Raw genomic sequence first — 72,089 nt, 5'->3', positions numbered from 1 at the left:
GACATATATGTGAAGCTGCGCCTAAACCAAGCCGTGCAAACATGCCTGCGTGGCCTAGGAGTAGCGTGTCTGTCCGGGGGTCCATGGATCTGGGTGGCCACGATATCCATGGAGAACAGAGACCGGCGACGACGCATTCCCGGCATTGTCATCAAGCAAATACCTCCTGTCAGAGACATATCTGGGATGGCGACCGCGCCAATCGCGCCGCCTATTTTTTTTTTTTTTTTGAGAACATAGACTTTAACGGTGTCGGGTTAAAAAGCCCCGTTTCAAAATCCGGTATTTATTAGATTTTTTTGTGATCTTTATATTACGAAATCAAGTTAGTCTAAGTTGGATGCCATAACAGACGTCTCTTAAATTTTTTAACCAAGCCACCGAACCAAACCACTGCGCGTGAAGCCGTATGAAGCCGCTCTAACCAAGCCGTATGAAAGTGTCTGCGTGGGCTAGGGGTAAAGTGAATGCAAGGGTCCTGGCAGGCTGATTCTGATAACTCTCTCCCTTGTGTAAGGAGCGGCTCGAGTTGGCAGAACCTACAAGGCATAATATCAGGCAACTGTACGTCTAGTTAGTGCTCAGCATGTCAGCTGCCAGCAAGCACCTCCCGGTGTCATGCTTGTTTATTTTTCTTTCTCAGCGCTAACGCCGGCCGCCGATGAAGTATTTTCGATGAAAGCTTTCTTTAACCTAATGTCAAAAGTGAAAAGTTATTATCCCAATATAACCCAGAAAAAAATATTTTGCTAATAACTCAAGTGGGCGGAAAGAAAAAATGGTTGATGTTTAGCGTAGTTGAACCCAGTAGAACCTGAGAAAGGGTGAGCAAATGGAGCAAATGAAGAAGCCGACGCGCAATACATAGAGGGCATTGTGCATTGTGCAAGCCGAGCGATCGGCTCCGGCGATAGCCACTACGTTTCGCACTTGTTTCACTCCAGGAATCTCTGTTGCTTTAGAACGAAATCACTAAAAGCGTGCATGCAAGCGTTGGACGTCCGAATGTCAAGGGTACGAAGGTCCCGATTAGGGCTTCTGCCCGCAAATGCCACTGGGAACATTAAACGACTGCTAATAATATTCGTTCTATTTCATTTAGAAAGAACGAAGGTTAGTAAGGGTTTTAAATTTGGGATCATCTTAGCTGGGACACAGTTTTTGTGTCCAGACTCCGAGTTGTCGGCTTTGTGCAGGCCATTCCCTGTACCTCGGTACATCATAGACGTACTCATGGACGCTACTTCTTCACTTCCTCTCATTCTTTCGCGTGCAATCGTACCAAAGCGCACAAATGCAAGCAAACTGCATCCCAGTGCAGCTTACACCGGTAAGAAGTGGCCTGCCATGCTTTCTCCTTGTGCAAAAAAAAGTGTCTTACGAGACCTTTGTCCAGAGGAACTCGCCTTAATAGGTCCACAAATGGGCGTTAATGGTTCCTGCACTCGCAGCACGGCAATCGATGATCAGCTCTCCGCGCTGCATAGCCGGTGGAGATACCTCGCTACAGATTGACCTGGCAAAAAGGAGAGACTGCAGTCAACTCCATATTAAACGTTTATGATGGCGGAGTGCGCAGAAGGATAAGGAAAAGGGTTTTAGAGATGTGCACTTAAGAAAGGGCCTAACGCATCGTATTCAAAAGACAAGCGGGCCCACCCGCTGTCTGAGCTAAATCGAACCATTAGGTTAACGACGAGATGACACCATTGTGCTGCGTTCACAGTGGCCGTTAAGATGGGTGTCGGTGCGCCATTCAACGCTACTTCTTTGTTGTCTTCGCTCACGACGTAGAAGGCAAAACCCACTTTGCTTTGCATTCGTATTTTGTCGCGTGCTTCAAATGCATGTAATGGCACATGATACTAGCAGGTGCAGGAACGTGAGCCGAATTGGGTCACGGGCTGTCTTAAGAACGTCAAAAAAAGGTCTACGGGAGACGTACACTACAAGAAACAGTTTAATAAGTGGTGTATTCATTTGATCTACAACATTTCGTATCACACTCATGGTCTGCCATCGATGCTAAAGGAAAGTTGAGCAATCGAATATTCTAATATAGTTACTAAGTAATACGAAAACACTATTTTCATTGCACAACTTACAACGTCATGCATTCGGTGCAATCCAAGTCCAAAGTTGGTTTCGGTTTTGAGATGTTGCGTCAAGCTACGTGGAGCAATCTGTGTGACCGTAATTGTGTGCTTCGCATTTCATTGGAGATTTGCAAGTTTTTTCTATTAGATAAGAAATTTACTTTTACATAAGTCAAGTTTTATAAACTCAGCTGCCTTTCTTAGTTTTTTACACTGAGACAGTGCAAAACCTTTATATATAAAAGTATTTTGTAACACGATCATATTACCTGTTTATTTAAGCAATACCCAATTGGTTACGGCCGGTTTTAAAGCGAACACATTTTATGATTCATGAACACATCAACAACGAAATTCGGTATTGACTGAGGTCCAGAAAAAGTGGCAGCTAAATCCAGGTGACCCGATGACCGAAACCGGCGAAAATTAGGGAGTGCCTAGGCCCCTCTTGCGTCACACGTGGTTATATGCTTTCCTATGAACTGATAACGCTGGAGTAAGTGTCAACTTGTTTTTGTTTGAATAATAGTGCATTGCATTAAATCCAGAGCGCATGTCGATCCTTAGACTTAGAAGGATTGAGGTAGATTAAAAATGATTCCGTTGGAAAAATAAAAGTTAAGGTAATTTAGTGGGCTTGTAGTGGATTAAGGGAGGGTTTCTGTAATGTTCGAAGGATTAGGAGTTGATTACATACGTTTTCAGCAACGGTTAGGAACAAAATTTACACGCATGCGACAGGAAGCTCGCATTCTGCTCGCACCAGCGGAATGTATACTTTCTCTAGTAGTCAGAGAGCGAGCAACTATTATGCTGCTAGCACGGTAGCCTTAAGTGTAGTGCAACATTTCGATCACAGATCATGTTTCGCAAGGAAATTAAGCTCTCACACAACGATGATGACACTACAGCGGCGTAAAAATGCTCCGCGTCGCTGTAGTGCTGTAGCGCCCCTCGAAAGGGCTCCAAGAGTGCATTATTCCCAAGCAATAAAACTATCTGCGTATAACTGCAAAAACAAATAAAAATTATCGTCGACGAGGTAAATAGGCTCAATATCGGCCATTATTCTCACATGCGGGCAGGAAAACCCGGCTCACCCATGCACCAGAAAGGGTTCGGGCACATTTTTGGCCCATGGTGCCTGAAAGCATATTTTCTCTCCATAACACCCTTCCATTTGCCTTGATTAGATTTAAAATGGGTATAGCACCCCTCAGTGATTGTATAAGATTTATTTGCAGAGATATTCTCAAAAGAGGGGGTTTTCCACAGTGTATTCTCAATTTTGAGCCTACGCTGCTGCAGTCGCATAGACTCTATGTAAGTGACATTGCCCTTCTTCCGTTCTTGTTTGGTGGGCTGCACGTGCGGCAAACCATTTCACTGTGCCTGCGTACGTAAACGACGATACTTTCTTTTCTCTATGATTTAACTGCAGAAATTGCCCGCACATAACCTTTGTGTTTTCTTGGGGACTGGTGCATCTCGCTAATCTGTCGTTGCCGCTATGTTTGGGATAGGTATAGAACAATTAAAAAAAAAACATCACACATATACACACGCATGAGCAGGATCTTTGCTCTGATGCTGCATATCAATGCAAACACACTAACAGAGTACGCAAACTTTGCGAGACCTGAAAACGTATGTATTCTTGCATTTCACAAATCGAATGTTTGCACTCTGGCACCCGGACAGGAACGCTTCATCGATACAAAGATGAACAGCATACAAGCGCTAGGAAATGGAGAACGACCGATGTGAGTGTTGTCACTCACAATACAGCGCGCATATTTCATGCCCGTAAGCTGTGGAACATGGTGCCAGAAATCATAGCGGGGGCCGTCTACAACGAAGCTCGCTTCTATAGTGTCTCACAGAGCCGTGCTACACGTCTATGTTGCAGGCTTTGCAATAGATTGAAATATACTTTTATAGTACTTCATTGTAATTGCAAGAATACGGCAAATGGAAACATGGTACTGACTGCGGTGTGCCGACAATTTATTTTATGCACTTGGCGTTAAATTGTATTCCCCATCTTATTCCATGCTAACAGCAATACATCAATCTCCGCTATTTTCTGGTTTTCAAACATCCCACAAAGAGATTATTTTGTTTTGAATCTTGCAGGCATCATTTAGTAGGGCCATTTCGTCTTATAGGATCCTACTAGAGACAGAAGTGCATGAACACAAATAGTACACATTTGCTTAGTTTTCTTATCTACCGAACTCCAAAAATAGCTATATTTGTTTCGAGAAGTCTGTTTTGGGCAGATATGCACTGCGGCTTTGTATTTTATTATAGTGCCAAAAAGCATTTTTTTCATTTGTTCTGTCCATATTCTTTTAATGAACATTTATTGGTGACGTTCTTGCAATGAGCTCATGCCTTTTTGAATGCCTTTTCCAGTCCCATCAGCAAATACTCAGAACAATTGAAGTCTAAACTTTCCATAGGCGTTTCATTTATCAAAACACAAGCAATTAGGAAAGTAGTCCAAGTAGCGAAATCCCTCTGCTACACAATACTCTATTCTGGGCAGTTTGTCTTAAAATGTCGACTTTGTTTTTGCAGGTTTTATAGTCAGTCTCATGAAAGTTGCAGTGATGAGTCTTTACTCAAAATTTATGTTTGTTGATTGTGTATCAATGTTCCTATCAAGCAGAACATTTTACGTGCTGGCGATCAAGTTTTTTTTGCATGGCGCCTGGATAACAGTAATTATTGCAACACTACATGGCACGTGGATCGCATATTCTCGAGACACAGTGTTTCTCAACCAACACAATGATTTTACCAATATCAGACTTGCTGTCAAGCTACAAATGAAATTGAATTCGTGAACGTGGGGCTGCCATACAACAGTCTGTAAATGTTTGAGTTGTGATTTTTAAACCATCTTAATTTGACTACATTATACAGTGACGACGTACATGTAGAAAGGCAATTGTACAACTTCCACTTTTCTGATGGCGGCTTGAAATGCTCTAGACGCACATGGGGGGTAGCATTGCCAAACTTTTTACAAATGAACGTATGAAAACTAGGCGTACGTGCCAGCAAATGTTTTTCTTTCGAAAGAAAAGAACAATTTGACAATTGTACCAAGACAATAGAAAAAAACGAGAGCCAAGATAGTTAGTTTTTTGTAATAATGCATTGCATGAACTACATTTAAACAGATGTCAGTCGGTGTTTAGTGCATTGTTACGAATGCGAATAATGTCTGTAGGCCTCTAATTTTCTTTTAAGGCTACAGCCTCACATTTGCCAGGGGCCGCAGCGTAACATGGCTAAAAAGGTCCCTCTATATCTAGCAAATATGTGGATTTTCAGACGTTTTCATCGCTTTTTTCTTCTTTGCTCTCGGTGAAAGTCTTACTAACATTTATTTATGGCATTGCCAGAAAGGAAGTTCTACAAAACGACGTTTTAAATAAATGAAAACGATTGCTTTATTATTCTGTAATGTGAATAGTTACACAAACAAAAAAATAGAAACATTGTTGCAAAGGCCTGCTTTATCGCCGTGTTTTGAAAGAGACGAGGCAAGTTTATGGAATGTAGCTAATCACGCATCACTATGCCTCTCGAAGAACACTGATTATATATAGAGAGAAAAGAGCATATCTACCGCCTTTCACTGTTGATTCTTAGAATGACTGCCCAATGAGCTTGATTCTTAACTGTGCATAGCAATTTGCTCGAGAGAACGTCAAACAGAACGAAAGAAGCGATTTTTGAGCATACATTGTTTGAAACCCAAATATTTTTTAGCATCTTTATAATTATAGCAACTCAATACAACGATAATGAATATAATGGATTGGTTTATTACTTTTTGCAACCATTAACACGATGGCTTGCACTACTTCAAATTAGCGTTAATTTTACGAGAACAAGTTCACTGTTTATGACACATGGAGACGGCTCTGATGCATCTCTCTTAGGCCTCGTTATTGCATGCTTGGAAGAGAATTAAATCTCTAAAAGAATAAAAAGTGATCTACCCTGCCGCGTGTCGAAAACAAGCGTATTTTTGTTTTCAATCGTAGTGTTTTCTGTAATATTGCAGTGCATTACCTCTAATAATTTTCGACCTCTTTCCATTTAACGACGTCACCTGGTTATGGCACTGTAGACAAAAGCAGGATTACTCATGTAAACATTCGCTAGCGGTTAGAAACTCCCCATTAACCCCTCTTCGATTAACGTTGACTTTTTGTACCCATCGTTCCGTTTTAGCCTTGCTCTTTTCTGGATCAACGCGCTTCCACTTTACGCGACACGCTCCGTGCCTGCTACACTAAATTCAAAGCGAAGAGCGGCTTGCGTTCCAGAAGAATATTCAGTAGCTACAATATTGACTTGGGTTTTAAATGCTAAATTACTTAAAACCAATACATTCCAGTTTCACTGCGTGAAGGTGTCTAAGTGACGCGTTCTTGATAATCAGGGATATTATATTTCTGTAATAAAAACGAGAAGGTGTGGGAAACACTTGAAAGTCCCCGTACGCGTCACAGAGAAACGTGTATCAGTGCGCGCATGGGCTAATCAGTACTAGATGAGCTCGCGTACAAGCATGGCGGCAGAAAGTTAAGTGGGCGGATGAGGTTAAGAAGTTCGCGGGGGTCAAGTGGATGCAGCTAGCACAGAACCGGGTTAAGTGGAGAAATATGGGAGACGCCGTCGCCCTGCAGCGGGTGTAGTCAGGCTGATGATGATGATGATGACAAGCATGACAAATAAGAAAATGTGAACTAAATTCATGTATGATTTGGCGCCAAGGACGCAGCAAAATGAAACTTATTCATGGATAGAAAATGTGCACACCAAGAACAAATTGTGTAGCTACTTCTCGCTGATAATACATGGGAAGCATGACCGTTTATCCACCCTGTGGACTGTTCCTTTTAGTATCTGGACAATCATCATCATCATCATCATCATCATCATCATCATCATCATCATCAGCCTGATTATACCCACTGCAGGGCGAAGGCCTCTCCCATATTTCTCCACTTAACCCGGTTCTGTGCTACCTGCATCCACTTGACTCCTGCGAACTTCTTAATCTCATCCGCCCACCTAACTTTCTGCCGCCCCCTGCTACGCTTTCCTTCCCTTGGAATCCAGTTTGTTACCATCAGCGACCATCGGTTATCCTCTCTTCGCACTACATGTCCTGCCCGTGTCCATTTCTTCTTCTTAATTTCCACTAGAATGTCGGTAATTTGAGTTATTTCTCTGACCCACTCTGCACGCTTTCTATCTCTTAATGTTACCCCTACCATTTTTGGTTCCATAGCCCTCTGGGTTGTAATCAACTTAAGTAGAACTCTCTTGGTTAGCCTCCACGTTTCAGCCCCATAGGTGAGTACAGGCAAGATGCAACTGTTGTATACTTTCCTCTTGAGCGATACCGGTAAGCTGCTAATCTGGACAATATTTCTTTTCAAAGTTTTTCGTCGATCATAAAAAATGAAATGAAAGGCTACCTGCCAGAACGCTTATACTGAGTACCTGTGTTTAAGCATAACTGATTATAGTTTTCGCAAAACCAGGAAGAAGCGCACTTAGCTTTCCTTTCTTCGTTTATTGTTCCTAATGCTTATAGTTACTGGGACCTGATTTTGGTGACAAACAATTTTCACGAGAGAAAAAAAGAAAACTTCGCATTACATGGGTTGAACTTAAATTTATCCGCAGACCACCGGTTTACAAACTTCGCCCCTGAAAAATTAACTGCTTCCTGTAATGAATAGTGTTGTAGGAGCACGGAAGGACTTTTTCGATAATCCTCTGTGTTTCGATGTTTCCGTTAAGCCGATTAAACACAGCCAGGAGCTCGTGATGTTGCGACATTTTTTAGGCTTGTTATTCTTGCTCCTGAGTTCGTGCTCGCCTTTTTTAAACATGTATGACATCAAACGCGGTAAAAGATCGGCTACCTCAACACGCACCTTTTTACACACTTTCTCGTATACATATAAAATGACTTTGTAACATAGTTGGAAAATGAACTTTTGTTGAGCCGCAAATGAAGCGCATTAGCAGTTCGGCTTTGCCAGCAAAAAATCACCTGTGCAGTGCAACACAATATGTTTTAACTTCTAACTAATCCGCTATATAATGCACGTAATACTTCTTCTATAATGCGAGTGTATCAAAAAGTAGTCCACTAGACCTCACAGAGTGTCAGGTCTGCTCAAAACATCTTTCATTTCGGTCACACCATCAAGGAAAACGATTTTTCACTGATAACGCTAAAGAGGGCATGCTGGCCCAAATGCTTCCAAGAAATGTATCATAAAATTTGTATGATAAAGCTTTTATCCATCTCGATTTCATGGCCTTTATTCTCACCTGTTTCCTAATTTTGAGAGTGGCTTCGCATTCATCAAAATTAGGAGTACATACGCCTGGCGTGCATTCTACACGGAATTCCAAACTATTGCCCTTACGGTTTCCAAGCTGTGTCTAGTGCACGTAGCAAGTCTATTGCGACCCTCCCAATCTGGCTTACAATTAATGTTACCAAATGACATCGATAGCGACTGATCAATTGTTTCTATATGTGCAGTGAATAAACTTGTTTTTCTCACTCGTAGTGGAGATTTCCTTCTTCATACAAAAATATTTACAACCTTACATACTTTTGCGAGCACATTAAATGCCCAAAACAGAACATCAACACATGTTCGCTGGCCTTTTTTAGGCCTTTGCGTTAATGCCCTCTGTTTATTTACTGAAAATTTGATATCAGCGTCGGTGTTCTTAGGGAAAAATCATCGGCATCGATCTGGCAGAGGGTAGCTGGTGGCTGACATGTCCTGGCATGTCCTGGCATTGGCAGGACGTAGTGTAGTCTGACGTCGCGTGAAACACGACAGACAATCAGTCTTGCAGGACCCTCGCAATCTGAGTAAGACACGCTACGCATAGCTCACGCCTGCAGGTTCTTACGGCTCACAATGATTAAGCGCGGCATTATACCTAAATGGGGTGGCCTTTCATATACGACTTCATGCAAACGTTTTACTTGGTCCTAGAAGCTGCCTTCCTTCAAGTGTACAAACAGTGTTTCCGACGCCTTCTTAAAACACGTCATTATATTTCCTGATTTCATCACTGGCATCATAACCTCACGTTTCAAGAAAGCACAAGAAAGATTTCGCGGAAAATAGTTTCCGGAAGCAACTGAAAAGGCTACAAAATTAGTGGTATCCTAAAGGTGTCTTGGTATCGGTAGCCGAAGCCAAGATTCGATAAAGACGTGTTCACAAAATTCGACAGAGACGTCTTCACATGCACAAGATGTCACAAAATATGAAATGCAAAAGCCAGACGGCCATGTGTTTAAGTTGAGTTCTCAGTCCCTAATAAGATCACCAACTCATTATGTAAGATTACAAATTCTTTCCATGTAAAGAGGCAAGCCTGCACTATGAACGCGATATTTTTTTTTTTTTTTACTGCACAAAATAACTTGTCTATTTCCTGCGAAGTCTTGTGGCAAAGTTTATGCATGCGAAACCGGTACGTACCTAAATAACAGGGTACGATATAACAACGAAAACAAAGAAAACAGCAGAAGCAATATTTTTAACACTGTGTGGGACGCAAGCCAAACATAAATACTATACTTTTAATGAATGTCGTCTTATTATCACGAATAGTTATCTATTTATTTATTTATTCTGATAAGGGGGTTTATAGAAGCAAGAGAGAGGAACAGCTTAGAAGGCATTTTTTTTAGCATGTCTTCTTTGCTGCTTATAAATAAATAGATGTTTCTTTTGTTGGCACCTAGAAAAAGCAGAATCTGTTGTGAAGTTGCTGATCTGTGATATGGTGCTGGAGGGCTTTAGATGCACTCACAGTGTATAAATATTGAATTAAAAATCATTTGAAAGTTACTACATGTGCTGTCTGCTTGGCGTTACCTGTGTTTTCGAACGGCAATGTCTTTACCAGGAGCAACCATGTCACAACTTACACAATAAACTGCCTACCATTTTTTATGCGTTTTAGGTTAGCCGTATTTACAGCAGCTGCCTGCACTTTGTGAAACGTATACAAAATTATCGGATGTATATAGATCATCAAATGCAATCTTGTCAGTCGGGAGGTTTCGCAGAATATTTATGATATGTCTTTGCCAATACAACTTTTGATTTTCGCCTGTGATGCTACCGTCGTTGTAGATTGAGGCTGTCGCACTGACGGCAGAGCAACAACTAGGTATCTGCACGAGAGTGTGCGCGCTTCTTTGTAGAATGTGCTAAGTACAGTTATTAGGAGATGGTGGTTCGAAATCAAGGGTACGCTTAAAGACTCAAGTGCGAGCACTTTTCGTCGAGTGTAGGCGGCGTATAGGGGAGACAAACTTGGCCAGAGGGCGCTGCGCTGGTCTGGGCGTTTAAGAATGGAGATGACAATCAATGGAAGAAATTTAACAATGGAGATGCCGCATGTGCTGCATGTGGAAACTCCAGTGAAACAATTGACCATATTATACTCGAATGCAATGGTATCCACCCGGAAGTTGATGCAGGCGCAATCACTGTTCCTGAAGCTCTGGGGTTTGGAGATAACAGTGGCCGGGTGAATAAACCGGCGGTGGAAACTAGCAAAAAACGGTTGCAAGATTGGTGGCTTAAAAGCAGAAAAGTGGCATAATGTTACTAATGTAGAAACAAGAATTCAATAAATAGATTGATAGTATAGTTAACCAATCTAAAACAATAATTAAGATATAGGGGGAAAATGAGCATGATAGCTACTGCTACCACCCCGTTTCAAAGGGGACGCTCCTATATTCCATCCATCCATCCGTCAAGCGCAGGCCTCCACGGAGACTCCGAAAACCCTCCGCGCACCGCGGCCGCGTCGTCTGCTCCGCGCTGAATGCGGACGCGTTTTTACGTGACGAGTTATGGCCGCCGTGGCACTCCAAGAAAAGAAAAAAAAAAAGCAAACTAAAAGGACTAAATTATGGCGCAATTTTTTGTACACCTTGTGTGGTAAACGTTAGACTGATGGGCGGTTGTCGGTCCTTTTCGTTAAAGTGGCTCTAAGGCAGCTCTCTCTTCCCTCTCTCCCCCACAATATCGTTTACCGCAGTTCGTCCCTGACGGTACCGCAGCGGCCATTGTGGGTCAGCCTCTAACAACAGAGGTGTCAATCGTATTTTCATACGCGATTTTGCTTCGGGAGCTCAAACACTGCGCGCTCGCTCGAGCAGATTACAGAACTAGGGATCGCACAGAATAGTTGTAGAACAAAAAAGACAAAAGGTTGCTGCTCAGAACTGTCACCGCCTGCATCGAAAGTCGTCAGCTGTTCGTCTTGAGGAGAGAGAAAGCTACTGCGAGAATGGCATGCCTCGGCTTCCGGTCAATGACCCAGGTAGTTAGGAACCACTAATCGTTAAAGGCAGATATGGCATTGATTGCGGACAGCAGCGCCGCAGCAGCGAATTAATTTCATCTGGCCGCTGTCGGCATGAGCAAAAGGATAAGGCGGTATGTATGCGCTATTGTAGCATTGTAGGCAACATGCACAAACTGCGCCGAAGAAAGGCACATGGCGCCGGTAGCATGCTATGTAATCGTCCCTTGTTGAAGTGGATGGTTCATTTTGGGTGGCAACGTTTAGTCCCCGTTGACCTTTGGGGGGGGAGGGGGGGAGGAGGAGGGGTTGAAATGTATGTCGTGAAAAAGGCAAGTGGGCCCTTTTAATTGAGTGGTCAAACCAAGGCTCCCTAACCCGCGCCCCGTGCACAGTCGCTGTGTACACGCGTATTTAAGATCCTGGGAAGAGTGCACCCTTCCTCTCTGAAAAGCAGGGACGCGGATATCGGGATTTCATCATTCATCGTTACCCTTCTGCACCTCAACCATAAAAGGTGTCGCCCCGGGCCCCTCCATTTATCTGTGCACATGAAAAGACTCGTGTGCCCAGTGTGTTGATGCCTATTATACAAGAAAAGAAGTTCTGCCGGACATCTCCGTTTTCATCCCTCTTTCTTTCTATCATAAATACTTTTACTCCTTTATGTACCCATTCTCGTATGGTGCAGTTAGAGTACCCCCCAAAAAAATAAGACAAGTGCTGCGCCTTGCATTTATGGTATCCAGTTTTCTTTTACTGGACCAATCTGAACCCACTGAGTGGTGTGGTCCACTTCTACTAAATAAGATGGAAATTTATTCTTCGGTGAGATTGTATTACGTCAAGTCAATATAGGCAGAAAAAGGAGGCACAGGAATAAAATACAGGAGTGATAGGAAAATATACTCTATAGTTCACTGTAGCCGTCATGAGGACACCTTTGATGGATCTTGTGAATATGAGCTATTCGACCTTGTTTTTCAGGATATGGTATGTCTAAACGATTGGCCATCAGTAAGGTCGCCGTGGCTGCCCTGCTTAATTTCGTCGCTTTCTCGGAAGTCGGCACGTACACGCATTACCCGTATGTTCATAAGTGCTTAGCGCTTCTTTTCCTAACCGATAAGTTCTGCGATTGCATTTTCTCGCATCAAGCTCCAACATATTGCTTCCCCAGAGAAAGCTAGACACCCTGCAAGGACGCGGTTTCAGAAAAGGAACAGTGGGATGACCTAATTGAGCTTCTGCGATTCTGCTTTTTAACTTTTTCTGGCGGTGGCCTATAACTCGAGTCGTGTGGCTGCATCCAGACACCTTCTAATTACACGTCCTGTAGTGCGCTTATGAACCGAATAAAAATATTCTTCTAGGAAAGCTGTAGCGTTCCTACAGGTAAAATTCAGAGATATCTTTCCTTTTGCTTCAGACACAACTGAAGTAATAGAAGTAACATAAATGCGTTCCCCGTCTGTACAATAACATTTAGCTTAAAACAACGTTTTCATTTACATGCGCTCAAAAACAGCCTTGTGAGCGGGCAGACCAGGCACTGATATCAACCTGGTCCAAGCGGTAAAGATAGTGTATTTTTTGTTTGATGGTTATCTCAAATTCTGTACTTAAATGGTATTTCTGCAGGAACCGCAACAGGTTGGCGCATCACATAGGGAAGAACTGATGCTAGGCGCTAAAAAACAAAGAAACGGAGATTAACTAAACTTTAAACGGTGTCTTTGTAATCGAAAACTCTATTACAGTGGAGACGACTCCCTGACGCTAGAAGCCAGTTTGTATTGGAAGCCCAAGTTCTTAGATGAAAATGCGGTATCCCACAGCATGCGAAACATATTTAATAGCAGATAGTGATAGTGCAACGCAAGCTTGCGCATGAGAATACAAGTTGAGGGACTGACGCAAACTTCTTAGAATGCTTGAAGAAAAAAAATGCAATGTCATTGAAGCAAAAATAGACATAAAAAATTTCAACTAGTGTCTTGTGACACATAGGCATGCTGTACAGTTCTCAATTTGAGAAATGAAACGCACATTTGAATCAATTGTTACATTTGACGCGAAGAGGACTATTCTTTAAATCACGTAGAGGCAGATGTTTTCAAAATACTGTCAATTAGTAACTGGTTAATTCAGAGGATAAGAAAACTTACGACTGCACTGGTTAAAAAAAAAAAAAATTTGGAAACTTTTTTTGAAAGGGATAGTTTGAAGCTTTCCAGATAATTCTGAGAATTTGACAAAAAGGTGAACGCAGTCTCCCGCTACTCACGAAGTATTAACAAGAGGCCCTTTAAAAAGGGTCTCGTTAAAAGAATAAGAGCATTATATCAGGAACCTACCCCTATTGCTAAATTATCACCAAATTTTATTTGTGCAATATATATAGTAATGATATCGACCAAACTCAGTGGCAAAAAGCAGATGAATACTCTAGAACTACCTTGAATGCCGGCGAAAGCGACATGCAACCAATTGCGCTACTCTTATTAGGAACCCATAAAGAGTTACAGGAAAGAGATTGTTTGTGAAAGAAGTCAGATACTGTGATGTCAAAGAATGTGTGAATATTGTTTTCGGCAAGAGAACAAGAAAATGCCTTGACGCCGAGCCTTAGTAGTGGTGCCGTATGAAAGAAAGCACTCGATACTATTTCGATTTCCGTCATACAACCTCTTCTAACAAAGTGTACTCTCGAGGAGAGCGCCTGTCTTTACTTAAGGCCTTTATATGTAATGTGAAAAGTAGGGCAAGTATTGGTACTCTGTAAACTGTTAGGATGTAAATTTCGCGTTATTCGGTGCACTTGCAATACTTACCATGAGGTCCTGCTGTGAAAACACCAAGAAATGATTAAAAATCGAAGCTTCAAAATAATATAAGTTCTACTGAAAATAAAATATGTATTGTCATCAAAAGGTTTGTTATAAAACATTACGTCAGAACTTACAACTTTGGCCTTCCCCGACATGTCAATTGCGAACACAGTGAGCACAAACGCCTAAGCCTAAGACCTTGTCTGTTTACGAAACCTCTCCAAAATGGTTTTCCTCTTGCTTACCCAATGACAAATATTTTCATATCCCTATTTATTACATACTACACTTCAGAGGTTTGCTCTAACTCTCTCATACATTAAATGGAAAAACACGGTTGTTTTCTGAGGATACAAAGAATAATTTGTAAGTTTCTGTACCGAATACAGGCCTTTGTGGTGCTTTCTTCATGCCTACGCCAGTTCGACTTTGGCACATATCAACAGTGCGGCCACTGAGCGAACACTGGATAGCAAATTTGACTGCCTATAGTGGTTCAGTACAGCGAGACTTTGATAGGCTGCGCTCCTTCAAAATTGTTATATTGGAGGCGTATACTTCCTTCGTAATATCAATTTGAAAGGCGGAATGATTCAATGCATTGTTATTTGGTGCTTTCTTTCTGCGGTCCAGATGTATTGGCAGCATGTGTTTGAAAGAGCAAATGAAATTCCACAGCGAGATATTGTCACGTAGGTTTCGAGGCAATATCCTGGTGCTTTCATTTTTTTGCTGTTGATAGAAATGGGGACAGGGACACCAAAACACATACGTGGCCCCAGCGAACGTGTGATATTCGAGGCTCATTGCAGGATATTGAATATTTTCTTCTAGTTTTGAAGCTGCAGTTCACATTAGAAGTTTAACAGCTCTACAAATCAGAATACTGGATGAAGCCATGCTGGCAATCTCATGTTATTCAATAAAAAAAGGCGAGTAGTAAGTTTTTTAAAATGGCGATTGATATTTATGAATTTTAATACATACCTACAAACGAAAGGGGCTTAAATACACTACTAGCTCAAAACAGAGGTACAATGAGATTAATACAAGAAAATGACACCAACCACAGTTTGTGAACGCAGGACAAAAAAAAATTCATCACGGCAAATTCTTTTTCTCTACGACAGCAACATTTGAAGGTCTGCTTGCGCATTACATTATGCACGCATTTCGTATTTCGAATTCAATCACAAACAAACATTTGAAGAAAGCGTGTAAAATGTAATGTAAGATTTCGTCCCATGATTAGATGTGCAGACCGGACTCCCCTCCTTTACCCTTATTGAATTCATCGGTGCTATAGTCTTCAGTCATAGTTCGCTGATTCGGAAAAGATATCAGAATACTTCTTGAGGTATCTAAAGGTTTAGGACGAGAAACTAATGCAGAAGTTAAGCTTTTATACGAGAATATAAAGAAAATTTAGGACGCTTCTCCACGCGAGCCAATTCAATGAGAAAAAAAAAACGGAACATCATTTGTCTACCAAAGTCTAGTGCAGTCACCTGGTAGCTTTGAAAAGAGCTAGTATTTTGTATACGCACAGCGAACGCACTTCAGACGTTCTGTCGAGGTTGCTTGCAGCATATAACGTTTATTCCATTCTTAGTGAAAAAGTTTGCATAATGACATTTGCTAGAAGAACGAACGTTAAGTTGCAAAAAATTCGATATATGAATGTGTGTTTAAAAAATACCATCGTTTTATCTAAAGCTGCTTCGAAGACTGTCGAAGTTCTCCCATTTTTTTCATATTGAAGCTTCTCCGAAGAAAAACAAATATAACCGAAATACAAAGAGTACATGTAATACTTGCTCCTGTATAACTTTTAATGCCTTAAGGTAATCAAAACAAACAACTGGATCTAAACGAAAGAGAATGAAGAAAAGTAGTATAGGTAAATTTCCAATTCTAAGAAAAAAAGGCACTATGTGCCTGCAGTTTAAAGACGATGGGAGAGTCGCGAAACGTGCACACTTCAGGGGTTGCCGTTCGCGACAATTTAAAGTAAAGCGGCAGTTGTCATGCAAAGGAAGAAACGTTTTGCGTTGTATATTATTAAAAATCAATAAAGAATATTTATGCACGTAAAATAGAGAGTGAACTTAACCATTTCATTATAATTTAAACTACACACCAATTGAACCTACCAACTTACTCCGTTACAAACATGGAAAATTCATGAACAATTGATGCATCATTGAGTTTAAAAACGAGATTCTCATCGGAAAATAGGTGGGGGGTAGTCTACCGAAGTATACTCTGATGGATGCTGGTAGTTTGGGTTGTAGCTGCTTTATTTCATCAATGCTTCAAGCTAGAATTTATTTTACAAACACTTCGCTATCCCTGTCAAAAGTTGGACATTCTTGCGCCAGATCTCGTCTTTATAAATACGAACGAATAGTCGAGAGGAAACTAAGTCATTCAATGTGCTTAAGATTCTTCTAAACCCTTTGAATGAGCTGAACCGGTGCGGACGTTCTCTATTCATGCAAAGCTGCAGTTCCCTCTGTAATGTACTCGAGCGAGTCGCATTTTAATTCTCTTCGGAAGCACTTTTCAGACTAAGAAAATTGTGGCAGAAACGCTGCGGGAGCGTTTTTAAGAAGGAATGCGGAGAACTTCAGTTCTCAGAGACGTCTCTCTCAAGAAGGCGTTATTACTCTCCGTCGAGAAGAAGTGCATGGCCTGCTTTAATATATGCGCATCCCTCTATGGGCCAGTTGTGCTGACTTATACATATTTGAGACTTTAGCCTTCTATGTGAGTGCTCGACTTTATTTGGTATTGCATATTCATTTCAAAATCTATCGCATGGTGGCGGAGGCCTCTATGTTGTAGTATTAATGTGTGTGGAAAATGGAAATAAAGGCTTGAACGTTACGCCTGAAGCCCTATTGGAACCTCCACAAGGTACGTCGAAGCATATTGTGTAATGAAGGGGGTGGATATGGGGGAAATATGCACAATGTGGGTGACGAGGAGCGCCACTTAGGAAAATGTTAGCCGTGGCCTAAAAATGACAATTCAATACGTAGACACGTGTATCCCTATAAAGAAACGAACAAGTTAAAAAGATACATCTGCAAAAAACAAAAACTCGCCCATCACTCGTTTTGACGCACGGTTGTTCAGAGCTTGAGCTGAATACGTTACTAACTAAGTCAAGTCGAGGAGTGGATGTGTATGCGCTATTTTTATATCAAGTGCAATGCTTCATTTTCGCACTTTGTGAGCTTTTGAGCAATGCTGACATTACTTTCTCAGCTACCCGTTGGCCTTTAAGTGTGCTGAATCTTCTTACGGGCTATCATGAGGCTCCCCGATGTCCGGCCTCTTTATTAGGCATCCTGTGTCGGAGCAAAATCGGTGAATACCGTAACTTCTCTGAGGTGGATACTGTATCATCTTCTCAGAACTAGCAAAACTTTCCTTGCTCTCAAAATTATCTGGCTCGTCGATCCCACGCGCAAAGCTTCATTTTACTTCTCAAGTAGCCAGCAGAAAAGTGCAGACGCTAATTCCCTTCGAACTAAGAACTGGAAGCGCGGAACCGGAACCACGAAACGAACCCCCGGTCGGAACACTCGTCATGACTGCAGGGTACCTGAACTTTCGCATACCGTTATCTAGGTAAAGTAATTTCCCCCATAAGACAAGTGACACAACCGACAATCCGGCCTCTATATGTTAATCTATTCTAAACCAATATGAGAGCTACAGGGTATTAGACGGAGGGCAGGCACCAGTACGCCTCTGAATGCGTTTAATTCCCTAGCTGTCCGCGCTAGCGTCAGTACCACAACATGACACTCAGTCTTTCTCTCACGCACGCGCCCCCCTTCCAAAACCTCGTCTTACTTCTCTTAGTCGCTCTTTTTGCAGATTCTTGCCTGAATCTGCAACATAGAGAACGTGTACAATATGTCCATATGGTCCGTGTATCACTACATAATTTCTATCAGACATGCATATATGGTCCTTACGCTCTGTATATGCTCTCTATCCACATGCACGGAACAGTGCGTAAGGCTATAGGATGGTACCAGTAAAAGTCGGGCTCGTTGTCATCAATTCATCTTGTGCACCTCTGCATGGTGCTCGTCGATTCGGCAGGCGACGTGTGGTGCACACACACACACACACACACACACACACACACACACACACACACACACACACACACACACACACACACACACACACACACACACACACACACACACACACACACACACACACACACACACACACACACACACACACACACACACACACACACACACACACACACACACACACACACACACACACACACACACACACACACACACGCTCGCACGCACGCACGCACGCACGCACGCACGCACGCACGCACGCACGCACGCACACACACACACACACACACACACACACACACACACACACACACACACACACACACACACACACACACACACACACACACACACACACACACACACACACACACACACACACACACACACACACACACACACACACACACACACACACACACACACACACACACACACACACACACACACACACACACACACACACACACACACACACACACACACACACACACACACACACACACACACACACACACACACACACACACACACACACACACACACACACACACACACACACACACACACACACACACACACACACACACACACACACACACGCACAATGAGACGTAGGACGACGACTTGAAGTAACACCCAAGGCGTGTTGCTGTTTTTTACACCCAGTTCGATACATTCCTGACTGCTCTGCTGCCCTATGGCATACCTTGCCGTGGTGCCTTAGCTGTTACGGCACTCGTCTGCTGAACCCAAAGAGGCGGTATCAAATCTCGGCCAGCGCGAGGGAAGCTTTCAAACGGAGGCGAGAAGCAATGCACCTGTGCAATGTGCGATTATAGAGCACGCTAAGGAACCCCAGGTGGTCAAAATTTCCGGGAAATTAATCCCTATTAATAAGAGTCACAAAAACTCTGGTCATAGAATGCAATAAGTTCGAATATAGCCCTTGGGGCACCGCGAAGGAAAAGATTAGAGAAACTTAAGCTGCAAAAACGCATAGATTCTAGCTATTAGCTATGGAGGCTAGAAAAAAGAATAGAAAGGACACAATAATAATCAAATTGTTGTGGAATGATTGGTAAAATTCGCCCTTTCCGCGATATTAATAATTATATATTTATGTGCAATATACCAACGTTGCTTCTGTAATAAAGCATGGAGAGTAAAATGCAGCGAGAAAAGGGCACATAAAGCGTCGCTTTTGCTTTTATTTTTAATTTGACGGCATTTAGAAAGCCACTGCTAATAGCAGGTATAATATAAAGCGCTCCTCTGCCAGTAAGAAAAGGTAGGTTTTTTTAAGACGATCGCGAGATGAAAGCACGATTAAATAAATTGCACGCAAAATGTACTGAAAATGCACGAATATTATCACTGAATAAATTCAGCGCAGCTGTTATCTCTTTTACTATCCTGGGAAAATAGGACTCTTTCTCATTTTCTTTGCGTCATGCGGTTCCTATCGCTGATCTCCTGTTGCATTGAAATTCCACGACCATCATTCGCAAAAGCAGCCTTGATGGCAGAACGATGACCCTCCCAAGTACTGCTGTCAAATCTGACGAGAAAAATAGAAAATCTGGGTCGTTGATCCACGCGAGACAGCCCAGAATAGTAAACAGCATCAAGAGAGAAGCGTCTACCAAAAAAACAAAAGTTCTGCAGGAGTCTTCGCATGGCTTGGAGCTGTCTAAGAGGGTTCACCGGGCGTCTGCATGAGGCTTTCGAGCGTAAATTTCGATTTTGATAAACTGCAGCGATCTGAATGTTGAAACGGGGGACTCACGATGTGGTTCCGAGCCCTTAAGCTCGTCGAGCTCAGTAGAGTTGAGTGATGCGCGTCTTAGGGTGACTCTGAGAGGTCACATGCATGGTTTCAGCAGTAGACGCGGCGAGATTCTTTCTTAGAGCATTCTTAACCGCATCACGGAGCTTTTATTTCTGTGCTTTCCTTAAAGAAACTTTAAATATCACATGATAAAACCGAAAGGTATAACGGCACAAAATGACAGACATTTCTCAGCAACAACGCATAGAGCAAGTTGTTTGGTCGCCCCCATGGGCAAACACCAAAATATATTGGTTGGGCAAGCTGTCGCACGTCGGGCCAATATATGTGTCCTAGCATGAATTCTGTTATATTCCTCTTAAGATAATGGTGAACGAGTTAGCTTGTAACTAGTCACTATGAACGAGTTGAGTACATACATAAGACCATAATGTATTAGACAGCTCAACGCATTTGGGTTTCTTTTAGCTCGGAGCACTAATATAAATGACTATATTTACGGTAAGCTCTTGATGGATTAGATTTAAAGATAACAAAGTCATCAAACCTCTGCTATGTCATATAGTCATCACATTTAGAATACAATTAGCGCATTCTTCAATGATGTCTTGAACACAATTGTTCCGGCCGTACCTTGTTTAGTTGTCATAAATCGGTTTGGTTGGTGTATAGGGTTTAACAGTTCAAAGACATCAGGCTATGTGGGATGCTGTAGTCTCTTAACTTGCACTGACGTCGGACAATGCATGGGCGCCTTGCTTTTAACCTAAGTCGAAAATCGTGGGCCGCGGCCCGGGTTGCTGCATAAATTACTTCAGTAGGATGGTTTATGAAAAGCAGGGCTCGCCCCACAAGCAACGAGAATGGGCAACTAATAAGCCAGGTTTGTATCCGGAGAAACTGCAGTGAGTTCTGCACGAAGTCAAGTCGCACACGAACGCCCCTATTCTGAGCTAGCAACCAGCGGAATCACCTGTACTACGTGCAGAAACACACTTTTGTGTTCTTGTAGTACGGAAGGGCTTCACCTACAAAACCTCCTTCGAGGTAAACACACAGGTATCGCATATCGCCTCCTCGAAACCTGACGAAGCGACCATGTCTGGTTCGGTATCTCATTGTCCACAACACGTTCGCGTGTAGATGGTTTCACTAATGAAAACGCCAATTGACGATAGACAATACGAGTCTATCAAACTTTCTCCCTTTACAAAAGCGACTCGCAGCTTGCTGGCAGCGAGCAAACATCACGGGATAAAAGACCGTAATGTTTTGAAATAATTAAGCAACGCATATTGTTTGGTTAACAGCTAAGTTTCAGTTGAAATAGAGGAAAAATGTCGGTATACCTGAACAAAAGTTTTTTATACTGTTGGCACCATTGTACGCTGCAGGCATGAGATTTTCAACATCTGCTCTGCGTCTCACCACATTGACATGCATTATTTTTGTTTATTCAGCACATCAGTATGTCAGCACATCAGTGTGCTTAGGTTTTTTGCCGTTGTAGAGACTAAGTTTCTACATAAGCCATTTTGTAGCATTTAAACTATTCGAAGTGGTTATAGGAGCAAGGCGAGAACTTCGCGCCCTTCGCTTTATGCTATGTTAATACTGAAGGCCGCCCTAGCTACCAGGCTCAATTACATCAGCTGGGTTGACACCTTGTAGGCCGAAGACCTCAGGAGTAAAAGAAGAGACAGCTGGCGCGGATCTAGGCCAGAACAAAACAGCCAGCCGTGGCTTACGCCTCCGCCAGCTACCTTTATTTTCTCCTTCCAGCGGCCGTACGTGGGCCGCGCTCTTGGCGCAGCCAGAGGAAGGGGCTAAAATACTCACAGCTTCTTAGAGCATGGGCAAGGCAAGACAATTCCGCATTCAGACCTGTCATGTTGTTATGAAGAAGCATATAATATGGTTAAATGCTCACTCGCTTTAAGGTGGCACTTAAACAAATTGATAAGGCAACGTTGCATGTTTAACTTTTTGCCTTCTACTCTGGCTTCGTGGTATTTTATATAGTCGTTACTAAATGAGACCCATTTTGTTAAATATCTCAGTTCTCGTTGTTAATTTGGCTCTGAAATCCAACTTTAATTAGAGGATTACGTCTATAGTTTCAAGTTTCCCAAAAAAACTCAGCAGTATTTGCAGTGAGAAACTGTCCCCGGCGAAGGCGCAATGCAGTTACCCGCTCTGCACACATGTTGTGGAATAAACGAAAATAAACAAACGCCGCGGCACGCAAACACCACAGGTAAGCAACGAAGAGGAAATTGAATTAATGAATGAAGCCTTTATTTGAATGAACGAATTGCTCTCGGCCGCGTTTTGGGCATTTAGGGAGTCAGGAGATATATGAGTGTAGCTTCGTCTTCACGGTTCTTGAAGCTGTTGCTCGTTGCATGCATTGATGCCAATTTGCGCGCTGTAAGTAGATCTCTCTCACACTACTCGAAGCAGGCCGCTCTCAGTGCCATATGTAACCATGAAATGTTGTATTTCGGTGCTCAATATAACCTTATCTGCTAGTTTGGGCATGTCGTCATGTGGAATTTGCGTGATTTTATTTATTCTTCGTGAAAACGATGTGAATTGCCATATTAGATGTTTTAGGTCAGCTGTACACTGTTCCTGACATTAGGTGAATATGTTGTTTTAGTGTTTCCGGTCTGTTGAGAAACCGCTTGTTAAGTATGTGTGTTGTGTATGCTGCGTTTGTTATTACATAGTTGAGAAATATCTCTTGTGGCCGACTGAACCCTTTCGTGTTGTCAAACACCGGCGTTGGTGTTGTTGCATATAACTTAAGCCAACTGTCGTGTTTTATTTTGGTAGGTACATAGTGCATCATCGCTCTGCCAGAGGAGACTTTAGTGAGCCTTGTTTGGTAAGGATTTAAGTCTATCGGGTTAGGCATGGAGTTGGGGTATGGGGCGTTGTACCTGTCAGCAAGCCCACCCACTTGCGCGGCTGCGTTTCCCCCGTCCACGCCAGTATTTCCCGGTGTCCATATAATTTGAATTTCTTTTCCAACTTACCGCATTCGCTTCAGCATATTTCTGATGCTGTGAAGCAGCTCATGATGCAGGATGAGAAATCATAAAATAGCCATGCCCACACTGGCGAATAAACGCTCACGAAAGCCATGGGCAGCTTACTGACCAGAGAATCAGCAGTGAGCCGTCAAGTCGTGCAACAGAACAAGCCGCCAAGCACCCGCACGTGGGCTTAAGGGTTGTTGTGTGACTTGGTGGGGCTGAGGGGAGAGAAGCGGGCGTCGAAAGACATGCGCTGCACCTCCAGATTACGTATATTCCGGTGTTACCTTCCGCTTCTACACGACGGCCCTCCCGCATTTCGCGGAATTTGGGTGAAGTTGCGATGAAATATTCAAATGAAGGCTGGTTCATCCTGAACGAATGGCACTGATTATGAATGATTATGTTGTTATGAATGATTACATGCCAACGCTGATTATTCGCATCGCCCGGAGTCTGCAAAAGCAAACGTACTAACGCCGTAGCGTCACGCAGTAGACTTGTTAGAGATTACGGGAGCAGCGTTCTTCAAACGAAAAAACCACTACGTTTATCTCTTTCTTCCAGTTCTCCTTTCCCCTTGTCTTCGGATTCTGCTTTTCTTTTAATAATTTACACTGTTACAAAATACAACCAGACCGTAGTTTTGTTTCGTGACCTACTGTTACCAGGTCAAAATGATGCCATGGTTGACGCGGCGTCGCTGCGTCTGGGAGCAGGACCAGCCGAGACTTGGTTTTATGGCATACCGATGTCGGTACGAATGTTGGAAGTTGGAATGCTTGTCGTGAGCTGACGTATTTTTTTACTATTACTATCATATGTACGCTATACTTGACAAGAAATCGTACGACAGCTCCCGTAACGTTTTATGACTATCTGTTTTATTACAATGTTAGTACGAAAAACTGGAATAAAAGACGCCTGGCTGCGCGCCAGTGATAAGCGATATAGAAGAACGACTTGTATACATAGCACTCTCTGAAGCTACAATAGCCTTGGTGGTGGATGGGTCTGGATGCACTCAAATCCAGATTGATGTCATCACCTTGTGTCTTGTTTTTCTTGCCATTGCTGGGATCTCTAGGACCATGTCGCGAACACGCACACACATGCACGCACACATCTCCGGCTTTTCTCGCAATGGGTCTAGCCAATCTTTCTCATTAAAACAAGCGTGCCAACTGTAAACAGTGGCTAGCGGGGACAAGAACACGCGAAAAGTAAGCTACGAACACTTATACAACTGAACCAGAGAATGCATCAGTATTAAATACAGCGAGACTGTTCCAAAATCACAAAAATCATCATTTTTAAGGAGTCTCTTTGTGATCGCCTTGGAAAGATACTTTGTATCGATAACAAAATAAATGTCCATCTCATATGGACTCATTTCTTATAATAACTGCGTTAAAGTGCTCAGCAAAAGCTATTTTCAAAAACTAGAAAACGCGCACGAGCAAGAGTTTTCCATCGGTCCTCTCCGCAACGCAAGAAGTGATAAACTGGCCTTAATATTAAACAACAAATATATCGACTATCGAAAATGATACTCGTCCTCTCCTCTCACAACTCAGCGAACACTGATGAGCAAGAAAAAAAGAAAAAAATCATGCCACGACAGTGCCTTGGCACTCCCCCTGACCTCTCGAGCTAGGGAAACATCCATTGAGTGGATGCACCAAGAAATCCCATCCAACCAATTCGGTGAGGGAGAACGCGAGGATGTGTCCCCTAACCGGTTGTTAGAGGCCACCAGGAGGGCATTTAAGAAATGCTCTGTAAATTATATGCTTTACGCAAAGCTTTTATATTTCACTACAATGCAAAGACACCTTTATGAATTTATTTCATTAAGATATTGAACAAGGTATGTTCCTGGGCGAGTTGGAAAGCAATGGCGAGTTCCTTGTCCGCCGTCTGCTAGCGTTCTTTCTCTGATCAGAATATTACCGCTATTAGCGGCTCAGGGTGTTTTTAAGCTGAATCCGATTACGGTAACGAATCTCGCCTCTTATCATCACGAGTTAACTTGGTCCAAAGGTACTGGTTTTGATTCCCCCCCTTGAAAACTAAAACCACTTCATTTTAGCCGTGCTCTTTTCATTCAATTAAAGTAGCCTTCCCTAAGAAATATGGATTGAAAATAGAATATTTTGGATCAGTTCTTGATCGTGTTGTGCCTAATTGAAATAATCACTTCATTGTAGCGTTCACGTACAGATGGACAATGGAAAGTGATAACGAAGTCAATAATTGCATTCTAAACTGCGCAGACGTGAATGTCCAGTGGCTAGAGTTAACCCACAGAAAAATTGACTGTGGAAGAACTTACAAAATGTTTCTTGCACTTATGAGGGTGCGATTCAAGCTCCGTTGTTATAGAAGACGGCGCCCATTGTTCGGGAGAGGACGCAGTTTGCGAGCACACGGGTTACGATTTCCACTCTTTCTCAATTAAGCTAAGTCAGCGCCGTAAATTGAATTCCATCGCAAAATGTACACAAAATCTGATGGTTGCTTTCGCTATGGTATGAAAGGCGTCGTTTTTCGTATTTAAATGATATCCTGGTGGCTGTAATCTGGATGCCAATGACGTACGTAGATTTTCCTGAAGATCTTTAAAAACAAATACCGAGTAGAGCATAAAAAAAATTTAAGCAATTCACCTGCTGAGGTACTGCATCCTTTACAGCTGCAAAATTAACTTCAGTGAGGTTGCAAACATGACGTATCTGCGAGCATATAAATTCATAACATCATAGTTTAAAGGATAAGTGCAAGTAAGTTACCTATGAGAAATAAAATATTGGACAAGGATAGCATGCATCAACATTACAACATACGATCGGTGCGTTATGTTACTCTTTCAGTCGCCAGATGGCACGTAGCTAGCGCGGCTTTTGGGTATTTGGTGCACAAAGAACATGGAAACATATTCCAATGTAAAACCCTCCCCACCCCCCTCTATGGATTTTCTAAGTGCTGCATTCCCCCTTCGACCTTCTGTCAATGTTTTTATTTCGGTATATGTTTTGACCACCGGGTATAACACACCCCAAAAACTATTTCTGGCTGCGCGACTACTGGCAGGCAACGCAATTCAAATTCAGCTGATGATCATGATGATCAGTCATGATGATCAGATAGTCTAAAGTAGCGCCCACATACAGCCATGATGATCAGATAGTCTAAAGTAGTCTAAACCCTCTATGACGACGTGGAAGGGGCAGTGGGTGAAGTAAAAGCGCGGCTTTTCTACTGATGGCTGACTTCAATGCCAAGGTAGCGGACGGCTCTATAAAGAACGGAGTTTACAGTTCACAGTTGAGTTCACGAATGCAATAATTTACAAATAATGAATACCTTCTTCCGAAAACGGAAAAACCAGAAGTGGGCAAGGAAAAGCTGGAATGGGGAGATTTAAAATAATTTGACTGCATATTTGCTCTAACCCTGGCATTGTGCAGGAATTTGCACGTAATCAAAAAAGTACAATACAGTGACAACAGGATGGTACGGGCTCGAATTATTCCTGATTTAAACAGGGAACGGAATAAACCAGTGACGGAAAAAACCATCAGCGAATTAGGGATGAATGTGAAAGTATACGAATTGAGGATCTCGCTACAGAAAAGATACTTAGCTTTAACAGAGGAAGCCTACCTTAGTGCAGTAGCAATTAACTATTATTTTATACATATAATTCGTGAGCGCGCAGCAGAAGTGGGAGGTAGGATATTTATACAAGTTACCGGAAAACAGCAGATGTGATAAAAAAACTTCTATACATAAAGGACTCCAACCCAGCATACAGAAATGAATTGGCCAAGCTGTCAAAGCCAACGAACGAGCGTAAAATGTCTGACTTTCGAAAGTGTGTTGTAGAGAGAACCGAGAATACTCTAAAGAACAGGAGGCGCTAAGTACGCATCAAGAAACTGCGGCATCGTGATGTTCCCTTTACTGAAACAACGATCGCCAAAGCTATGTTCCCTGCCGTCTATGTCAGGGCTCAAGCTCGAGCGAATACGCTTTTTCTTTTTCTTTGCTTGGCTCGCTGATGCGCAGATATGCCTTCTATCTGGTTCATGTTCATACAGTGGGTGTACGAACGTCATATTTCCTCTTTATTTGCTCTTTTTAGTATTTGCTCTTTGCGTTTCCCGAGGACGAACGACGTTTTCCTTTCACTCGACACGAGCTGCCTGTCGAGCAGGTCTGTGTATCACGAAAAACATGATCAAAAAGGTAGCGCCCCCCCCCCCCCTCTCCTCTCGTAAGCCTTCATTGCAGTACGCTTCCCTTTCAATGTCATAAGTACGGGTATTAAGGGAGACATGTAGGAAGCGGAGATAATTCAAAATGCAAGCATGACGGAGCAGATCTTATTAGGTAGCCATGAGGAGTTGTGAAGCCAGGAACAACGTTTCCTCTGCACACATATATTGCACTTTAAAAATTGTGCACTATCTAGAGAGAGTCTATAATAATAATAATAATAATAATAATAATAATAATAATAATAATAATAATAATAATAATAATAATAATAATAATAATAATAATAATAATAATAATAATAATAATAATAATAATAATAATAATAATAATAATAATAACAATAATAATAATAATACGAATGGCATTTTCTATATATGCATGAGACTTAAACGTTTAATCAGAAGAGTCTCACAAGTGTCCAGTAGCAAATATAAAAAATTAATTGCCTAAATGATGCGGCTGTATCACATAAATGGTGCATGTAGATGACAATTAAATATCGCCGCAAAATAGACATTGGATCCTCTGCAGACGACAGGTACTAGAGAGAATAGCCAACAGAATGTGATGGGGCTCCTTATAGGTATATTAATTGCCTGGATGCAGTGGCTCCATTACCGTTATTTTACATCATTAGATCTGCTAATAATTTTTTTTTTATTTTGTCAACTGTATTTTGGTAATCTTCGTCTTCATAGCCACTGCCATGGATCGCTTGCTGGCGCACTCGAGGACGAAGAAGTTGATCGCTGCCTTGCTAATTCGCCACGCCTGACGCTCCGCTGCGAGTTCCTTCTGAGCGGCTGGATCCATCTGGGTTTACCGAATAAACGCACACCTACACAACAATCCCTGCTTTTTTTCCCCAACTACCTCAAGTCTTGAGGAAATAAGGAACTATTAAAGAAATTTCCCTGGCTGCTTGATATGTAAGCCAATTGCAGCTGATATAAAGTCGTTAGAAGGTAAATAGGGATAGATGAACACAAATTTTATTTTGCTGGCACATTTTTTGTCATATCTTTCCAAGAATCCCATAATGACTGAGTCAGTGAACGGCGCAGAAGTTAGCGAGACATACGGGTTAGACGTACCGAGCTATCGCTAACTGCATGCCCGCTTTTTTTTTTTCCTTGGTCGATCTGTGAGGGGTAAACAGGAAACGCAGTTATTTATGGAGTGGCTTACTGCAACCTGCAGGACGTCCGAGGCGTGAAATAAATAAAGAACGCGAAAGGAAATACACGCTAAAAGCCCTCTATACTTCAAATATTTTTCTTCCTCTTGATGTTTGTTGCTCCGTGGGCTTCTCAGAGGTAAACCAAAACTCTCGGCTGTTAGTTTGGAGCTGTCCTCAGTTTGCCCTGATGATCACCTATGCTCTCTTCAGAAGGAATAAGAGACCGAAGTGCACATGTTAGAGCGGAATGCGGAAACTGAACGCTCAACTTTCATCATTTGGGGACTTGGGAGAAGTGAGGGAGCGGGTTTCGCATCATAGTTTGTTAATTAACTTAACTTCACTGGCAGCAGGGTTCATTTTGTGTTCCAGTGCGTATCAAAACTTCATACCGGCGTTCTCACATCATTCCTTCGTTTCAACCTATGGTCATGCACCAAGATTAATATTCTGTCAGACAGTTTGCGTCTCGCGCAGAACATTACAGTGAGAGATTCGTTCTGCCTGTGTGGAGGGTAGGGAACAATGTTCTTGCTCTTTGCACCAAAACCGAAGCCGTCCATTCAAAGGCGAATAACCCAATGCCTCGTGCGATCGAGCTTTTTGGAATTTCAAAGAAATGGTATCACTGTTTTAAGCTAAGCGAAGAATTTAGGAAGCACGTGAAAAAAAAAAAAACTGCAAGGTCATCCGAATATTCTCTACGTACAAAGTATTTACTTCAGCAGTCGCTAATTGAACCCAATAGATCAGGCTGGGTTCCGCAAAGGCTACTAGACAGTATGTCATGTTGAGACTATCAACCCCATGATAGAGAAATACACAGAATGCAACCAACCAATATGCAGTCCAATTAGGCCGCGAGAACGCGTTTGACTAACTCCAAACGCGTTTGACTAACTCCAAAAGCGTATACACCCGTTTACTGAGTTCACTGCAGACTCTCGCGCTGAGCGCCTCATCTATCCGTCACCCCACCCATCCCTCACTGGCCAGTCAATCTCGCTTCGCCTAGAGACACAAACGCTGTCGACACCAGCTCCACTTTCAAAATTTAGGCAGGTATCCCCCATATGCACTTTGTGCTCCCACCTCATGGCTACCCTTACATTCTTTTATCCCGCCCGGCGTCTCCTCCCTCCCCCGGGTCAGTGCCTCTTCGAACCTGGGAGGACTGGGAGACCTAACTGCGATCAGCGGACCCGGCCAGGCAGAAGATCGTCGTCAGTCGAGCCCCATACGTCATCGTTCAACATGACATGGACGTTTAGATCGCGAGTGGGGTCATGCGAAGACTCAGGATGCTTCCGTGCCTCTAATTCTGCGGTAAATAAAGTTTTTCTTCCTTGCTCTCGGTTTCAGGTGTGGAGCTTTGAGAGCTCGCGTCAAGCCATGTAGTCAGGCGATAGAAATCATTTTCTCTTATACCACCTCTATGGTATGGAATTACGAGCTCATATTGCCTCGTTTTTTTTTTAGCAGCGACGATTGGCTGGTGTACGTTCTGGAAGTACAAAGAATTCGGCTGACTTTTCTTGAAGAAATTTACCTGTGGGCCGCATAAGAATGGTTCCATTAGGTAACGCACGACTATGCGAGCTAGCGACATTGACCTTTGCTAGCACTTCAAAGCGTTCTGCTTCAATACGAGGCCACCTAGACTCTTGGGCACATGGACTGGTGGCGCTCCTAAAAAAAAATAAAAAAAAAAAGGTGGGCATGCATGCGCCCGATTGGTAAGAAGGTAGTGAATTTTTCCTCGAATCCCTCGTCACCAGCACGTTCTATGTGCGTGATTTGAGAAAGGATTTGTTCCTTGTCTTTCATTTTTACTACAGGAGCGGCTTTGCACTGCGGCTGGAATAGTCTTTCTTTCAGAAGCTTGAGTAATGAGAGGGTATCGGATAGGCTCCTACGAATGTTCGAGACAGAGTAAAGGAAACCACAAATCACTTGCTGTCAGCACCACCAAGAGACGCTTCCACAGAATAGTTACTACCTATCATATAAAACGTCCGGAGCAGGATGCAAATACCCCAAACTGAAGAGTTTCCTTGAGCTTGAATGCTGGTATTTTGGAGATTTAACACAAACGTTTAGCTAGACAGGCAAAATCCAGAAGCCATTATAATTAGTTCAGGTTGATCGTGTAAAACACAATATGCCAATTCACTTTGAAACGTAAACAAGGCAGTAGTTTAAATCTCGAGAAATATGGTAATACTGTATAACGTCCTCGAAAATGCAGAACAAGTTATTAGTAGCATCAGACTCAAACCCTGTCGCTGCAGCGCATTGCCTTCTATTTCCCCGAAAACAAAACACCAACTTGTTTTTTTTTCTTTTTTTTTGTCAACAGCCCATCATTTGTGAGAGCGATGCAATGACTATTGATCCATTCCAACGCATTCCGATGCTTGGACTTGGCTCTAATGGTTCCCAGACTTGCCAGTGTCACAGGAGCTAATTTTCTCATTTACGAAGGAGTGCTACACAGGCTTCTCGAGGTCAACGGCCGGCCTCGGGGGGTCAGCGTACTTCCTTCGAAAGTGGCTATGCTTGGGCGCATGGACCGCGGCAGTGGCGCAATGGCTAGGGCGCTCGACCACTGAGCTGGGAAACTCGAGTAATCTTCCAGCAATGGTGGCCTTCTTTTGATGGAGGTGAAATACAAGGCACTAATCTATGAGCGATATCAGTGCACAATAGAAAGTTCCAAGGTGGTCTAAATTATCCGCAGTCCTCAACTACGGTGTCTCTAAGAGCCTGGAACTAAGCCTCTCCCCCCGTTAACGACCACGGAATGCTCTCGGGCATATAGAAAGAAATTAAACCATGCAATAGCAAGAAAAAGGAGGTGTTCAGACTCCAGGTAACGTCGGGTCAATAGAAAAAAGGCACTTTCTGTTTTTTAATAACCAGAGGAGGGCTAAATGGAGATCGTACTCGAGTTGGCCGCATTCCTGTCTTTTTGAAAGGACAGTTTAAAGCAGCGGTTCTCCAGGGATAAATTTTGCGGACACTTAGGCTCCGTGTTTAGGGCCATACTATAGCATGTCAGCGTTAACGGCTCCCGATTGGCGCCTGCGGTTACCATTGTGGTGCCTCGTTTGTGTGCGTTCATTTATCAGGGATAAGCTTTCGCCCCGTGTTTTCATCTGTCATTGGTAATTCACGTTATTGGTTCAAATGCCCTTAGAGGTCACATGTTAACGTAATGGCGCTATTGACAAATTCTGTAATAAATCCGGAGTCGGAGTTGGAAGAGAGACATCACAGGCATGATTGTGTGAGGTGGTAATTGGCAGGTGACATATCGGTATACATGCGCTGCCGTTTAGCCTTCCCTCTTGGATATGAGAGTGCAAAATCAGGATCTAGCCGCCCTCCAGGATTCTTTGGATCCGAGTTAGAAACCCTCCCTCTAGGATTAGCAGGCATGTTCACACGGCTTGATTAATGCGGTGTTCTAGGCATGCATACTGGTTGGTTTTTCACGTATTCTGGTACCTTAGGACTGCATGCTAATGAGTATTTATGGCATAATGGCAGCAAAAATTTAAATATAACTAATTTAAACCAGCATAAAACTACAACTAATTACACTGGCATAGATCCTCCAGGAGAACCTGCAAGCGAGAATTATAAACGCTGTTCTATCATATCCATGAAAGCGGAGTCTTAATGCTCATTACATAATGGTGAGATTGCGGTTCCAAGCCCACCGTTGATAATTCTGGATTGGTTCAAATCTTCTGTAACATTGTAACTTTGTACATGGCTGTGATAATTCGCTCAGTGCCTTCATTATATCTTTTTCTATTTTGACACGTAATTATTACTATACATATAGTCGTAAGCTGTCCCAGTGTATGAAAGGCCACACGACTGGTAAAGTTATGTGGCCACTTTCAAAGGTGGAAGGACCACACACTCTTTCCGAAAATATTTACATGGATTTTAAATTCTTGATCACACTGCTCCAGATATTTATCACCACGTCAGTTATCGTGATTCTAAAGCAGCAACTCGCATAAGTTTCTTGGTATTGATACCTAAATTCATTGATGAAGAAAATGGCAGTATATAAAGGGCAACAGAGTGCCCACATTAAGTCTTACGAAAAGGCAACATCACCCTTAAATTATTGGTTCTCGGGTCTATTCCATCCAAATAAGATACATACTGCACGCAGAAGGCCCTAATCTCCTTCCTCAGGGCTATAAGCGCTTGTCGCCAGCCAAGTATGCACCAGCTGTTTATTTAATGGCAGCCTTTCCAATTTCTACTTTATATATATCGTCTTTCGCTGCGCAAGCCGTTCCAATCTTGCACTAGCGGTAATGTTCCATTAGAGCGCTGCAGATTCCCGGCAAAATAGAGTTCATCGAAGGAGAAAGGGTCGAAGCTTTATTGGAAAGCGCTAACCAGCCTGCAATGAAAATGAAGACCTATCGCTGAGGGCAAATCTTCTGCAACAGAAGACTCTTGTATCGTTATTTCTGTTCTGGTCGCGTTCTTTGTTCCAAGAGCTCGCACATGGGGCGAGCAATGCAGTGCAGCTATCAAGCATCATTATCTTTAAATCGCAACATCTATTGCGCAACGAGAATTAAAATTACGGAACAGGTCGTTTCCATGATTTATGCGGCAAAGTTCTGACACAGAAACTGAGAACCTCTCGGTTGTGCACTGCTCCATAGTTTTAGAAGTAAAGCTTGCCTTGGTATTAGCTGCTAGGTTTTCAATAGGCACAGTCCACTTTTTAGGTAAGTTGGTTTGGAGTAAGGGCGTTAACGCCACATTGTGTCCCAGGCAATGAGAGACGCCATAGTGGAGGGCTCCGAAAATGTCGAACATCCGGGAATAATTCTTTACTGTGCACTGACATCTCACGGCACACGAGAGCCGAACTTCTAGCCTCCCCTAGAAAGCGGCCGCCGGGGCCGAGATTCGATTCCCCATATCCTTGGGCACAGCTGTCGAGTGCACTAACAACTGCATCACCGCGGCAGGGCCTTCTGCGGCTTAGTTCATCATAAAGCATACAAGTAGTCTGCACGGCCAGGGGCAGAAAATATATAGAACGAAGGAATGAAGAGGAAACTAAAGAAGCGGATTCTTTCCAGTAAATTGGTAAAGCGCAGATAATAATGAAATACGAAGGAAAAGCTGTACTTCGTATTATTTTTGTGCCAAATAGTTTTGACTATAGTTGACAGAAGGTGCTAATTCCTTTGCTTGCGACTATACCTGCTCGTTTCCTCACGGTATGCACCAGTTGTATTTTTTATGACCTGCCCTTCCAAATGTTTTTTTTTTTTTCATATACATTTCCTCGCTTCGTTCAAATGTTTTTTATTGTGCAAGACGTTCCGATGTGTCACTCGTGAAATAAAATATTACGAAGCAGAATATTTTTCATTAGTGTGCTGCAGATTCCCTTCCGAATAGAGGGAATCTCAAATCAAATGAGAAAAGTTCGAAGCATTATTGAAAGCGCTACGAACCCGCAATGGAAATGAAGACCTATCGCTGACGTCAAATCTTGTGCAACTGAAGACTCTTGCGACGTCCTTTGCGTTTTGGTGAAAGAATCCATATATTAAAAAAAGTAGTCAAAGACTACACCTGCGTGGTAACACAATGTTCTAGTCAGGCAGAACTCTGTCAGCTTCTGCCATTAGTATCAGGCTGCACTTTAATCATCATTATGCGTCTCCGTTGATGCCAGGATATAATCTTATCTGGTGGATAACGGCGTGATAATGAGATTAGAAGGGCTGCAATGCTCTCGGCGAAGCAGATGGTTTGAGCCTGCGGCATCGCTTTGGATTTTCAGACGAGATTGGGAACTTTTAGGGGTAAGATGGATGCAGCTAGAAAAGGATTGTCTTAATCACAGGCATATAGGAAAATCTTTTGTTCTGTCGCGGGCGTAGTCGCGCCAACGATGATTATATATACGAATACATTTTAGGAAATGGCTCATAGTGCGCAAACGCGAGATCTGTAATAGACGTAGTTATGAACATTTGTGAAGATATGACATTAGTGTAAGGTTCCGTAGAGACATGGCCTACCAGAGGTGTAGTGTTGAGGAACCTGCACAAGTTCCATTATCTCACTGCCTCATCAATCGACCCATCGATCTGTCATCAAAGCGTAGGTATAGGCCAGAAATCTGAGAGGGGGAAACCACACTGATACATGATTTTTTGTTTTTTTAAACGGCATTGTGCCAAACAATTTACAGATAAACTTTAGTTAGTTTCATTTTCAGTTCACGATGATCTGGTGGGAAAATAAAACGTCATAACTGTTGACGCAGGTTGTTTCAAAATCAGTCAGGGGAACTTTGGACACCTTTTAGCTGCTCCGCCGTTAATATTAGGATCTAGAGAATCGAAAAATTACTAAAGATTTATGCCAATAATATGTAATATATGTATAATATCAGCCTTTTGCTACCTAGGTCTGTTAGCTAACGTGCGCAGTATAGACGCTCTTTTACAATTAACGAGAGGTTAAGCGGGAGGTATCATCGAACGATTAGCTCCGTAGACGGCCTTAATGTCGCTATGTTGTGTTAAAACATTACGGAATGAAAATAGAAAGAAGGCACAGCACCTGGGGGGTAGTACCAAATTGTACTTTGTCCCATTATTGACTGTTTTCTAATACATTCAGCGTTCCGTCCTAGGAACTCGAGAACTGAAATTTTTTCAGTTTATTTTCTCGATGTGCACTAAACACACTTTTAGGTGCAAGAAAAAACCCACAAAACAAACAAAACAAGCGATTTCTCCATGTCGGGTATGCACATTTATTTTTGATTTTTGATTGATTATTCTTGATTTGATTATATTTGATTTCTATAATCAACACGTACTTTATCGACGAGCGAAAGCTTTTGAGGAAACCCGACTCGCGATATGGTTGAAGCTTGCCATAGTTGAGGCAAAACAAAATGCATACTGTTCGAAATGCATTTTAACACATGTGGCACGAATCCCATGGGGGGGGGGGGGGGATGCAAAGTTAGGAAATCAGATCGCCTTATAATTATGCCTCCAGCCTTAACTTTCACTCTCTTCGATGAAACCAAATGCGTTGGCATGTACCAGGAGGCAACAAACATTTATTTTTGAATCAACGAAAGAAATTTACGTGTTTAGAGATGGTGCATTCGTTTATATGCTTGTAATGTGTTTAGCTGTCGAGGCTACAGGGCAGAAACGAATGAATTATAAAATGAAAAGCTATTATTTTGGAAAGGTGAGCAATGTGCTAAGGGTTTTCGTCAGGTTTTACGCCCTCAAAACAAGAAGATGAGAAAGAAAGAGCGAAAACGCTCCCCTAAAATTTAGGGTGATTTGCAACACAATTCGCTTCTTCTTCGGAACGATGAAAAAAAATTGTACACACCATTTCGCCATCTTCAGCATTATTCTTCGAAGCCAACCCTGAAGACCATGATCAAACATATGCCTAGTCTTTTGCATCTTCAGGTTCAAAAGTCACAGGCAGAAGGCTTCCTCCTCCCCTACGTATTTACAGAAGAGTTACTTATGCACTGGGCATTTGATGTTTTTAATATGAAGTTTAAATCTGTCAAGCCCTCTATACAGCGGCACTTATGACTTGTATTTAACATCCTCCTTCTGGCAACTTCGGTCTTAGCATAACGTCGATACCTCAGTTCACAATTTTCTCCGTAGAACTAAAGTTAACTGATCACCTTGCCAAAGAAATCTTACGATGAACGTAAGCTGCTGTCCCTTGTCCGGCAGCACGAGGTTACAAACAACGTAGAATCTAGCTCTGCAGGGCATACTCTTAAAGCCTTATGTCACATCTATTTTGCCTCTTTTTTTTTGGGGGGGGGGGGGGCGGGAAGGGGGGCGGGAAGGGGGGGGGGTCACTTGACGCCAACTCTAACCTATTTTTAACGTCACATTATATCACCAGGACCTATTTTTATTAGCAAAGATGAAGGGTTGCAGGGAATGTTTCCCAAAAGCAGTGACCGTGCCATATTAATTCCTCGCACACTGTGTCCAACGCTTCTTTCCTATGTTCCAACTCTGTCTTGAAATTTGCTGTATTGCTTTGCGAGACTGGCTGAGCAGTGAAGCGTCTATATGTCATTCAATTCGGCACTGCTGCTGGTACATACGGGTCTACGCGGCAGCACTGACAGAGCGTGTCTTATTGCTGTCGCTCTTATTTCCACGCGTGCATGCACGGCGCGCATGCAATTGCCTGCCTCTGCTGGCTGTTCCATCTCCTAAGCAAGGCAATTCCCTCTGAGAGGTTGTCTCAGAGAACCCTTGTCGGAGGGAAGCTGCTTTCTATTCTGCGAAATAACAACATGACTCCTTCGTGGGTTCCTCCCGCTGGAGCCTCTTTGCTCGAACACTAGGGCGCTGCTGTCGAGGCCACGGCAGCCTTGTTTCCCACGCAGCAACCGTTTCAAGCAGGGATGAGGGAGGCTGCAACAGCCGTTACTTGCACAAGTCAGCTGGAAGAGGGGAAAAACGTATGCCAGGGAGAAAGGGAGGCTTAAAGAAATGTCCTCTCGGCTGTTGCCAGCAGCAGCAGGGAATGAGAAAGCATACTTTGTGACACATATGTGCCCAATTGTTCATTTTCGGCTCTGTAGCCCGTTGAATTGGCAAAACGTCACAGCAGATTTTCCTGTGTTCTGAGCGAAAGTATAAAGGCTTTGAGACCGACTGGTTTTAGTGCCAAATTCAACGGCTTAAAATTAGCTGTCGAAGCTTTCAACATCAACCACCGGTGGCAGCTTGAGTATCCGTTGCCATTGATAGTTAGTCCTCGCTGCTTGCCCCGAATTTGTCGTCAAAACAAGGCGCACGTGCTGACTAGACGGCTCCTAACACCAAGAAACGTTACTCAAGAAAATATATGTTGAAATGAATCTAAGGCGCGAGATCGTTCCCGCTGGCGCAGCTGAAGCGGCAACTAGGCGTCGGCAGAAACTTTTTCGGACACTTGAGCTCCGCTTTTAGGGCATGATAATACAGCGTTAACGTATCCTTTCAGCGCCAGATGTCACTGTTGCTGCGGCCGGTGGCTAACGTGCGTGAAACTTGGTTCAGGAATAGTTGAACCTCTATGGCGTTTCCATTTCGAACCACCAACATACCAGTCTTACCATCAGCCTCCCCACTTGTAGTGAAAAATGAACAATATATATGCTAGTCTCGTGCAATAGTATATCCTGTCAAAGTAACAAACCAAAAATGATAGAGTTAGAAGGTTTATAGAAAAAAAAGAGTGGTAAAAGACAAGTATACTTCATGTTTATGTCCTTCTTAAGCGTTTTACCCTAGGCTATGCGGTGTGCTGATGAAATTAGGTTGACAGTTTTCCGTAAAATCACCAGGACCCCCTTATGCGAGTCTCCTAAGCCTTAGTTGTATATAACTAGCCATACTAGTGCAGTTTAGTTTTAGTTTTTAACATAGGGGCTTGGCTGTTATAAAAAAAAGGAGACGCAATAAAAGCGCATGTTGTTGATATTGTCGCTTGGCCCTACAAACAAGTACAAAAATACACATAGAGTTGATTTTTCAAGAACTGCATAGAGCCCAATTTCTTTCAAATCACTAAACTTTTCAGGAATTACAACGATGATGTGATGGTCAGATACAGTGCGCTTACACTCATTGGTAGGCTTTTTTGAGACAACTTGACTAGCACGTTGCTGCCGGGAAATTTTGATTTAGCAAAGGAGGCTTAGGGCCTCAGAACCGTTGAAACATTTGTAGTCCCACTAAGTTATTTCGGAAATTAGCAAAATTACACACGGCTGTAGGCAGCCCGAGGCAAAAAATTAACCAGCCCCAGGAAGTGACTTTTGCCGTCCATGTAGAACCTGTATTTCTTCTCTTTAGGCAAGCATAAGTAACAATAGGTGGAAAAAACCTTGCCTCCCCGAACCGCGTTTCCCAAGATTTCCATAAATTTATCACATTCTATGGATGGCTGCACCATTTTCAAAACAGACTTCCAGAGATGTGTTCAGCAGTGGGGGTGTAAATCTGGCTGGCTTTAGGGTTGGAACGATTACCCCTAAAAATCTCTTCAGCATTGAAGGCGTTCATTTTGGCGGAATATCGTTCTAAACGCACTCAAAAATGCTACCTAAAGAGGATGTAGGGCCTGGTGCCTGGCGTCAGAGTATAATAAAACGTCACCAGTTGCTCGTTTTTCTGCTCCAGAAAGCAACTGTTAGTGGGAAGCATGCTTCCCACCAACAGTAGGTGCACCTACTAAAAATAAAAACTAAAACGAAACGCCATATAATGATTGTGGATGCTGAACACGTATGGTCAGCAAACAAAGTAATTATGAACGGCAGGGCACATAGTACATCAAGAGGTTTTACTTTTTATTTTTCAGTTTTTGGCTCATGCATGCCCATCTGCGACTCTTGGCGCTAAGAAATGAGAATTTTACTTGAGGAATTGCGATAGTTTGGCCAAAGTGCCTTACTATCAGTTCTCACATTATTACTCTATTCTTTTCTTTTCACCTTCGGTGTTTTCAGTGATTGTTATTTTACATTCTATTCCACTTACACACTGCACATATTTGTACGCATTATAAATATACTTGAAGCTGTAGTTGGCACCTACTTTTAATTTTATGTCTATATTAAAGACGTGAGCATAAAGTTTTTCACAGCCGTAATATGTTTCCAAACGCATTAAAAAGATCAACCCAGTGTATATTATGCGCATTGTACGCACATCATGAAATGCAGACAGAGGACATTATATCAACACTCCTTCGATGTTCCTCCTGCTCCGCAGCGGTGTCGCCATGACGCGGATGATGCGAACAGACTTCGAAATACGACCACACAACGAGTCCAAACTCCCATAGAAGTGTCAGGGTTTGATGACATAGAGGAATAAACTTACAAGACAGCCTCTGTGATGCTAAATTAATGCGATAACATCAGAGTCCACTTGCCGAGAAGCTGCCAGTGCCGTCCTGCGCTTATGAAAATAATAGGGAGGTTATGACACAGGAAATTATAGAGAGGTAATAATACAGCCAAAAAGAGAAGACAGGTGATGTGGTTCCGGGACGTCACACACGCATTATGGTTATAAACAGCGCGAACATGAAGACAGAGGACAAGATACAAGAAAGCCACAGTACAAGCGCTGACTCACAACTATGCCTAAGCCCTTTACTCCAAGGCCCAGAAAAAACAAACATGAAGACAACAGTCACGTGAAACAACCCCTGGGTTCACCTGCTGCACAAAAAATCACTTAAAAAAGATACTTCTTTGCTTGAAAGAGCAAGAGAAGTCTTGCTGACACACTTATTGTCCGTTGAAATAAAATATGATTCCACTATCTCTCTCGTCATCTTCTCTTTGTGACGATACAAAATCCTAACCTTGTCAAACTTGGGAGTGCACTTCTTCTTCTCCTTCTTCATTATTTCACATGAATGGCAATGTGATACCAGAAACTTTTTGTCCTTTCCACTTTACAAGTTGTTCCGGTGTTCCTGTAGTCTCTTATTAATACATCTTCCTGTTTGTTCTATATAAGTGGCTCCACAAGAGAGTGGAAGCCTGTACACAACACCTGTCTTTCATCAAACATATGGGTTTCTATGTTTCACCCCACATTCTTGCTTCTTCGCTTCTCTTTCCCTCTGAATAGCCGGGCAGATCCTCTTCATCTTGAGCGGGGCGGTCAATGCGACGTCAACACCATACCTCTTGCCTACATTTTTGAGGCCATGCGAAATTCTGTGCACATATGGTACCACTGCAACCTTTCTCTTCCTCTCACCCATGATGGGCAGGGATTTCAGTCTGTGCGTTCTTTTAAGGCTCTTCAGCACCCGGCAACTGGCCTCTATAATAACCGACTCCCGATAACCGCCCTTTGCAATTCTTGTCACTTGTCTTTCAAAACTCTTGCCCATGCCGGGGTAACAAGATTTCTTCAACGCATTTAATAAGCATGTGTTGATCATCTCATTCTTCAACAAATTGGAATGCCCCGAATTGGAGCTTATTAACGGCTTCATCAATCTCAGATTGTATTCCCAACAAACATGATCATCACCGAATTTAATCAATAGATCTAAATACCGTAACCGATCGTCCACTGTTTCTTCAACAGTAAATTCCAGCCCGGATCCACATTCAAACGTTTCTGGTATCACATTGCCATTCATGTGAAATAATAAAGAAGGAGAAGAAGAAGTTTACTCCTAAGTTTGACAAGGTTAGGATTTTGTATCGCCGCAAAGAGAAGATGACGAGAGAGATAGTGGAATCATATTTTATTTCAACGGACAATAAGTGTGCCAGCAAGACTTCTCTTGCTCTTTCAAGCAAAGAGGTGTCTCTTTTAAGTGATTTTTTGTGCAGCAGGTGAACCCAGGGGTTGCTTCACGTGACTGTTTCGTTTTCTTCATGTTTGTTTTTTCTGGGCCTTGGAGTAAAGGGCTTAGGCATAGTTGTGAGTCAGAGCTTGTACTGTGGCTTTCTTGTATCTTGTCCTTTGTCTTCGTGTTCTCGCTGTTTTTAATCATAATGAATAAGTACCAACTCGCCCAACAAAGTATCTTAGTAAGTCACACACACACCCGACCAATGAACGCACTGCCTGGTAGCGAGACCTTTAACTTTACAGCATATCGACCAATCAGCGAATTTCATAGGCGAGTGGAAGATAAAATGCTGGGTGGAAGTTGCAAGGTAACTTGAGCGAGTGGTGTATGACGCCCCGTGGCAACGTGCACTGACATCGCACATCACTCTGGCGCCTTGCTTTTCGCCTCCATCGAAAACCGCCGCCGAAGCCGGGATTAACGTGGGGCACTGCCTGTTATTATAGAGTAGAACGTAAGTAAATATAAAAATGCAACACCAGTTAAAATTATAACCCAGATTATAATTGTTGAATGGCCAACCAAAAAAGTACGTACTACAACTAAGTTGTGCTACTTAGCTCCTCTGGAAGTACTTTTAAGTACACCACCAGTGAGGGCTACTAACTGGTTTCTAACTGAGAGGATTACCAATTACTGGCAAGAACGTATAGTATACGCACGGCAGTGTTATCACATTAACTCCCCGTGATATCCCATTAACTGCACAGCTTTTACTATTAAAATGTACTCCTTCGCTTATTCTTAAAATATGTATATTAAAAAAGTCACGTTGATCTGCGGCTACAGTTTATATTGGGTGATTAGTAGTCAACTCTTCTCTAATCTTCCCTCATTTATCATCAAAGGAAGCTGTGAACCCTTAAGCACAGACGGTGTCACAGATGTATTCCTTCTCCAGTGCGTTGTTGAGTCACTCCACAAAGTGTCTCATGCCACAACCACGGCCGCTCAATGGAGGCGCACTTGGTGCGGCCCGTCGCGTCGCGCCTCAATGGCTGGGGAAGCGCGTATTGGGAGAAGTTACAGTTTCCGCCGTCATTCTCCGCGGGGGCGCCACCACTCCAGGACAAGGCGCCGCCGGCACGGACGAGCAGATAACGCGGAAGGAGCGCGCTGGCTGGGTTGGCGGGTGTTATCGTTTTGACTACTCAGCATAACCGCGTGGTTCTGATAGTTCTGCATGCGTGTCATCGGTGCCTGCGTCAACAGCGTCCTAAACGTATGTAGCACCATGCCAGGCAACTGCTGTGTGCCGCTATGCACCACGAAAGCAAGAAAAGATCGGTTACCATGAGTTCCCGTGCGATTCACAACGTCAAGCAGCATGGCTGAAAAACATATCTCGGGAGGACTAGGATGGAAAAGGAAGCCGATGGGAGCCGAGTGACAAGTCGCTGGTATACTACACTGCACTTCACAGATGACAGTTACAGGAAGAACATAAAACTGAAGATCCTGCTTCCTTCAGCCGTCCCCTCCGTGTTCCCGAACTGCCCACATTACAAGTTAAGTTACTCACGCGGGCTTATGTTGAGCCAAACAACCTTGAAAAAGTTAGTGTGCGCAGGTCAATAGCTTTATTTTTCCCACTTGTTATAGCTACACTTCATTTCCTCCTGGACAACCCCCCGTGTCATTCTGAAGCATGTGTGTTTCAAGATAGGTGCGCCACGATCACTTTTATGACGATGATATCAAAATGGTATGCCTAGCCCAACATCGCATAAGTGAAGCCATGGAGACACCAAGAGGAGCCGCTCTATTTGTCATATGACGAGTGACTCTCTTGGTTAAAGTTGGACTTTGCCATATCGAAGACATTCAGGACCAAGGAGGTACGTCGAAGCAAAGGCTAACCAAACAAACGTACGAAGCAACAATCATGACAACCAGATGCACAGTGGCGCAAATTAAGTACCTTCTTGATCACATCAAGTATCTTACAACAATGTCTTCTGTGTGCCTTACTAGTGCATTGGATTTAACCGAATCTTATTTTCAACTTCCGATACGCCCTAAAGCAGGCTCTGAAAGCGGGTCTATAGTATCGCTTTTTAATAGCCTTAAGCAATTCAAAGGCGGGAACGACAAAGTTGACGCTAGGGCTGCCGTTTTCACCTCGGAGAAAATACTGAAGGTACCACTAGCGAAAATATATATATATCGACTGAGATTATACACATTTTGCCATGCTTTGTGCAGGTTAGCAACTTGCAAGCATCAGTCTGCAAATGCACCTATCAACAATAGGCAGCTATAAAGCTTGGCATTCGTGATTATGAAAGTACCTTGCCAACTGCCATATCACGTCTGCTGCGAGAGAGTTTTCGAGTCAGCTTGGATTAATTCATGTGTGGTGTGAACCAGCAGCTTAGATAGAGTTAGCATCGATTGCATTCTTGGCTGGTTACCTTGCACGTCCATTTTAAGAGAAAGTATGAATAGTTTTACAGAATCTCATGAAACATTTTTATTTATTCTGTTTTCAGTGCCTGCCCGTGTTTTCATTTTTATGTATTACCAAAGTTTAAATAACTTCTAGTGCTTACTTTAGAGTGTCAATAATTTTATTTTATTAGTCCTCATCCATTTATTAACTTTGTGCCTTGTGATTCCTGCAAAACCCTGGACTTATCAAAATTGATGATGATGGACGCCTAAGATATCTCAAAATCACCATGCACATTTGTTAGCAAGGTGATGAAGTGCCCGCAGGTCATAAGAAGCAGCAAGCTATGCAACATGTTAATTTTATCCCGTCTTCCCTATTTTGTACAATTTCCGGAGTTGATTTGCGAGAGAGAAGTCCGCAGTCACACTAAGGACCTAACCAAACTAATGCGACCACTGCTGACCAACTGGACAGGCAACATCAATCAGACAGTGGAAAAAATCACGCTTGCACATAACCCTTTTTCGAGAAAAGTTCTTCGCATGTAAAATAAGCTTGCGTGTCTTTTGTGCATCACGCGGCTTCATAATCAAACGAGAAAAAAATTGCCTGAGCCTGCGGGCGCGTCGTTGAACTGGCTGCCTTGTGTTGTTTCTTTTGCAACAGTTTGTTCGCTAGTATGTTTTGGTGGTGGTACCCACTTGAATATTATTTGCAGTGAAAATGGAGGAACAGGCTGAACAATAATGTTGAATGCTACGTCCTGAATTGTAAGTTTCCAGAAAAGTGCACGCAGAATAATGGCCCCAAACCATGTCTCGATTTCAAGATTGCAATATCTAATACGTTATTACCGTGGTTGAAACGCAACTAAATGGGTGCGCACTCAGCGAAGCACACGACTTCCTCGTTCTCGTTGTAAACGGAAGACCACGAATGACTTGGAAAAGCCTAGTGATGATGACTTGCCGCTATCACCTTATCAATAGCAAACTTGCACATAGCATCACATACTGTGTGAAACGCCGCTCATAATCCTAAATTGAGCAAGCGCCGACCACGCGGACGCCGAAACGAAAGCACAGCTACGGCCGCTGCGCGCAGCTCTCTGCCCGGACTCGTCCCGGAGCGGTGGCGCCGCAGCGGTGGCGATGAGAACTAGGCGCAATACGGCTCTTCTGGGCGACGCGACGGGCCGCACCCAAGTGCGCCTCCATTGAGCGGCCGTGCCACAACTCTGTCGTTGTCTGCGTCACCTTAAATTACGTTTGTCCCACAGTTTCTCCTCGGTTGTTTAGTACTGGATTTCTGAATGTCCTCTGTTCGAGGTTATTGGAACAAGACGAAAATGTTGGAAAAGTATTGCTGCTTGAAGTTTCCGTTTTTCATATATAAAACGGGTCCAAGACCGTAATCAGTAAATTGGATACTTCTGATAGACCCTACGGCTCGTTTCCTCGGTACTTTAATATTAATTTGTCCCTGCACTAGAGCCTCCCTCTCTCCTAAACACACACAAAAACGCCCAGCGTGTCCACATCAGGAGAAAAAAAAAGGTTTTACGGAAAAAATGTAGACATTTCTACCTTCCCCTCACGAATGTTTGCTTTTGTACCGAAAGCGGCAGAGAAGTTGAATTATGCGAGGGTCATGAAAATATGTTGGTGCCTATTCCATATATTTCAGGAGGTGCTGTTTGCGAAGGCAGATAACACCCATATAAATAACTCCAATTGGTAAAGTATTCATGGTCCTGACACTGGACTATGTGCAAACGCGTCCAGTCACAATTACATCTGCCTGAGACCGTTTTCTTTTTGTCTTAATTCTGAGCAACAAAAGAGCTATCCTCAATCCGGCTCGTGCGAATGTGAATGCTTGTCGCTTTGGGACATCTTAATGCTCCCCATGGAAGTTCTCGGCCTTAGGAGACGTTATTTGTCCCGCGGATGATTCGTTCTCATGCATATAGGATCAAGGCATACATTTCATGACTGCTTATGACAAAAATAAACGGCGCAGCTCTTCTTCATTAAAGCACCTTAATCTTTACTGGATGTTGGGGGTAAATAGGAGGATGCCTTCATTATTAGAAAGTTGCAGTGAGCCACGTTGCAGGCCGTAAATATGTTCATGTCAAAATTTTCATATCTGGGGTTACTTTTTTCTGCGACTTCTGCATCAGTGGAAATTAATATCATCCCCATGGTGTTCAGACGAGGTCAAAAATAAACGGAGCACGTAGTTTCTTGTAAAATATTTCACTCGCTGAATAAGTCAAACTAGCAGTCGAGATATTTGAAAACCGGTAGTAGACTCTAGTGCCCTTTTATACGGGCAGATACTTATCTCTATTGCAGAAGATGTGATGTTGATTTTAACGAAAAAGCCTGCTCCATTTTTTGATTCCCGCACCTGTACAACTGCATTTAATTTTCTGCTTCCTCAAAAATTTTACTACTAGAAAACCTGTTTTAGTACTTTCTGAACAGATTCTCAAAATTTCCCTCCAAAAATTCTAGGTATTCAAACTTACTCATCATTCCGGTTGCATACGAATGAGGTTAAGCTTGAACATTGCTTATAAATACGTTATTCAAACGAACTTGAAGGTGCTGTTTCACCCTTTTCTGCTAACGATGAGGCACTTCACAGCTTGTTCGAGGTTTTGTTAAAGACTAAGACATAATAATGGGATAAGAGCTTGAAACAACAGAAATAATAATTTTATCATTGAATATATAGCGATTAGAGGGTGTCCATTGTAGTGATGTATGTTTAGTGAGAGACCTACACATTTTTTGCCATATATATAGATATTCACAAACTGGCGTTCTATTATTTTCTCTGTATCGAAGATTTGTAGTCGTTGACCCGGACCACTTTTATAAGCTTTGAACAGCGACATAATACCTAAACTGCATAAGTTACACTGTTGGGAATTTGAGTGTGCACTGCTTGTACCCTTTGTGGAGCCAAGCCTAATGTAGGGTGACTTGCGGATTGATTACGTACAAGGCTTACAGTGGCATCCGTTCAGCAAGTTCAGCTTATGCGCAAAACAAATACATAAAACCTGACTATCTATAAGAGCCTGCGCAATCAGGCTGCAAAGCAGAGCTTTTAGTTTAAGAGAGTAACCTATTTGATAAAGCCTCTTAGCAGTAGACAGTCTGTTCGCCAGTCGTCAATCAAGCTCTACTTAACCAAATAGACAGCGAAAACAGATTTCACATGCTTAAAAAAAAAATACTTTGCGTTGAGAGAAGTATGCTAATAACGGAATGAACTCGTCAAAATAGTATACCTAGTCGATATTGCTTGTTCTCACACCGACGTTGCTCTTTAAAGACCCTTTACAGGTACTTGCATAATTAAACACATCATCAGTTCATTCTCCAGTGCTTTGCTACACAGAAGTGGTATGAACATGGCAAAATAATAAACCAAATCAATGATCTCGGTTATCCTATCGACGTTGTTGTTGCCAGGCCCTTTATAGGTGCATGTGTAATAAAATATATCATTACCTCATGTCCCAGTGTTACTTCCTCTTCCGTAAAACACTCATCGCGATAGGAAAACAAAGAGCGATATTGTCCTTAATGATAGAGGGGCCTAAGTAACCTACCATGCGATGAGACCTACATTTTTTCTTCGTTTTCTAGGCTCCCAAACTTCCTGTCATCATCTCGCTTGCTTTCAAAGCATGTCCACGGACGGCTCCCAAAGCAAAGAAGGTCAGTTTCTCTCAGCTCTTCACCTGTTTGCTTTTGTTGCAACTCATCTTCAGTGGCGTACTGGAACTTCCGTTCAGCCGAAGTAATCCGGAAGCGAAGCGGCATCTAGGCCGTCGGTCTAGTTGTGCACATAAGTAAAATGTGCTCATTAGCCGGATTTTTTTATGCCTTTGATGTCTCCAGGAAAACCCATAGCGTTCTCTCTAGACGCCACTGTCACTGTGTGCTTTCTGTACTTGTTTTATTCGATGCAACACTGCATGGGGGGTAGTTCCTACGAGAAGAAAATATAGGACTGTCCTCGCGTTAATCTGTTTTTGGCCGCATGAAAGTTTTACCTCTATCTCCTTTAGTTATCTCCTTTAGCTGCTAACAATGCGAACTGGTTACGGTTCAGGCCACTTGGCAGGAAGGTTTAACGATAACTTTTCATAACTTATTTATTTTAGCGGCTCAGAGAAGCTGTTGGAGCAGTGAATGACGCTGTATTGCAGTGATGCTGAACAATTTCATCCTTTTTGCTTTTTGTATTCATTTGCTCTGAAATTGCAGTGCAAAACCACTTTTTGCTGCATTGCTCACCAAAGCTTACGTATACACAGAGTTGGAGGATGTTTGTTCATCGTTGGCGAGAACCGACCGCTTCATTTAATAAGGAAATGAGGCGGGTCTCAATATAACCCTTAAGTAAAAAAGAGGATATGCCTTCAATCGCTTCTTTGCTTTGAAAATGCAGAGCCCTGCATGCACAATTCTAAACGAGCGCTAAAAGCACAGATACGTAGAGAGCACACCATCAAGTGTAAGGTCACACAGTAGGAAAAGAAATTGGCTTACTTAAATTAGAACCATTCCTGAAGTCGGCAAATTTGTTTACGCCTATAATGGGTAATGAAAAAGGGGTTTATTTTCTCGCTACTCTGTTGGTGGAAGAACGTTGGGGGGAAGAAAGAGCTTTGCGGGAGAACTAGGGAAACAATTAGTTGAGCACAGAACTGTACACAAGACCGCGAAGCAGTGAGAAGTTTCAGGGAATAAACGTTAACCTATTTTGGACGAATGTTAATCATTGACCTAAAGTACATCTTCATCGTCGCACTGGCATTAGCTAACCATAGCAAGTGTTCATATAAATATACCAAAATGTGGACGCGAGGATGTTGGTAACTTTAACGCAGGAATACTTTACTCTGCGAGTTTAGTTAGTTAGGGGGCTTTAATGTTCCAAAGCGGCTCAGGATACGAGAGAAGCCGTAGTGGAGATCTGCGGATATTTCGATCACTTAAGGTTCATTAACGCGCACCGACATCGCACAGCACACGGGCGTCTTGCTTTTGCTTCCATCGCAAACCGGCCGCCGTGGACGGGATTTGATTCCGCGTAATTGGGCACAGCCGGGGAGCGCCTTAACTCCACCAACACCACGGCGGGTGTTGTGTCTATGTTTATTGTATTGCTCCTCTTTAGATTGATTTTTGGAAAAAAAAATAAAAAAAAAAACTGCTGCAGCACTAATGCTTTAGTACATGTGCCGAGGTGCATTTACATAAGTGAAGCAGATTTGCGAAATCCAGAACATCCACACAGCTGTTTATCTTCAAGAAATTTCATATATCGTTGTTGTGGTTCCAGTTTTAAGAATTTGGCTGAGTTATGCTCTGAGATGGGTGTTGTCGATAGTTCAAATATAATGACAAAACAAGGTCCATACCTCAAACCTGGGATCAGGCTAATTTTACTCGAACAGCGAAAATACTTCGCACCTGTGTAGTTCTCCTGTATAGCGCTACGGCCGCTTTTGGCGTATGTTATTTCCTCCAATAGTTAAAAACACTATAAGTGTTAAAATTAGTAGCGCAGGTGCCTTGTGGGTGTGAGTTATTACGTGCCCATGCTTTCTCATTTTGTAGGATTCCCGTACTCCACCATTGTCTCTGCGTGGCCGCTACCTGCTTCCCGCAGTGTTCTCATACCTCACTTTCTCCCGCCTCAAGCAGTGGAGAGAGGTGAGCGGACAACACATCATTAAGTGCTGGCGGCGATAATTTCTCCTCACTTCGTGCTCGCAGCGCAGCGTTGCGCCTCGCACTCCTCCGGCACGGGATGAGAGGGTGTTTTTACTGCTGGATGGCGGTGTTCAATAAACGTCCCCTCTGTGAACACGGGGATTTGCTGCATTGGAGAGAATTGCCCTCCCCACTGGGAAGGTTGAGTGCGCGCTTTGGTGTGGGTGTGCTGGAAACACACCTGGGCCTCAGCACGCGCGAAGTTATAACCCGCAGTTGTTAGTGGCATGTTCTACAGTAGAATCACCTACAGCCACGTACAAAGCAATACAGCTTCGGATGACGACTGGCTACATTTGCCAATTGTATGATGAAGAAATAACGTATTTATTTAGCCGGTCCTTCATACAGCTTGCCAGAAAACAAAAAGAGCTTTCACATAAGTGACGCAGTGTAACATTGTAATATGGGTAAGCAACAGTGGCTTTTGAGAACTAGTAACCTTTTATTGTGAACAAAAATATTATTCTTGAGAGCATACGTGCCAATGGACAAATTTGTTTCAAACGTATTAGCGTATTTTCAAACACATACACGCGGCAGCCATGTATTTTCTGGGTCACAGTAGCAACCATGCCGCTATTCGGGAGCACAAACTGTTGTGAATGTCCGTTAGCATTATTAAATCAGAAGGAACACAAAACACTATTACCAAAGAATAATGTTTGATTCCTTGAGCCTCCAGCCGCACATCATTCATTCATGTTGTTTGTCAAACATGTCCAAAATAAAAACCATCCTAGCAGTGAAAAAATACAATCCCTCTTTCTGGTTGCATGCCAATGAGATAACAAGATTATCGGGGTATAAAAAGACTAATGTTATGGAAAAGTTCTAGCTTTGCAATATTTCAGTGCTTAATACACAAAACAAAAGTTGTGGCTGCTGGTGGAGCCTGCAGTTTCTTTGCTAGCATCAGAACATAACTGCTTGGACGACTACGGTATAAGGTCCTACATATATACAAAAATTCTGTGAGAAAAATATCACACAAATTATTGTGCAAATGTTCTAAATTTTATTGTTTAAGTAATCTTTTTCTTTCTTTTTTTCAAAAAATAAAGCTAGGTTGCCAATGTCTAGAATGAGCTAAGATGACAGGGCTTTTCTCGCAAACAGCAAGTGGCTAGCAACTGTGAACCGGGTTAAACATCCTTGAGCGACATTGCTCCGCGTAACAGGTCGACGCTTTTTGCTATATTCTGTTTTCTATCGTTGTGTCCCCTCAACGCGGCCGCTCTCCGTCAATACGTTGAGACAAAAGTGTGATGACTGCCTATACACGGTTTACGCATTATCCAATTGCATGTTTCGTGGAGAAACTCGCCTCAGAATAGAAAGAAATGCCACTTTTTTCGATTTTGTTTCAGTCTGCACAGTGTACCCAGAAAGAAACGCTGGACTAATGTCAATCCTTTATTTAGATTGCCTTGCATGGCGTCTATAACCTTGCATTTGTTCCCCATGTGCGAGCCCAAGAAAGATATCTAAAGCTAAGGACAAGTAAATTGTTTTGAACTCACTGTAAAGCTTTTAAATTCTGCTCCCTTCTTTGTTTTCTTTATAGCTATCCTTCTTTTTAACTGTTCTATCAAGCTCGTGCCCCTCTTGATTTAACCAAGGTTTTGATATAAATGCGCGCATACGCACGCACGCGCACATGCACACACACAAATATAAATATTCCTAAATATTCGATAGTCAGCATATTGAATGAAGATACGTAACAATGACTCATCGAGGTTGCATCCTCTGGCTATTTCATTGAAATCTGCAGTTTATTGTCCCCAACGCATTCCAAACTGCCGAGCGCTTCCGCAGTAGTGTCAGCGTGAGAATCAGCTCTACTCTGACGGTCAGCTGGCACGTCAGCCGTGTTACCATGAAAAGAACAGAACTTGAACTAGGTAGTAACCCTTACATTATGCAATAACCATGCATGCGCACCACCGCGTAACACATGTACAAAACACCCGTTAAATGGGATGCTCTTCGCGATCAGTGAACTACCGACCCAGTAACTCCAATCAACTACATCGACATGTGCGTGCAAGCACTCAAGGGTGACATGCACCACAGCAGACAACTGAGTGAAATTATCACCGAAAAGCCGTGCGCTACCATTCCACTGGATCTGGATTGCGGGCCGTTGCCTGTCACCACAACATTGGTTAGGCCATACGCCGCAAAACTGCCCATTACCGCCTCCACTGTGGCACCAAGGCGGACGTGCCATGCATTACTTTTATTTCGAGCCATTTAGAGTAGGCGTCTACCAGCAGCAGCAATGCTTTCCCTACTACTTGCGTAAAATACAAATGAACCTTTTCACAAGGATTTGCAGCTTTTGGCCAATGTTGAATCGGCACTGACTGCGCTGCATTAACCACACTTTGACAGACTTCACGTGTTTGTTCTATGTACTCCAAATCTGTATCAAGATTTGGTCACCAAATCCAACTTCAGGCCAGAATTTTTATTTTTGTCATTCCTGGGTGGCTCTCATGCATTAATGACAGAACACTTCTCCTGAGATCTGTCGGGATAACAGCCCGATTGTTCCTCAACAAACAAACCTGCTCTATCGGCAGCTCATCTCGACGGTTAAAATAAGGGCGGTATTGCTGTTCTGTTTCTTGCGGCCAACCCCGCCACGTCATGTCGACTACTGCTCTCGAAACCCTATCCCTGCTTGTTTCTTCAGCTACTTTCTTGGCTGCGAAGGGAACCTCCGATAGTGACGAGAAAAATGTTTTCTTGTTCGTCGGCAGCAGTTGTTTCCACGCAAGCCTTGATAAACCGTCTGCGTTGTCTACTTGTTGACACTTCTTGTACTTGATCACATACTGGTAAGAGGCCAAGAAATCTTTCCATCGCTACACTATTCCAATCGCTACTTGACTGCCGTATCTCCTCGAATCAAACTGCGTCACCGGCTGATGATCACCCACTATTTCGAACTGCCTACCAAACAAGTACTTGTGAAACTTTTTAATGCCAAAGATTATAGCAGAAGCTTCGCGCTCAATTTGTGCATATTTTCGTTCGGTCGCTGTAAGCGTGCGGGACGCGAAAGTAATCGGTCTCTGGTCGTGAAACTCAGTATGTTCGAGCAACCTTCCGAGGCCATAGGCCGATGCGTCACAAATCAAGTGGAGTGGCTTGTTTCTAAAGTACAAATGTAGCACTGACTCCTCACTTAGAATTAACTTGAGAACCGCACTCTTTTGTCCACTCCCGCGAACAATCTTTTCTGAGCTGCTTTTAGAGTGATTCTAAGATTGTTGCTGTTTGAGATAGGAACCTAGCGTAAAAATTCACCAGTCCTAGGAAAGCCTTTAGCTTGGAGACTCCAGTCTGAGTTGGGGCCTTCAATGTGGCTTATACTTTATCTTACATGGGATGAATGCCGGCTGCATCACTTTCGTGACCTAGGTAGTGGACATAATATTTCAGAACTTTACATTTATCGGCGTTGCCACATATGCCATGCGTTCGTAGTCTCTGTAGCACCTGTTCAGAACTTCTCAGGCACTGATGTTCGGTCCTGTTATGAGAACGTCATAGAGATAGCACACTGTGCCCCCCCCCCCCCCCCCCCTAAGCCAACCGATATCCGATGCCTTACAGATTAGAAAATGGCAGGGGAGCTCGCGAGACCAAACGGTAAATTCGTGAAGCGAAAAAGCCCGAGGTTCGTATTTATGGTTAGCAACTCTTGCGAAGGGCTATCTATCTCAAGTTGCAAGTGCGCCTTCGATAAATCCAGTACACTGAAACAAGTCCCCCCTGCCGATTACGCAAATATATCATCCGGCAACGGCAGCGGGTAATGAGCTACGGCTATACAGGGGTTTAGGGAGACATGGTAGTCTTCACATAGCCTGACGGCTTCTCAGTCACTCTTCAGAACTGCTACAACAGGCGTTGCCCACTGGCTTTCGCGTAACGGGTACAACACAACTGCCACTTCGAATTCCTTAAACTTTTTTTCAACTTTGTCTTTCAGGGCGTACGGCCTTGGCCTGGCTTTACAGAATACATGTTGTGCTCCCTGCTTAAAAAAAAAATGCCCACAAATCATTTTACAGTTCCAAATGGGCCCGTGAATACGTCCTTGTACTTTTTATTTAGACCATACTGCAATCAATATAGACCAAGCAGGAGGGCAATGCAGGACAAAAGAAAATGCATTTCAGCGCCACCATTGGCAAGCAAAATATAAAACGAACAGAGTACAGTGCAAACATATGATGGAAAAAAAAATTGAATCAGCAAATAGGAAAGCAAAAAATCAAAGCGGGGCTTTTCTTACACCTTCTTCAAAAACTGTTACATTATTAGCGGAGAAAACATCTTTTGGAAGTGCATTCCACTGGGAGACAGTGCGCGGAAGAAAAGAGTTCTGGAATCTGTTAGTACGGGCAAAGATGGGTTCCAGGTTGTGATGATGGGAGTGTCGGTTTGGACGACCCACGCGTGGATGAATGAACAATTGTGCATTGATATCAAGTTGGTGATTGCAAAGCCGATACAGAAACCGCAATCTGGAAATCATTCTTCTCGTTTTTAATGCCAAAATGTTGTTATCACTCATTAGAGACGACTTGTCTAGCAGCCCTTCCTGTTTAGTGATTGCTTTCACTCGGAAGACCTGTGACCGATTTAGGCGAATGGGATTCAACCAGTCTCGGCCAAGCAACACCGGTACTGTGCGCCCTTGCTCATTTGCGGCTTTCACTAGCGGCAGTCTAAAAGTCTAAAAGAAGTGCCCTCATGAGTTACAGTTAGTGACTTTGCCCTTCAATGGCACACTTGAGCCGTTGTGTGTCAGTAATCGAAATGGCACACGCTTATATGGCAGATGTTCAAAATGTTTCAGAAATTCATCTTCAGGAATACGAGATACCGCTGAGTCTGTGTCTGTTTCCAAAGCAATGGTTTTCCCGTTTACTTTCATGTAAATTTTGTGCGGTTTACTTCTTTCTCGTAGCGCGTACAATTCCAAATTAGACACCTTCTCCCCTGTGAAATTGCTTTGCCTTGCTGCACACATGCTTGAGAGATGTCTTGTTCGAGAGTAATTGTAGCACCTTACCTTGATGTGGCGACAGTCCGACGGGTGGTGGTGACTCCCACAAAGAAAGCACTACGGTATCCTGTCCTTGTCAGCGGATACTTTCCTTGGGCCCGGCGTCCCACGTCGCCGATTGTGGTTGTTCGGCTGCATAGTCCCTGCACTGTCGCCACGTTGACACCTGACCTCCTCCTCCGGTTCTCGTGTCACGCTTGGTCCTAATAGAGTCACCCTCGCGTGGATCTCAGCGGCTTTCATAGGCGTGGCGATAACGCGCGCTTTCTCCCACGTTAAGCCCTTGTCGTCTTCGGCTTGCACCGAATAGTCTCGCTGCGCACACCCACGACAAGCTAATCCCTGAGTACCTCAGGAAAAAACGTTCCAAACGAGCAGTTGGTCGTCAATCACTTCAGTTCAACGATGACGTCATCAACTGTCTCCCGGGGTCCCTGTGCGCGTTTATGGAAGTTATACCGCTCAGTGACTACTGAACGGTTCGGCGCGTAATGGTTCAGAAACGCCTGTTTTATCTCTTGATAAGTCTTCTTTTCGGGAAAGCGTCCGGGAACATCACGTTCCGCAAAGTGGTATATATGCCGTCACCCGGTATAGTGATAAGCACGTCCGTCTTGCTTTGCTCGTCCAGCTTATTCGCTCTCACGAAGACCTCGAATCGCTCAAGGTAGATAGACATGTTACCTGTCGTAGTGCATAATTCCGACAGACGCCCGATGAACAGTGCTGATTATTGGGCGGTGTTCATGAAGGCTGTTGTGTTTTGCTGCTTGAGTAAGGGCCGACAAGTTTGTGGTATCCTCGTCGCCATTACTAGAGTGACACGCCGGTGGGAACAGGTTTATTCTCTACGGCTTGTCGGTACACACACACGGAACAGCAAAGAACGCGTCTCCCTACCTGGTCAGGCGATTTATACCATTGTGGTTGCGCTGAGGTACAGATGATCGTGGCCCCCTGCTGAATATATTATGCAACAGCATCCACCTATGCGCAACCATGCGGTTACAAAGTAAAGCTATATAGGTTTCACAGAAACTTCGCTGTTAAAGGAAAATTTGTCCTGATTTGGAGGTCGAACCCGGGACCGCCACCTTTTTTTTTTCATTTTTTTATTAACTACGAAGTTTCTGTGAAAGCTGTATAGCTTTTCTTTGTAGCCGTATGGCTGCAATTGGTGGATGCCAATGAGTACTTGCTTCCTTATTACAAACCTACTTCACCTTGGGGCTTTCTCCTAAATATTCGATCAGTCAGCATATTAACCGAAGATACGCAACAATGACACATCGAGGTTGCATTCTCGGGCTATTCCAATTCCAGCGGAATACGCAGTTTATTATTAGCAACGTATACCACACTGCCGAGCGCTTCCGCAGTAGTGTCAACATGATCATCAGCTCGACTCTAACGGTCAGCTGGCACGTCGGCTGTGTTACCATGAAAAGAACAGAACTAGCATTAGGTAGCGATCCTTACATTATATAATAACTATGCAATACGCACCATCCCGTAACACCATGTACAAACCACAAACAAATAAATGCGATGCTCTTCGCGACCATTGAACCACCAACCCAGTAACTCACATCAACGACACTGGCACGTTCGTGCAAGAGCTCAAGGATGACATGCTCCACAATAGATAACACATTAAAATTATTACCGAAAAGCCTTACTCTAGGCTCAGACTTACCACATCTGGGAAGCTTATCACACTGTCCTGAGCTAGTGGAAAGGCAGTAAACAAACCGGTACATTTAAAAGCGGTTAGCCGCGCGGCAAGTAAAAAGCCAAAAGCACAATGAACAGATCGCCCGATCCAATCAGCAACAGGTATATGACAGCTTCACCGTAAAGCTGTTCAATCAACGAGCATGACAACTTTTCTGATATCTCATTGACCCATATGCACCTGCTCAGACGAGAAGAACACGTGAGAACACATCGACGATCCGTGCGCACACTAAGAAACAATTCAAAACACATATCCTCTCTGAAACTCCTATGCATCTACCCCTGTACACTGGACAGCCCGATGAAACACTCGACAAGGTTGTCACGAAAACAGCAATCAAAGCGTTCCTTCGGATTCTACTCGCACGCTCCGCACCTGATCCAGTCCAAGCAAACTCCATGCACCGTAATTCTGATGACGAACTAATCACACAGATTACGAAATACATCAACCGGTGCTCGATTCAGTAGCCTCAGTGTCACGAGAAGTAATATTGGTACCCAATTCCAATCCCAACTCAATTACTTATACTTAAAAACCTCTGCGTCATTTCGCTAACTGCATGGCTCAGGATAACGAAGATGACCTCCCCTATCTCTTTGTCTCTATAGGAATGAATTAAAAAGTGAAGGTGATCGAAGAAAAGTCAGCTTAGATTGAGGCTCCGTGCTTAGCAGGCAAGTCTACAAGTGCCTAGGCTTTACTGGGATGCCCAGTAAAAGGGTAAGGTTCTGTATACAGTATCACTATATGATATTGTTCTTTAAGAGATTAAATTTTGTCCCTGTGACGTTGCATCTGTAAATTGCAGTTCGCCCCTGTATTTCTGTAAATGATGTCACTATATTTCTTCATCTTCCGCATTATCGCCGAACCACCATGTTTGGAGAGGTTTGAACCCCTCTCTGAAAAGAACCAACAATCCTTTAAAAATACTGTCACATTGATTGCCGAAATTTAGTGGAAAGAAAGTCGTTCTAGCTGATAAACAATTAGGAACGGTCAGGAAGCACTTCACAGTGAAACAAAATAAATCAGCCTCAACGTATCCAAAGCGCTATTTTGTTACGTAAATATAGGCGCCTCAAAACAACACACACAAAGAAGAATACTGATTTTAAGCTCTTTCTCCTAAGCTTTTCTTTTTCTGGTGATTTTCATGCCTAATAAAGGTGACTGTATTATTTCTTAAATGAAACTTAAAGCGAAATACTGAAACCAGTAAATATATTTCAAGCATTGCGTCTCAGCTCACACAATTACCTATTAAACGGCCTATGCAACTTGAAAACCATCAGTAGCAGCTCGCAATTACAGACTGTTTTTCTTTTTTTGACTACGCATATTATATTCAAGTATGAGTTCATTGCTGTTGAATGGAGTCAAGTACAATTACCGGCATTTATGGAATCCCTTCTTGCTTGGCTCTGGTCTATCTATTGCACCCATTGCTGTTTTTAAGCCACCAGAAATTTGGTAACAATAACACATCGCTACCTCTGAATGTAAGAGACCATGCACAGACAATGAAATTACGTTAAAGAAAAACCATTTTAACACAAACTGCATCTTTCTTGCGGCTTCAGGTGTTACATCTCCTCCTTCCATTTCAAGAAATTTCGTAGTTATCACTCGCGTTAAATAATTTATCACATACCATTTCCACATGTCGATTTCCTTTAAAAAATGATGGGTATAATACGTAACCAAGAGCGCGTGCACAAACACACACACACACACACACACACACACACACACACACACACACACACACACACACACACACACACACACACACACACACACACACACACACACACACACACACACACGCGCACGCGCACGCGCACGCGCACGCGTACGCACACACACACACACACACACACACACACACACACACACACACACACACACACACACACACACACACACACACACACACACACACACACACACACACACACACACACACACACACACACACACACACACACACACACACACACACATCAACTACACTGATACAAAGGCAAATTAAACGAAAAGCCTATCTCTCCCATGCACCAAATATTACTGTAAAACAGAAATGCTCCACAATAAGAAATGTCTTGTACAAATAGGAAGAATCTTCAATCGCGGTGGCAACTACTCTCCCGGAACACAGCGACAGCAGCACGAAACTTGAGCTGCGTCCTCTGCAAGAGGGAAAATCATCATTCTCGCTTAAGTGTGATGTATGACCTGTAAAGACTATGTAGGAAAGGAACATAGAATCGGCAGCAATTGTACGAGCAACTGCTAATGCTCTTTCTGTTAGAACGTGACAAATCGTATCTTAGATTCTCCCTCTTCACCCTCCAAAGCTCCTGCGTATGAATTTAGTATAAACCTTGCCAGCAGCATGCTAAAATGCGAAATTAACAATTGGTTTTCTCGTCCTATCTGTTTTCGGGATATTGAGGTATCGTATGTATGCGTCAGAGAAAAATATTTTGTAAAATCTTGAACTTTACCTGTCATGAAATTCACGTCAAAGCAGGAGAAAAGAGCTGCTGAAATTTGCATTAAGTGCCAGATTTCTTCACTCTGCAGAAAAGATGAACGAAAATACCATGAGCTGTATATTATTTCCTTGGCAATATCAGTAATATTTCAGAGGACACCTTCGCTGCTTTTTTTTTTAGAAATACACAGTTGTTGGCCTGTATTGCTTTCTTTTTCTGAATAAAAGCAAAGCATAACATTGATCGCTTAGCTAAAAGCTACGCCTGTTATCGTGTTTCTGTTACCTTATTTTTAGAGGTTCTTTTAGATGAATAGAACAACGCATGTACCATGCGTTCTAATCGCGGCTCACATATTGCATCCTCATTTGGGGTACGAACCCACAGAAACCTTGAGAGATTAATGGTCGTTCAAAAGAAGGTTCTAAGCGCGATTGAAGGGTACTATTGCAGACCACAATATTTGCCTACTGTACCATTATGTATCAAGCATGATATGCTAAAAGCCGCTCAGATTTATTATTTTTACTTGTTAAAACACATCTATCGGCACAGGCTACATGTATCAATACCAGATCATAGCCTAGCGAGATACGAACTTCGAACTGTCAAGAAACTTACCGCGAAAGTTCGAACAAACTACGGCCCACACTAACCTACCAAGTCCCCACTGTTTTTAAAAGGCCCAGTCTTAATATTGACTTCTCTGTTAGAAGCAACACATTCAAACTTAGCATTAAAGCATACCTAATTGCAAACAATATTGAATTTTCTCCAATCTAACATTTCAAGATTTCTGTATGTTGATATTAACACTTTTGTTGAATTTTCTTGATTGGAGCAAATGAATGAACGGCCTATGCTAGCAGCTTATGACTGGATGGTCAATTATGATTCTATTGTATATTTCTGTAATACGCTTTAATGTTTTTGTTGTGTACTTCTTTTTTTGCTGTGGATTTAGGTGTGTAACAACCTTTTTGCGGCATATGCGTTTATTATTTGTGTCAAGTTGTATATGCCTAGGTTGATAATGCATTATTTCACTGGTCTGTCAAACTTTGCTTGGGTGCCGAGGCCTCGTCAGGTTTTTCAACCTTTTGTCTCGGCTGCCCCTTTGTGTAGAAAGTAAAGAAATAACGGAAAAAAAGGCTGCGTGTATGTTTCTAAGTCTTCAATCAAGTCAGCAATGAAAAAGTTATTTTGTATTTATTTCGCTTGAGCACACTTTGGTGTGAAAAGCCCAAGCGCTTCAATTAGAATTCAAAGTTCTTGCTACGCGATCTTTCAGAGGCTCCATTTTCGACAAGCTTAACTAAACTGGGTCACTGTGATCGCTTAACAACATTAACGCACGTTTTGTCTGTTGACTTCGACACATTTGCTGTCATCATACAACTAAAGGCCGCACTTTTGTTCAGACTATGTATGGTATAAATGTTTCGCTTTGAGTATGTACACATCGTTGGTGATCATCAGAGCTGTTAAATTTATCCCTGTATCCACGTTACTGAACTGAACTTGAAATATGGCCGTAGGACAGCGAAGCCCTTGGTAAGAAGAGCGGTCAAATCTGACATAGAAAATATGTTCGAAGGGGGTCAGAAAATAGTTCAGTATATTGATAATTAAATATATAACACATGTAAAAAATCCGCTTCTCTATATCTCAGCTAGCATCAAGCCTACTGCAGCAATGTGCTGCACGCTGGCGTACTGATAGGCCACCGTTCGCACTTGGCGAGTCGATCCGCGCGGCGCATCTATGCACCCCGCCTGCTGAGCGTCACTTTGCGCCAGGAGCTAAAAGAGCGCACCCCACGGGCCGCTCCGGGAACGCCAACACGTGGAGTCATTGGTGGAGTCAGGTTGGGGAGTTAAAGCTCATGCTCCTTGCACCTAGCGTCTAGCGCCACTCGGTGCATGTGACGTTTGGGTTAGGGTCCACGTCAAAGCTGCTCCTGACGTACTTTGAAAAGTAACACTTCTTGCAATCAGACGTGTAATTTGTTATTGGGAACTATAAACGCCACTGTGACTCAGTTAAAATAACGAGCAGTTGATTTATTCTTCAGCAGCGAATCAGGACATATGACAACCGCCGAAAGCCGTTGGTCGGCTGGCTGTCTTCACCTCAAAGCTTTCAGGTAATTTTTACAGGGACTTTCCTGCATGATAGAAGATTTGCGTTTTTCAAGTATACTCGACGTTAACCTCATCGAGAGGTTTTACGGAATTAGTGCTGCCGCGGTTACACAGCCGAGCCGGTTTTGCGCGCTACCCATTACAAGCGCACATTGTAGGGGCGTGGTGTGCAGTAAGATATATCGAATGTTCTGTGAGCGCGAATTTTATGAACGAGAACACAGCTCTAATACTTAGGTACGGGAGTTTTAAGAGGATAATCTGGGAGTTAGATATAAGCAGTAATTCGATATATCCGGGATCGAATGTAATGCCCGGTGCTGCTTACATTTCACGAAAATAAACAAAATGATTAAAATTCATGGAAAAGTCAAAGTGTCAACAATAGCATATTCGTTCTCAATTCAACTTTAATAGAGCGTGGCAAATTATTTTAAAGGTTTGTCGCTATTTCAGTTCTTATCAGAAGCCTCCATTCGTCACGATGTTTTGTTGGCCATACAAGATCCAAGTGACGGAAGTGGGAAAGCATGCGTAGTTTCTCAGCCTTCTTAAGCTGTCACATGTTTAGAAAATAACACATTTTAGCACCGAAAGCAATTGTCAAGGTCGGCATTAAAGCGTAAAATATCATCTAGTTACTTGACTTAATTATTCGGTACCAAGTGGAAACTTTTAAGTTTCTATTACAAACTAGGCCCCAGTCTGCTTTAATATAAATAAAGGCCGGACCCCTTTCCTTTGGCAGTATATTATTGGTTATTTTTATACATATTTAAGTGTGTATTCTACCAAAATTGAGAGACACCTTTACCGAGGATCAGCGGCTGTGTTGACATTCTCTTACTCATGTTTACAGGTACAAATATTAGGAAGAGAATAGCTTAGCATCTAGCTTCAGTTTCAGCGCACTGATAAACAGCTTAAAAAGATGTTTTAAGGAGAATATTGTGCTCAGGAAAATATATAAGTAGGCCAGCTGATGATACATTTGGAAATTGGTGACGACACAGGGTCCTTATGTCACCGCCTCCCTCTCTCTCGTGTCTGCTGTGTCTGCTGCGGTTTTTAATTTCCAGATTGTGGTCCTAGTATTGGGTGAAAATCATGATGTGAAATCCTTACGAGAAACAGACAGCCTTGCAAGTGCTGTGAATTCAAAATAAAGAGAAACTTTGCACCGTCTTGATCAGCGGTACTCTTTATATGGTTCTGTAGACTAAATCTTCTTTTGAGGGACCAATAAAGCAGAATTGCGTTCACTTAGTCTATAACAGGACCGCAAAAGAAGGAATTGCTTTGTGAAAGGAGCAGCAACATCCACACGGGAATCCCGCTAACACAACGAATGTGAAGAAGATTTCGCTTCCATCGGAAGGAGCGTAGCAGCACTGTTAGCCGCCAGAAACACAAGGAAGGACAGTGCAGATGACTGACAGAGCGAATTCGTGGATAAAACGTGGCTAGGAAAGGTACAAAGTCATTCAGTACCTAAATAATCTGTAAACTTATGCACATTGCTTCAGACATTTCAGCATCGCTGTAACGAAACACACGACAGTGACAGAGAACGAGAGGACACACAGCAGCAGTAATTTCCAACAACTTTATTGTGAAGAAACGCATTTATATACATACACGCAGCATAGTAGTAATATAACTAGACATAAGTTATATCATTGCGCCCTGCTGCATGTATATATAGATGCGTTTATTCAAATAGCGCTGTGTCTAAGTCACATCGTTCTCGTTCCCTTTCGCCCGTTGTTCTATAACGATGTTCACGTCAGTATACCTGTAGCACTTCTCCGTGGTTGGGTCAGAAGCCGTAGCGATCTCTGGCTGTATTTGAGACGACGGTAATATTTTATCTCTTTCAGCATTATAAACTAGATCTCTCACTATTATTTGTAGACTGTATGTCACTCGTGCACAGGACGCGCTCTGCAATTCGATACGAAGTAACATCTTACTGAAACAAAGGGCCAGACGACCAGGTTCAAGTACAGCATAGTAGACAACAACAACTATACCAATATTATATGTTGCCGCCTGCAAGCCTGCAGGGAATTAAGCTCAGGACGCGCTCGCAGTAAATGAGGTAGCTTAGCTGCTGAGTGCTGGTACTGTTTCTGGAATTTGGTCCCCTCTACGAAAGTAGTTTTGGTGTTGATGCAGTGAAGTCGCCATTATTAGAAACATTGGGCATAGGGCTCCTAGAAGGCCTTTCAGGTATGATCTGGATCAAATTCCATTAGAATAGCGTTTGACTGCGTAGATCACAGCAGATTGTGGCAAGCTCTCCAAGAGATGGGAATTCCAATTCACCTCATCTGTCTCAGTCAGAACTGGGCATGGTCTTACTGATTGGTTTCCGATTGAGAAAGGAGTGAGGCAAGGCTGCATACTGTCGCCCTGCCTATTTAACCTATATGCAGAGTGCATCATGAGGAAGGCCGGTCTGTACGAGTGTTCAGCTGGAGTGAAGATTGCTGGAAAACGTATCAACAACCTTAGATATGCGGATGATACCACTTTAATGGCAGAAAGTGAAGTGGAACTCAAGAGACTTCTGATGTGCGTACAAGAAGAGAGTGAGAAGTTTTGGCTTAAACTGAACATTAAAAAGACAAAGATCATGGCGTCTTGCCCTATCAAGTCCTGGAACATCAATAGACAAGAAGTGGAAGCTGTGACAGATTTTCTCTTCTTGGGCTTTAAGATTACCTCGGAAGGAGACTGCAGCCATGAAATTAGGAGACGCCTGCTTCTGGGAAAGAGAGCAATGGTTAGCCTTGCCCACCTAGTAAAGAGCAGAGACATTAGTCTGCCAACCCAGATCCGTATAACTCGTGCTATGCTTCCAGTTGTGATGTATGGATGCACGAGTTGGACTGTGAAAAAGGCTGACCGCCGAAGAATTGACGCGTTTGAATTGTGGTGCTGGCGAAGACTCTTGAGAGTTCCTTGGACTTCCAGAAGATCAAATCAGTCGATATTGTCGACCATAAACCCTGACTGCTCATTGGAGGGTGAAATTCTAAAGTTAAAGCTCAGCTACTTTGGTCATCTGATGAGAAGAGAGGAGTCGCTGGAGAAAGATTTGATGTTGGGAAAGGTTGAGGGTCGCCGGAGAAGGGGTAGGCAGCGAACGCGATGGTTAGATGGCATCCTCGAGGCACTGCAGATGAAGTTTTGTGATGTTAGGAAGATAGTGAGAGACCGGAAAACGTGGCGTGACATGGCCCATAGGGTCACGAAGAGTCGGACACGACTGAATAACTGAACTGAACTGAACTCCTGCTTGCTGCTTGGCGCTACAGTCTACAGCTACTGCTCGCCTTCAGCGGTGCACGGGCTATTGCCCCTGCGGGCCGAATCCGCTGGCATATGGCATATGATAGGAATGTGGCGCCATCTGTCCCCATTGTGTTGACCCGAGGATGCGTACTGTGTGCGCGCGGGAGCAGTAGACGATAGCGTATAAGCAGTACAGGTAAACTGAACGCCTCTATATCAACACCACTCCCTCATTGCGCTTGAATGGCCTGCTACATTGCTGCTGGAGCTGTTCGATCAGGCGGTCTTCAATACCCGCAGCGCTAGCCCTAAAGAGCACCATGTTTATTTGTGCAAGTAGATTCTGCGAGTATGTTGTAGAATACAATTAGGATAGAATTCCTGCAGACTCTGCAGCAATATTCGGAACTAAAAAGCGGGACAGCTCCTACAGAACAGAATGCAGGATTTTCGGGAAAGAAATGAAGAGGGTAAATCAGCGCATATACTCGGACACGTGTGTGAAGACAAGAAATACTGCTTTGTTTAGGTACACTAAGGTGCAGCTGTTCGCTGGTTTAAAGTCCCTCAGCGACAGCACCTGATTCAGGTGGTGCAGCGACCATCATCCAAAAAGCCCCTGACGTATTGCGCGTACAGCGGTTCGAGCGTACTAGTGTGTCCATGAACGCCGCCAGTACGTGTCAAACTCCAGCAATCTTGGTACAGTAGGAAACTGCAGCCTCCAAAATGAAGGTCGGATGTTTTTTCGAGCCGGCCCACTACATCTTTTTCAGGTTGTCGTTGTTCTCTTCCCCAGGCCTTGCTGCCAAATATATATGCATATATATGTTTAGGGTTCACACACATACTGCCCGCGCCTTTTCATCGAAACATAAAAGCAAGAGAAGTTCACTTTCGGATGTAATTGGGATTCCGTTGAGAATTATTTAGCTCTCACAACTGAAACGAAACAAAAGGTGCGATAGATCTGCAATCCCAGACAGGATTCCATTGAAATTTAAAAAGCCAAATGAGTTCCTATAGCCCAAAAAGGCATAGGAGAAAAAAAAAAATCAAATGCTAATGATGAAGACTTCGTTCTCTAGAAAAAAAAACCTATTTATTTTGTGTTATGTTTTGGTAATGCTGAGAGAAGCGCTGTTATTTGGGATTAGAGGAAGAAAATTTACAATTGCTCTATTTGGTGTAAATAAAAGTGCGCACGGCGAAAAAAAAAAAAGACGGTAATTTGAAATATGGGACAATAGGAAAAGTTTAATGCTTTTGAAAAATCCCTGCAAAGATAAGGCAACGAGTAAGAAAGAAATATACATCGGAATGTTTATTCTGCCAACATGATGAGAGGCGGACAAAAAGAATAATTCAGAGACAAAAATATGACTGGACAGTTTTCCGTGAAGGAAAACCACCCAAAATAAAAACCCGCAGAGCAGGTGTATTCGATGATAAACGAAGCCAGTCGAGCGCAGCGATAACGATGCGCGTGTTTCCGTGCGATAGCAGAAACGAAGGAAAAAAAAAAACAGTTTTCGCAAGAGGTGTATGACCATGAGGTGCGCTTGAACCATTTAGATAATATAGGTGTTCTACTCAATACAATGGCAGACAATGCCAAAGAAGTGTATAAGGCAAAGAAGACTCTTTGCTCAAAAAAACAAAAACAAAAAAAAAAAAACGCTAACGAACCTCAGAGCTATTACGGACGGTTACTGAGGGAAGAGCCATGCGCTAGTCATACAACCGGTGAATAGAATTCTTGCTTTTCGCTCTACCAAGAACAAAACACGAAGTGAAAGCAGCATATTAAAGGTTTTTGTTTGAAGGCTGTACCAAGCATGAATCGCGGATATGAAAAAGTCATTTGTGGCGAAGGCTGAAAAAAGAGAACCACGCAACGAGGCATGCACTTCAGATTGAAGTGAGCTGTTAAAGTTTAATGGCTTTCAATAAAATTGGAATGTGCAAGTTACGCACAGAAGAGTTCTAAAGCAGTAAAGAAAACGATAAGTGGCTCTAGGCGCATTGTAGGATGGTAGAGAAATCAGTTCTTCTGATTTGCCAGCCGAGTTAAGTGATCTTTTCCGTTAGTCGCTTTGGAGTCAGAGGATTTTATACATCGGAAGACACAATAAGGGGATAATGAGCTACGCAAGAATCTTGAAGTGAATCCATTGTTGTTTTACGGCGTGAATAAATGACAATTTCATTTCTGACTCTATACTATTCGGTTACGGCAGCTTATGAAATATTGTCGAGCGACATACACTTTGTTTCGATGTCTTTGGCGGTGTTATTCCTCACGACACTGTGGCTAAGCTGCTACTTCGGCCAAATATATGACTGGTAAATAAAGCCTCGCGCACAAGTAGGTCAATGGCTGGCCAGAGTCAGTTAAGCAGGTATGTGGTATGAAAACCTTAATGCGTTGTTCCTGATATAGTTACCACGTCTTAGCTGTACACCAGTGTATTGCACCGCTGACAATTATTTTCCAATGAAAGAGGACTTAGAAGAAGAACAAGAAGAAGTTTAGAAGAAGAAGTTTGTTTATTCATGAATACAGTATTAGAGTAACAGTATACAGTAATACTGTAATACACTATTACATAAATAATAGAATAATATAATTCTATCTAACTATTTTCTTTTTTGAGAATTTTCTGAGGCTCTGAGTTTCAAAACTATAAAAATGACCCCAAGGAGCGCTTCAAGAACTTATACGAGGGCAACTTTACTCATTTGTAGATTTCTATTGTTGCCGTCATTTATTGCGCGTTGCTAAGCCAATACGTGCGCTTATAGCATTATGTGCAGCTTGGATTATTGAGGGGTTTTAGGGCTTACCGTCCCCTAGTGACTCAAGCTGTGAGGAACGTCTTTGCAGAGACGTCTGAAAATTTTGACCTGCTGAGAGTATTTAATCTGACTTGAAATTTCCCAGTATACGGGCGCTTTAAAATGCCCCGGCATCGCTACAACGAAAATCAAGGCGGCCGGTGTAGACACAGTTCCGGTAGGTTCAGTAGCCGATTGCTGTAAACACTGAGCTATCTCAATGATGGTCTCCAAAACATCATGTGGCATAGCATGTCATAGCTTAGCAAACTAGGTCACACAGGCACGTAGCTAAGGAGTCGCCGACGGGCACCTCTCTCCAATCCTTTTTTCACTCAGCCTAACTGTCGCACCTGCTGAGTAATTGGAGTCGAGCAGAAAAGTAAGTCCATGAAGCCTACGGAGCAGGAGCATAACGTGCAGCGCAGGGACAAGTGATTTGTGGCGCTGGTATCAGCGGTCGAATTTATTCTACCAATGATGGCACGAACACCAATGATAATGCATACACAGTTTGGCATTTCTTTGTCTAGCTCATTTGCCACATACTAGAGTATGCACAACCATTCCTCAGCGCTCTGAGGCTAGCGCTTCGATGCCTTGACTTGCTGGGCGCCCAGTAGGCTTGGCTAAGCGCGGAGCTTTTTTTGCCGACTTGGGGGAAATCGTCAGCGTTTAACGTTGCGCGTATTGCAGCCTTTATAGCCTTCAAGAATAAAGGAAGGCAGTCCGAAAAGGTGATCGCTGACTCCCGCAGTGGGCATTCTCTAATATAGTATTTGATTATATATGGTTGAATGTGCTGAACGCAGAACCCTATTGAAGAAACAAGCGATGTCCCCACAAATACGGATCACTCACAAGTAGGGATAAAAACAAGAAAAAGGAAAATTAGGCTAACTAAATCGAACATATCAAAGCTGCATGGAACAACGATTTTTTTTTTTTCGAAAAATGAAACCCCTCTGCAGCTTCATGTATGGTGTGTGCAGGAGCTTATATTTAGCTCAGTAAAGACTTTCCTCCAGACGACCTTTGGTGCAGTTTCCGACTACCTGATTTCCTTCAATATAGGCGAAACTATCAAGGCTCTAACATAAGATGACAAGCGATACTGTCGTTACAGCGTATACTGCACGTACAAGCATGCGGGAATATGTTGACAATAATCCGGTTTAGCTTATATCCGGCGAATGAAGGCTGCGTAATTTGGCCAAATAATACACAGATTCCATCAGTTTTAAACGAACGAATTATTTCACGGGACATTTACGTCTCTAACATAGCTTTTGAGCAAAACATGCGCATAACAACCATTAACGGTCTCAATAGTGAGCCTTACTAGGAGCAAAAAAGGCATTCAGCTCCGCAAATAGCAGACAGGACACGACAGCTGGTGCGTATTTTAGGCATATCCAACTCATTCGGCGATATATATAATAACGTTAACGCTCGTTCTCCTAACCTAGAGGAAGAATTTTGTGTTATACTTTTTTTCTGACATGATTTGGAATATTTTGAAAAGGATTTTATTCACATGCACTTATCACTTGGTGAGCGCCCAATGAAACCACATTAACAAAAATAGTGCCGCTTCCTTTCAGTACAGTTTGTTATATGCAAGATGTTTGGTAGCATGCAGGTAACCCTGCAGTAAACGAGCAACAAGTTGTCGAAGTCAGGTCAAAAGCCAATGTCTATCAAGCTTGAAATTTATCATGAACGTGTCGACGCGTTCCGTAAGCTTCACAGAAATGGATACGAAAGCAGTGGTGCCTTTCACTTTCTTTAAGCAAGTGTATGTACAGCAAATCACGAACAAAATAGGAACAAAGAGCATAACGTACTTCTTGTTTTGAACAAGAATTGGCCGCCATAAATCACTGAAAGTGTTCCTCTATAATAATATTATGACGCGTAGTACCTACTCCGTGGAACAGCAGGACTTTCATGCTTACCTCCGAGCCGAAGTTAATAGCATAGTGTAGGGAGTGTCGCCACTATGCTCAAACTTGAGACACCATGTTTTATTGCCAATGAAGCATTGCTCTCTCTGATAGTGCGATCAAGGCCACGTGCATCGCTGGATTATCTAAGCTAGCTCCCGCATACCAGCTTCATCTGGTGGACCTGCGGCCAACAAGAAGTCCCTAGACATCAACTGCCACATTTTGGCCAATTTGGAGCCGAAAACCCTCTCGAAGTTTTTATTATTCCTATTATATCTCATTTTAGAAGTATAAAATTAGCTCAGGCGACTCTCCAAGTCTAATTCTCGAAGCAACGTAACCTCTCACGCAAACTGTGCCTTACTGACTTCAAAGAGTCCAGGACTCCTGTGCAACTATACACAAGCTTGGGGCTTGATACGTATAGCTGTGCGCTAAAAACAAGTAACCATTCCGAACAAACCGGATTTGAACTTCGGGGCAATACGGTAGCGAAGCTTACGGTAAAGTTTGAAAATAAATAGAGCACGTGATCAAAAGACACGCTTCGAAAACATCTTTGGTGTAGACTGTGGCTTGAACTTCGCGGAAATGCGGCAAAAATGAGGGCAAATTTCTAAATGAAAATAAAAGTCCTTTTAAGACAGACTTCTAAAGTTATTTATATCTGCCTTGTAATCTGTGTCGATTCCCACAATATTTTGTACTACAATCATTGTTAACAATCAAATGAGGTCTCCTATTTAGGGCGCTAATTCTTAAATTTGTTTTGAATTAAACCATTTATCGAACATGCTGACTGATAATATATAGCAACATCCTTCCGCCTTGGGAACTGTTACATTGTTCCATCTTTCTCTCTGGATATAGCATTTGCTTTTCCATTTGTGTTTACACATACTGTCACTCGCACTGCAGTCCAACGACAGCAATTAAATTAGATATGTGTGCTTCGGAGCAAATGATTACTGCCCGTATTTGTGGCTATTCTAGAGCAGATTTCAACAATTAAATCTAAACTACATATATTTGTCTTCAGCAGGTCATCATCGCATATTTTTTTTCACAAAGAAAAGAGCATTTTAAAAAGCTTGAACTAGAGACTTCATTTTGAAAAAAAAGTTATGGGGGACATTTAAGCTCCGCTTTTAGCTTATGACGACATGGCGTAGGCTATCACCCCACGCACAGCCCCGCTTCAACCAGGCAGTATCAACGTGTCTGAGTGGTCTAGCGGTAACCTAAATTCAAGGATTCTGGAATGCTGATCCTGATATTACCCTTCCATATGAAATAACAGGCCCGAGTTGGCAGCTCTAGCCAAACCAAACGTCAGGACACATCTATGTACAGTCAGTACGTAGCCATGTCACCTGCCAGCCACCACCTACAACCGCCAGGCTCTTGATTTTTTGCTGACAATGCCGACGCTGCAGTTTCGGTTAGCGGGGCTTTTACCGTTATCGCGTTAAAATGCATCCTTTCAAGGTGAACTTTGAAACCTTAGAGGAGAACCTGGGAGCTCTCACGGTAGAGAGGCAGTGAAAGGAACAGGTTGTAAACAGGAGAGATGAAAGTCCTTTTTGCTCTCAGAGAGGACAAGAGTAGTGAGAAGAAATGTAGTAGAGAGAGGGCAAATGAAGGGGAAGCCTCGGATTACGAAGATTGAGACCTTCAGTAAATATCTCTGTCGAACTCATTTGCTACATAAAGGGACGCATGCAGACATCTACCTAGTCGAACCAATTAAAGAATACGCTTCATGTTAGCATATTTTGGCTCCATCAATAGCATCAATAGCCTAGAGTTTTTTCAGGATCCAATTTTTCAATTTTCGACAACACATGGTCGGTAATACTCTCGAGGAGAGCGAAGGAGCCTTTAGCCCGCGGCGACACACTCATTGTATGGATCGAAGCTGCGCTAATGGATAGAAGTAGGGAGAATATTCCGCACTCAAATTAGATTCAGAGAGAAGGACAAGTGAAATGGTTCGCGACGGGCTTACCTTCCGGGGAGTGGACTGATACGCGGAATATTCCCTTTGCCGAAAGAAATGAACGAGCGGAAGAATTGATAACGACATGCCCTCAGTTCATTGTACTACTCTCCAGGATGACTGCATTCCCTGTTGAGCTTGTACCATAAAATGAACAAAGGGATGAAGGAAAGAACTAACACATCTTAAAAAGCACAAAAATAAAAAAGCGCATTGTGATATGGATTTGCATTGTACTATTTCCATGTTATGTGGAGTGATGCACATTTGTGAATCTACTAAATATTGAACACAATGATTAAGGCACGATAACAATAATCTCGACCAAATCACGAAGTCGTAAAATCCTGTCTCACATTGCACAAGCCGCAGATGTTGCACTTCTCTTCTGTCTAACTACTGTGATAGCTTATGCGCCTTGCTAAAAGGAAATGTAAACAAAAGGCGGCTTTGAGATGATGGAGACCGGAGAATACATATGCGAAGCCCCCTTAATGCTACGATAAACGTAGAAAAGGCAAAACTAATAAACGAGAGGAAACAGTGAACAGGCATGACACAGCTGCTGCTAATATGCTGGCTTGAATAAACTGACATAAGCACGTGCATGAACTTTATTCTTGTAGCTTTCTTTTTTTTTTTTTTTTTGGGGGGGGGGGGGTGTAAATCACGAGTAAAATGCAACCTTGGCTGTGTACCTCGCTTTGTGTTGTCTGATTTCAAATGTCGTGCGTTAGGTCCACAATGTTCAGCGCTTATAATTACTGCCATAAACACATCCATTCATTTCGCATAGCACTCATAACTGCTTAGTGCGACCGCAGCAGCAGAAACTATAAAAGCAGTATTCTGCATTTCCATCATAAGACTTGACCATCACCATGAATGCATTCAGGAGGGAATCTTACCATATACCTAAGTTACATCGCCCTCTCGCGTCTTACTGAACCTAAACTTCTGGGCCCTTGGACGACACCTTCATCACAAAGGAAACCAGTGAGGTGCTCCTTAAATTTTTAAAGCACTCGGGGTTGAGTACAAGACTTTAGGTGTACGCTCCCTACCCTTATTTTACTTTAGATCTCTGCACAGGTAATAGACTCCTCTTCT

Source organism: Amblyomma maculatum, chromosome 6 (genome assembly GCF_055883805.1).
Source record: "Amblyomma maculatum isolate TAMU_Amacu chromosome 6, ASM5588380v1, whole genome shotgun sequence".
Lineage (NCBI taxonomy): Eukaryota > Metazoa > Arthropoda > Arachnida > Ixodida > Ixodidae > Amblyomma > Amblyomma maculatum.
Note: the sequence above shows the minus strand (reverse complement) of the source record.